The sequence below is a fragment of the Salvelinus fontinalis genome, chromosome 9 (genome assembly GCF_029448725.1).
Source record: "Salvelinus fontinalis isolate EN_2023a chromosome 9, ASM2944872v1, whole genome shotgun sequence".
In the NCBI taxonomy this organism is placed as follows: Eukaryota; Metazoa; Chordata; class Actinopteri; order Salmoniformes; family Salmonidae; genus Salvelinus; species Salvelinus fontinalis.
In genome coordinates this window covers 50,653,835-50,725,923 of record NC_074673.1, presented here as the reverse complement: position 1 = coordinate 50,725,923, position 72,089 = coordinate 50,653,835, and the positions used below count along the sequence as shown (strand labels likewise).

Below are 72,089 nucleotides of genomic sequence, written 5' to 3'. Positions count from 1 at the left end.
CTTCACTGATGATTCGCGGTTTTGTCTCACCAGGGGTGATGGTCAGATTCGTGTTTAATGTCGAAGTAATGAGCGTTACACTAAGGCCTGTACTCTGGACCGGGATTGATTTGGAGGTGGAGGGTCCATCACGGTCTGGGGCGGTGTGTCACAGCATCATCGGATTGAGCTTGTTGTCATTGCAGGAAATCTCAACGCTGTGCGTTACAGGGAAGACATCCTCCTCCCTCATGTGGTACCCTTCCTTCAGGCTCATTCTGACATGACCCTCCAGCATGACAGGAATGTCATTGTTCTGCCATGGCCAGCAAGGATCCCGGATCTCATTCCCATTGAGCACGTCTGGGACCTGTTGGATCAGAGGGTGGGGGCTAGGGTCATCCCCCCCAGAAATGTCTGCAAATCTGGTGCAGTCCATGAGGAGGAGATGCACTGCAGTACTTAATGCAGCTGGTGGCCACACCAGATACTGACTTTTACTTTTGATTTTGACCCCCTTGTTCAGGGACGCATTATTCCATTTCACATGTCTGTGGAACTTGTTCAGTTTATGTCTCAGTTGTTGAATCTTGTTATGGTCATACAAATATTTACACTTGTTAAATTTGCTGAAAGTAAACGCAGTTGACAGTGAGAGGACGTTTATTTTTTTTGCTGAGTTTATATCTTTGAGTGGATATAATCAGTTTCATGTCACATATATGATAATCACATATGGTACATAAAAATCTACTCACATCAGTGTTTTTTTTTTAAACCTCTACCTGGAAAAATATTACTGTAAATAACAAGAGAAAATAGGCCACATTTTTGAGACAAAAATGGCACATTTTTGTTGGAGACGTTTATCTCCCTCAACAACTTTAAACATCTGCTATCTGAGCAGCTAACCGATCGCTGCAGCTGTACATAGTCCATCGGTATATAGCCCACCCAATTTACCTACCTCACCCCCATACTGCTTTTATTTATTTAATTTTCTGCTCTTTTGCACACCAGTATCTCTACTTGCACATGATCATCTGATGATTTATCACTCCAGTGTTAATCTGCTAAATTGTAATTATTCAAATTAATTGCCTACTTCCTCATGCCTTTTGCACACATTGTATATAGATTCTCTTTTTTTCTACCATGTTATTGACTTGTTTATTGTTTACTCCATGTGTAACTCTGTGTTGTTGTCTGTTCACACTGCTATGCTTTATCTTGGCCAGGTCGCAGTTGCAAATGAGAACTTGTTCTCAACTAGCCTACCTGGTTAAATAAAGGTGAAATAGAAAAATTAAAAAATGTAAATAAAAAACATACAGTGGGGAGAACAAGTATTTGATACACTGCCGATTTTGCAGGTTTTCCTACTTACAAAGCATGTAGAGGTCTGTAATTTTTATCATAGGTACACTTCAACTGTGAGAGAAGGAATCTCAAACAAAAATTCAGAAAATCACATTGTATGATTTTTAAGTGATTATTTTGCATTCATTTGCATTCATTTGCATTCATTTTCATTTGCACTTTAACATATTCTATGTTTTGTGTTCTATGTTTCAGTTCTATGTTTTCTTTTCTCATCCAGAACGCCGCAGCCCGTCTGGTGTTCAACCTTCCCAAGTTCTCTCACGTCACCCTGCTCCTCCGCTCTCTCCACTGGCTTCCAGTTGAAGCTCGCATCCGCTACAAGACCATGGTGCTTGCCTACGGAGCTGTGAGGGGAACGGCACCTCCGTACCTTCAGGCTCTGATCAGGCCCTACACCCAAACAAGGGCACTGCGTTCATCCACCTCTGGCCTGCTCGCCTCCCTACCTCTGAGGAAGTACAGTTCTCGCTCAGCCCAGTCAAAACTGTTCGCTGCTCCGGCACCCCAATGGTGGAACAAACTCCCTCACGACGCCAGGACAGCGGAGTCAATCACCACCTTCTGGAGACACCTGAAACCCCACCTCTTTAAGGAATACCTAGGATAGGATAAAGTAATCCTTCTGACCCCCCCCCCCCCCCTTAAAAGATTTAGATGCACTATTGTAAAGTGGCTGTTCCACTGGATATCTTAAGGTGAATGCACCAATTTGTAAGTCGCTCTGGATAAGAGCGTCTGCTAAATGACTTAAATGTAAATGTATGTAATGTGTGTTTGGCCGGGTGTGGTTCTCAATCAGAGGCAGCTGTCTATCGTTGTCTCTGATTCAGAACCATACTTAGGTAGCCTTTTTCCACCTGTGTTTTGTGGGTAATGGTTTTCTGTCTTTGTGTCTGTACCAGACAGGACTGTTTCGTTTCGTTTCATTCTCTTTGTTAGTTTGTTTAGTGTTCTGTTTTAATAAATTAACATGAACACTTACCACGCTGCGCTTTGGTCCGACTACTCTTCATCTGACAACGAAAATCGTTACAGAACTACCCACCACCAACGGACCAAGCAGCGTGGTAACGAGGAGGAGAGGGTTCAGGACTCCTGGACTTGGGAGGAGATATTGGACGGTAAGGGAGACAGGCTGGGGAATATCGCCGCCCGAAAAAAGATCTGGAGGCAGCTATAGCTGAGAGGCGGCGATATGAGGCAAGGCAGCGCAGCAGGCACGAGAGGCAGCCCCAAAAGGGGGGGGCTAACGGGGAGATTGGCGGAGTCAGGCGATAGACCTGAGCCAACTCCCCATGCTTACCGGAAGCAGCGTGCTACTGGTCAGGCACTGTGTTATGCGGTGAAGCGCACAGTGTCGCCAGTGCGCGCTCATAGCCCGGAGCGCTTTAGGCCAGCCCCCCGCAAGTGCCATGCGAGAGTGGGCATCCAGCCAGTGCGGATTGTGCCAGCTCAGCGTGTATGGTCTCCGGTGCGAACTTTTCGGCCCAGGGTTTCCTGCGTGTGTACTGTGTACTGTGTCTCCGGGGCACTGGGAGGGTGCTGTTCTTCGTATGCCTGCGCTCCGCCCGTGCCGGGCGAAGTGGGCATTGAGCCTAATGGAGAGGTGCGAGCGGTAAGCACCAGATCTCCAGTGCTCCCCCACAGCCCGGTTCGACCTGTGCCTACACTCTGGAGGGGCCGGGCTAAAGTGGGCATTCAGGCTGGAGGAGTGGTGCCAAGAGCTCCAGTGCTCCCCCACAGCCCGGTTTATCCGGTGCCTCCTCTACGCACCAGGCCTCCTGTCCAGAAAATTGTTACAGTCTGGTTGCTCCTCATTACACACCACAGACCAGCAAATATTATTTACATCATCAACATATGAATCACTACAAAACGTATTGTATGACCTCTTATACACTATATTAGGCCCAGCCTTTGGATCTTTGGTTTTCCTAGATATGGCTATTATATTGTGATCACTACATCCTATGGATTTGGATACTGCTTTAAAGCAAATATCTGCAGCATTAGTAAAGATGTGATCAATACATGTTGATGATTTAATTCCTGTGCTGTTTGTAACTACCCTGGTAGGTTGACTGATAACCTGATCCAAGTTTTTTCCTGATTGGGCAGCTTGATGAGAGCCAGTCAATATTTAAATCACCCTGAAAATATACTTCTCTGTTGATATCACATACATTATCAAGCATTTCACACGTATTATCCAGATACTGACTGTCAGCAGTTTCCCACGAGAATGGGCTTTAGGTGAGGCAGATGAACCTGTAGCCATATTACTTACTTCAACAGTATTTAACATCAGATCATCTCTAAAATTTACAGGAATGTGGTTTTGAATATAGACCGCAACACCGCCTCCGTTGGCATTTCTGTCTTTTCGGTAGATGTTATAACCATGTATTGCTACCACTGTATCATCAAAGGTCTTTTTAAGTGAGTTTCTGAGATAGTCAGAATGGTTCCTATTTTGTTTCCTTACAACCTGGAATTAAAATTGATTTTGGGGGGGGTTGTATCATTTGATTTAGACAACATGCCTACCACTTTGACGAGGCAAAAAAATTATAGTGAAACAAACAAGAAATAAGACAAAAAATCTGAAAACTTGAGTGTGTATTACTATTCACCCCACAAAGTCAATACTTTGTTAGAGCAACCCTTTGCAGCAATTGTAGCTGCAAGCCTCTTGGAGTATGTCTCTATAAGCTTGGCACATCTAGCCACTGGGATTTTTATCCATTCTTCAAGGCAAAACTGCTCAGCTCCTTCAAGTTGGATGGGTTCCGCTGGTGTACAGCGATCTTTAAGTCATACCGCATATTCTCAATTGGATTGAGGTCTGGGCTTTGACTAGGCCATTCCAAGACATTTAAATGTTTCCCCTTAAACCACTCGAGTGTTGCTTTAGCAGTACACTTAGGGTCATTGTCCTGCTGTCTCAAATCTCTTGAAGACTGAAACAGGTTTCCCTCAAGAATTTCCCTGTATTTAGCGCCATCCATCATTCCTTTAATTCTGACTAGTTTCCCAGTCCCTGCCGATGAAAAACTGTGTTCTCGGGGTGATGAGAGGTCTTGGGTTTGCACCAGACATAGCGTATTCCTTGGTGGCCAAGAAGCTAAATTGTAGTCTCATCTGACCAGAGTACCTTATTCCATATGTTTGGGGAGTCTCCCACATGCCTTTTGGCAAACACCAAACGAGTTTGCTTTTTTTTTTCTTTAACAATACACATCGTCATGAACAACACGGTATAAGCAAACAAGTCTGGCACGTCAACAATAAACACGTAACACAAACAATAAATAATAAATACATGCAGTGTGATTGGGGAATGAAACCCAGGTGTGCAGGGAACAGGACAAAACAAATGGATAAATGAAAATTGTAGCGGCGATGGCTAAAAGCTGGTGACGTCGACCGCCGAACGCCGCCCGAACAAGGAGAGGAGCCGATTTCGGCGGAAGTCGTGACAGATGTCTTCACTATTTTTCTACAATGTAGAATAAAGAAATAAAAGCAAAATAAATAAAAAACACTTGAATGAGTAGGTGTGTCTGCACTTTTGACTGGTACTGCACACACACATACAGTATATATACCAAATATATATATACAGCATATATGTAAACCTTATTCCTTATAACGTATTTTTTGGATGTCTTTCTTGTCATTGATGAATGTGTTATTCAATGAATTTCTCTGGATTATGTTATTAAAAGCATAAAACAATATTCTATCAAATAATTATTTTATAAATGTTTAATTAAAAAGACATTCTCTTGAAAAACAAGAAAAAAGTGGGCATATTACGGTTTGTCCCTCTTGAGATGTGTCCCTCTTGAGATGAACAACATACAGTAACACTTCTTTAAATCAAAAACAAAAAGCTACATAATGAATGTGAAATATACTGTGTCCATAAATTGTATATAGGTTCAGAACGTTTGTGAAACATCACAGCACACTTGAAAATACATAATAAATAGAACTGGATTGTCTTCATAGATAGATGGGAGGGGTATAGGGTAGCTGTGGGATGGGACTAAAAACAAACCACAGATAACTAATATAAAATATACTGTGTCCGTAAAATGTATATAGTATGTATTTTTAATGATTTATTTATTTCACCTTTATTTAACCAGGTAGGCCAGTTGAGAACAAGTTCTCATTTACAACTGCGACCTGGCCAAGATAAAGCAAAGCAGTATGACAAAAACAACAACACAGAGTTACACATGGGATAAACAAATGTAAAGTCAATAACACAATTGAAAAATCTGTATACAGTGTGTGCAAATGAATTAAGGAGGTAAGGCAATAAATAGGCCATAGTGGCGACGAAATTACAGTTTAGCAATTAACACTGGAGTGATAGACATGCAGATGAGGATGTGCAAGTAGAAATATTGGTGTGCAAAAGAGCAGGAACCAAAAATAATAACACTATGGGGATGAGGTAGGTAGTTGGTTGGATGGGCTATTTACAGATTTACAGCTGCAGCGATCGGTAAGCTACTCTGACAGCTGATGCTTAAAGAAAAAGCAGCCAACAAGTGCTCAGCATATGTGAGAACTCCTTCAAGACTGTTGGAAAATCATTCCAGGTGAAGCTGGTTGAGAGAATTCCAAGAGTGTGCAAACCTGTCACTGAAGAATCTCAAATATATAAACTGGAAGTAGAAGCCGTTGTTGTCCATTAGTTTACTTCAAATAGAAAAGGGGTGGCAGGGTTAGGGGAAAATAATGAAGGAAAATATATACAAACATACATATATGTTACATATACAGTATATATTGATATAAATTATATATGTAGGATTGGAAATTATGCAGACAATTACATTGATATAAGCCACAATCTATTTGCAATATTAAAGCTTATCCACTGCCTTATTATTTTTTTAAAGTGTCTAATCAACAATGGCATTATTTTCAATGGACACTGCAACTCTTACAACTATTGACGTTATTTACAACAAAAAATATATATAAAGGATATGTTATTTTGAAACCATCACATTAAACACATGGTATTCACAACGTTTTTGTTTCATATTTAGGACGTTTCACAGCTTTGTCATTTTGAAAGCATCTTATTATTTCATATATTTTACATGTGATAAGGCCACACAGGGGGTCAGATATCATTACAGACACCTGTAAATATATGAAGTACCCACAAGGGCATCTACATGTTTTTTGATAGATGATATGAAATCCTTGAATGATACGAAAATTCTTGCATTTTACTGGTAAACTTCTAAAGTTTGTAGTAATATACCCTCCCTTTGTAAACCTAGTGTTAACAGGTACTGCTAGACCCTGCTACTTCAGAGGATGGTCTTAATGGTAACCTGTGGTGGTGTTTACTGCTAGACCCTGCTACTTCAGAGGATGAGCTCAATGTTAACCTGTGGTGGTGTTTACTGCTAGACCCTGCTACTTCAGAGGATGAGCTCAATGTTAACCTGTGGTGGTGTTTACTGCTAGACCCTGCTACTTCAGAGGATGAGCTCAATGGTAACCTGTGGTGGTGTTTACTGCTAGATCCTGCTACTTCAGAGGATGAGCTCAATGGTAACCTGTGGTGGTGTTTACTGCTAGACCCTGCTAGTTCAGAGGATGAGCTCAATGGTAACCTGTGGTGGTGTTTACTGCTAGACCCTGCTACTTCAGAGGATGAGCTCAATGGTAACCTGTGGTGGTGTTTACTGCTAGACCCTGCTAGTTCAGAGGATGAGCTCAATGGTAACCTGTGGTGGTGTTTACTGCTAGACCCTGCTACTTCAGAGGATGAGCTCAATGGTAACCTGTGGTGGTGTTTACTGCTAGACCCTGCTACTTCAGAGGATGAGCTCAATGGTAACCTGTGGTGGTGTTTACTGCTAGACCCTGCTAGTTCAGAGGATGGGCTCAATGGTAACCTGTGGTGGTGTTTACTGCTAGACCCTGCTACTTCAGAGGATGAGCTCAATGGTAACCTGTGGTGGTGTTTACTGCTAGACCCTGCTACTTCAGAGGATGAGCTCAATGGTAACCTGTGGTGGTGTTTACTGCTAGACCCTGCTACTTCAGAGGATGGGCTCAATGGTAACCTGTAGTGGTGTTTACTGCTAGACCCTGCTACTTCAGAGGATGGGCTCAATGGTAACCTGTGGTGGTGTTTACTGCTAGACCCTGCTACTTCAGAGGATGAGCTCAATGGTAACCTGTGGTGGTGTTTACTGCTAGACCCTGCTACTTCAGAGGATGGGCTCAATGGTAACCTGTGGTGGTGTTTACTGCTAGACCCTGCTAGTTCAGAGGATGAGCTCAATGGTAACCTGTGGTGGTGTTTACTGCTAGACCCTGCTACTTCAGAGGATGAGCTCAATGGTAACCTGTGGTGGTGTTTACTGCTAGACCCTGCTACTTCAGACGATGGTCTTAATGGTAACCTGTGGTGGTGTTTACTGCTAGAACCTGCTACTTCAGAGGATGAGCTCAATGGTAACCTGTGGTGGTGTTTACTGCTAGACCCTGCTACTTCAGAGGATGAGCTCAATGGTAACCTGTGGTGGTGTTTACTGCTAGACCCTGCTACTTCAGAGGATGGGCTCAATGGTAACCTGTGGTGGTGTTTACTGCTAGATCCTGCTACTTCAGAGGATGAGCTCAATGGTAACCTGTAGTGGTGTTTACTGCTAGACCCTGCTACTTCAGAGGATGGGCTCAATGGTAACCTGTGGTGGTGTTTACTGCTAGACCCTGCTACTTCAGAGGATGAGCTCAATGGTAACCTGTGGTGGTGTTTACTGCTAGACCCTGCTACTTCAGAGGATGGGCTCAATGGTAACCTGTAGTGGTGTTTACTGCTAGACCCTGCTACTTCAGAGGATGAGCTCAATGGTAACCTGTGGTGGTGTTTACTGCTAGACCCTGCTACTTCAGAGGATGGGCTCAATGATAACCTGTGGTGGTGTTTACTGCTAGATCCTGCTACTTCAGAGGATGGGCTCAATGGTAACCTGTGGTGGTGTTTACTGCTAGACCCTGCTACTTCAGAGGATGGTCTCAATGGTAACCTGTGGTGGTGTTTACTGCTAGACCCTGCTACTTCAGAGGATGGTCTTAATGATAATCTGTGGTGGTGTTTACTGCTAGACCCTGCTACTTCAGAGGATGGTCTCAATGGTAACCTGTGGTGGTGTTTACTGCTAGACCCTGCTACTTCAGAGGATGAGCTCAATGGTAACCTGTGGTGGTGTTTACTGCTAGACCCTGCTAGTTCAGAGGATGAGCTCAATGGTAACCTGTGGTGGTGTTTACTGCTAGACCCTGCTACTTCAGAGGATTAGCTCAATGGTAACCTGTGGTGGTGTTTACTGCTAGACCCTGCTACTTCAGAGGATGAGCTCAATGGTAACCTGTGGTGGTGTTTACTGCTAGACCCTGCTACTTCAGATGATGGTCTTAATGGTAACCTGTGGTGGTGTTTACTGCTAGAACCTGCTACTTCAGAGGATGAGCTCAATGGTAACCTGTGGTGGTGTTTACTGCTAGACCCTGCTGCTTCAGAATATGAGCTCAATGGTAACCTGTGGTGGTGTTTACTGCTAAGACCCTGCTACTTCAGAGGATGAGCTCAATGGTAACCTGTGGTGGTGTTTACTGCTAGACCCTGCTAGTTCAGAGGATGAGCTCAATGGTAACCTGTGGTGGTGTTTACTGCTAGACCCTGCTACTTCAGAGGATGGTTTTAATGGTAACCTGTGGTGGTGTTTACTGCTAGACCCTGCTACTTCATAGTATGGGCTGAATGGTAATCTGTGGTGGTGTTTACTGCTGGACCCTGCTACTTCAGAGGATGAGCTCAATGGTAACCTGTGGTGGTGTTTACTGCTAGACCCTGCTACTTCAGAGGATGGGCTCAATGGTAACCTGTGGTGGTGTTCACTGCTAGACCCTGCTACTTCAGAGGATGAGCTCAATGGTAACCTGTGGTGGTGTTTACTGCTAGACCCTGCTACTTTAGAGGATGGTCTTAATGGTAACCTGTGGTGGTGTTTACTGCTAGACCCTGCTACTTCAGAGGATGGGCTCAATGGTAACCTGTGGTGGTGTTTACTGCTAGACTCTGCTACTTCAGAGGATGAGCTCAATGGTAATCTGTGGTGGTGTTTACTGCTAGACCCTGCTACTTCAGAGGATGGGCTCAATGGTAATTTGTGGTGGTGTTTACTGCTAGACCCTGCTACTTCAGAGGATGAGCTCAATGGTAACCTGTGGTGGTGTTTACTGCTAGACCCTGCTACTTCAGAGGATGGGCTCAATGGTAACCTGTGGTGGTGTTTACTGCTAGACCCTGCTACTTCAGAGGATGAGCTCAATGGTAACCTGTGGTGGTGTTTACTGCTAGACCCTGCTACTTCAGAGGATGGGCTCAATGGTAACCTGTGGTGGTGTTTACTGCTAGACCCTGCTACTTCAGAGGATGAGCTCAATGGTAACCTGTGGTGGTGTTTACTGCTAGACCCTGCTACTTCAGAGGATGAGCTCAATGGTAACCTGTGGTGGTGTTTACTGCTAGACCCTGCTAGTTCAGAGGATGGGCTCAATGGTAACCTGTGGTGGTGTTTACTGCTAGACCCTGCTACTTCAGAGGATGAGCTCAATGGTAACCTGTGGTGGTGTTTACTGCTAGACCCTGCTACTTCAGATGATGGGCTCAATGGTAACCTTTGGTGGTGTTTACTGCTAGATCCTGCTACTTCAGAGGATGAGCTCAATGGTAACCTGTAGTGGTGTTTACTGCTAGACCCTGCTACTTCAGAGGATGGGCTCAATGGTAACCTGTGGTGGTGTTTACTGCTAGACCCTGCTACTTCAGAGGATGAGCTCAATGGTAACATGTGGTGGTGTTTACTGCTAGACCCTGCTACTTCAGAGGATGAGCTCAATGGTAACCTGTGGTGGTGTTTACTGCTAGACCCTGCTACTTCAGAGGATGAGCTCAATGGTAACCTGTGGTGGTGTTTACTGCTAGACCCTGCTAGTTCAGAGGATGGGCTCAATGATAACCTGTGGTGGTGTTTACTGCTAGATCCTGCTACTTCAGAGGATGGGCTCAATGGTAACCTGTGGTGGTGTTTACTGCTAGACCCTGCTACTTCAGAGGATGGTCTCAATGGTAACCTGTGGTGGTGTTTACTGCTAGACCCTGCTACTTCAGAGGATGGTCTTAATGATAATCTGTGGTGGTGTTTACTGCTAGACCCTGCTACTTCAGAGGATGGTCTCAATGGTAACCTGTGGTGGTGTTTACTGCTAGACCCTGCTACTTCAGAGGATGAGCTCAATGGTAACCTGTGGTGGTGTTTACTGCTAGACCCTGCTAGTTCAGAGGATGAGCTCAATGGTAACCTGTGGTGGTGTTTACTGCTAGACCCTGCTACTTCAGAGGATGAGCTCAATGGTAACCTGTGGTGGTGTTTACTGCTAGACCCTGCTACTTCAGAGGATGAGCTCAATGGTAACCTGTGGTGGTGTTTACTGCTAGACCCTGCTACTTCAGACGATGGTCTTAATGGTAACCTGTGGTGGTGTTTACTGCTAGAACCTGCTACTTCAGAGGATGAGCTCAATGGTAACCTGTGGTGGTGTTTACTGCTAGACCCTGCTGCTTCAGAGGATGAGCTCAATGGTAACCTGTGGTGGTGTTTACTGCTAAGACCCTGCTACTTCAGAGGATGAGCTCAATGGTAACCTGTGGTGGTGTTTACTGCTAGACCCTGCTAGTTCAGAGGATGAGCTCAATGGTAACCTGTGGTGGTGTTTACTGCTAGACCCTGCTACTTCAGAGGATGGTTTTAATGGTAACCTGTGGTGGTGTTTACTGCTAGACCCTGCTACTTCATAGTATGGGCTGAATGGTAATCTGTGGTGGTGTTTACTGCTGGACCCTGCTACTTCAGAGGATGGGCTCAATGGTAACCTGTGGTGGTGTTTACTGCTAGACCCTGCTACTTCAGAGGATGGGCTCAATGGTAACCTGTGGTGGTGTTCACTGCTAGACCCTGCTACTTCAGAGGATGAGGTCAATGGTAACCTGTGGTGGTGTTTACTGCTAGACCCTGCTACTTCAGAGGATGGTCTTAATGGTAACCTGTGGTGGTGTTTACTGCTAGACCCTGCTACTTCAGAGGATGGGCTCAATGGTAACCTGTGGTGGTGTTTACTGCTAGACTCTGCTACTTCAGAGGATGAGCTCAATGGTAACCTGTGGTGGTGTTTACTGCTAGACCCTGTTACTTCAGAGGATGAACTCAATGGTAACCTGTGGTGGTGTTTACTGCTAGACCCTGCTACTTCAGAGGATGGTCTTAATGGTAACCTGTGGTGGTGTTTACTGCTAGATCCTGCTACTTCAGAGGATGGGCTCAATGGTAACCTGTAATGGTGTTTACTGCTGGACCCTGCTACTTCAGAGGATGGGCTCAATGGTAACCTGTGGTGGTGTTTACTGCTAGACTCTGCTACTTCAGAGGATGAGCTCAATGGTAATCTGTGGTGGTGTTTACTGCTAGACCCTGCTACTTCAGAGGATGGGCTCAATGGTAACCTGTGGTGGTGTTTACAGCTAGACCCTGCTACTTCAGAGGATGAGCTCAATGGTAACCTGTGGTGGTGTTTACTGCTAGACCCTGCTACTTCAGAGGATGAGCTCAATGGTAACCTGTGGTGGTGTTTACTGCTAGACCCTGCTAGTTCAGAGGATGAGCTCAATGGTAATCTGTGGTGGTGTTTACTGCTAGACCCTGCTACTTCAGAGGATGAGCTCAATGGTAACCTGTGGTGGTGTTTACTGCTAGACCCTGCTACTTCAGAGGATGAGCTCAATGGTAACCTGTGGTGGTGTTTACTGCTAGACCCTGCTACTTCAGAGGATGGGCTCAATGGTAACCTGTGGTGGTGTTTACTGCTAGACCCTGCTACTTCAGAGGATGGTCTGAATGGTAACCTGTGGTGGTGTTTACTGCTAGACCCTGCTACTTCAGAGGATGGGTGGAACTGTCAACTGATCTGTCTGCCCAGGTGTGCATGCATCATCACAGCTTCCCTCCCTCCCTCCTTGCCTCCCTCCCTGCCTCCCTCCCTGACAAACAGCAGCGCCTCATTTTCTGTGGCATCAAAGGGCCTGCTGTCGTTCTGTTCTCCTCATCCCAGGAGGCCTTCATAGAACAGAACAGACTTTGATGTACCCTTTGCATCTAGCACAAGGAGTCACACATATGCACACACACACACACACACACACACACACACACACACACACACACACACACACACACACACACACACACACACACAGTTAAAAACATGCACCATGTGTATTATACTAATGAGAAAGAACGGTCATTCAAGGACACTTTGGGTCTATTCTCATTGAAGAGAATTAGGGGTAATTTTGAGAGATTCTCAAGAGGTATCGATTCTCAAGAGATATTGCTGTAATGCAATTGTACTGTAATTGATCACACCTCGAACGCTACCTCTGGCGGTTGCGCATGACACTCGCCCAATAGTTGTCCCCCTTAAAGCAGGACAACGTAAACAGAATTGTCAAGTTGAGACCAACATTCACACAGTTAAAATACTAATAGCAGAGCAATGTTTTTGAAACAACTGAAATGTGTAGACAGTTTCATTATATTTGAGACTTGTTTTATTGAATTTTCACTTGACAATGGATTACAGGGACTACCCGCAACTATATTCATTGTGCTGGACACAATTGAGGCTATGATTAAGAAGTTGGAGCTCTTCTCTGACTGCATTTTTTGTTTTACCTTTATTTAAGCAATGGCTTTTTTCTTGCCACTCTTCAATAAAGCCCAGCTCTGTGGAGTGTACAGCTTAAAGTGGTCCTATGGACAGATACTCCAATCTCCGCTATGGAGCTTTACAGATCTTTCAGGGTTATCTTTGGTCTCTTTGTTGTCTCTCTGATTAATGCCCTCCTTGCCTGGTCCGTGAGTTTTGGTGGGCGGCCCTCTCTTGGCAGGTTTGTTGTGGTGCCATATTCTTTCCATTTTTTAATAATGGATTTAATGGTGCTCAGTGGGATGTTCGAAGTTGGGATATTTTTTTATAACCCAACCCTGATCTGTACTTTTCCACAACTTTGTTCCTGACCTGTTTGGAGAGCTCCTTGGTCTTCATAGTGTCGCTTGCTCGGTGGGGCCCCTTGCTTAGTGGTGTTGCAGACTCTGGGGCCTTTCAGAACAGGTGTATATATATATACATACACTGAGATCATGTGACACTTAGATTGCACACGGACAGACTTTATTTAACTAATTATATGACTTCTGAAGGTAATTGGTTGCACCAGATCTTATTTAGGGGCCTCATATGCACGCACCACTTTTCCATTTTTTTTATTTAATTTTTTTAAACAAGTTATTTTTTTCATTTCACTAATTTAGACTATTGAAATGCAAATATAAATACATTTAAAGAAACAAAATAGGGAAAATTTGTGGCCGGCTGAAGCATGACGTGGAGTGGGCGCCTGTCGAGCCCCCCGAGATGACCTCTCGAGCCAACTAAGGCATGGAAGCCCAACGAGCTAGCTGAGGCACCCCTGGTTCCCTCTGCGATAGCACCCAGATCCAACATCACCAACCAAAACTTCCTGATGCTTTTTTAGTAAGGAACGCCGCTGGGGATGAGAAGCAGGTACAATGAGTGAACATTTAATGACCAACGGACATGGAACATGACAGGAATACACAACAACATTAATGCTGACTCAGGGATCTAACCAAAGAAACAGACTGATATAGGAGGGGCAATCAACATAGTGATGGAGTCCAGGTGGGTCCAATGAAGAGCAGATGCATGTAACGATGGTGACAGGTGTGCGTAATGATAGGCAGTCTGGCGCCCTCGAGCACCAGAGAGGGAGAGCGGGAGCAGGCGTGACACTCTGAGCTCTATGGACAATTCCTTCGACCTCATGGCTTGGTTGTTGTTCTGACATGCACTGTCAACTGTGGGACCTTATATAGACAGGTGTGTGTCTTTCCAAATCATGTCCAATCAATTTAACTTTCCACAGGTGGACTCCAATCAAGAAACATCTCAAGGATGATCAATGGAAACAGGATGCACCTGAGCTGAATGGGATGGCGTATCGGTGCAGAATGCTGTGGTAGCCATGCTGGTTAAGTGTGCCTTGAATTCTAAGTAAATCACTGACAGTGTCACCAGCAAAGTACCCCCAAACCATCACACCTCCTCCATGCTTCACGGTGGGAACCATACATGTGGAGATTATCCGTTCACCTATCCTGCATCTCACTAAGACATGGCGGTTGGAACCAACAATTACTAAATGATTCCATATGTGTCATTTCATAGTTTTGATGTCTTCACTATTATTCTACAATGTAGAAATTAGTAAAAATAAAGAAAACCCCTTGAATGAGTAGGTGTCCAAAAGTTTGACTGGTACTGTACATATATATTTTTTATGCCTGTTTTCCATGTTATTTTGCCATTAATACGTGTCACATATCAGTTTGCAAACAATGAAAAAAATATATAAAAGCCACATACAAACTTGGTCTCTTTCTTGCTTCTTTGAATAAGACAGCTCCAAAATGCAGGTGTTTCAGCCTAGCTCGGTGCTTTCTGTGGTGGTGGGGCAGCCAGCGGAAAATACGGAGCGTAGGAGTTGGTAATGTTCTCTAGTCGCGCTGTGATTGGCTCAGTATTCTGTCACTCATGGGGACACTGCATCAACACAAAATTTATGGCTAGAGCTAAAGAAATTCAAGCCCTTGAGTGCTGCCATAGAGTTACATTATAAGTGCCCATCCAAGAAGGCTCAAGGTCATTGGCCACAGATAAAATTACGTCAAATCACGTTGTCTACAGTAGCTTTGATTGGACTGATCATGTCAACATCATACTTTCAAAATCTTAGCTAGCAAGCTAGTAGTCATCATGAATCAAGTCGATAATCTACTGGAAAATCCTTTTCAATCCTTGTCATATGAAGAGAAATAGTGAAGAGAAATTATAGATAAAATGTATTGGTGCTCATCAGCTATTGGACAAACATTACACAACAAGTTTGAAATCGTAAATTCAACAATGAATGGTTTGGAAGGAATCAGTGCCTAATTGCAATCATTGCAAAGCAATCACTAGCTTGCTATTCAGTGGAGTGGGTGTGCGGTCCAAGTCTGGGTTTAAGGGTCTCTTTTCCAAGCTTAAATGGATAAACATTCAACATTGGCCGTGCTGTCAATCCAGCATGACTTCTGCCGCGCTCAAAACAACTAGAACTGGGAAATCTCAGACTTCAGTAAGTTCAAGACGCCTGGGAACTCTGAAAACAACAAGCGCTGACTAGGAAAATACGTTTTGAACGGTCATACAAATCGGAATTGCAAGTCGGGAACTCTGGCCTCTTTCCAGAGCTCCAACTTGAAGATCACTGACGTCGTCATGATTCAACCTTGTTTTTCCCCCCCCCAGAGTTCCCAGTTTTCTTGAAAGCACCATAATCTAAATGACCTATTGCCACTTATCCGCTCGTCATCCCCTTGTGCCATAGTTTGTACATCTCAATTGTCAGTAGAAACTACATTTGTTTAAGCAAGTCATCCATATTTTTTTAAAGGCCGTAAATGAGGCTGAATGAACTGTTGTTTCGCTGCCAGACAAGGCTCCGCTGATAGTCAGGTATAGCAGTGGTAAAGTGTTGGGACTGCTGTTTGGACTCTGCTGTTGGGATAGCTTTTTGTAGGCCCTAACAGTTTGCACCATTATAGTGCAATTAATATATTGTAAAGTGTTGTGGCTTTGCTGGCATGCATCTAAAAAAAATTGAGTTTGCCTCACCAATATTTACATGCTAAAATCGCCACTGATCACATTACACATTTAGTAATGACAGAATGCATTTTCAACTTCACGCAATGTAACACTTTTGTATGACAACGTGTGCATTGAAAAGCACACCAAAGACGGCATTAACAGTAAGTAATACAATAAAGACGGCACTTCTAAAACACAAGCATTTCACTACACCCACAATAACATCTGCTAAATCTGCTCTGAGACTAGTCAAGGATCATATCACCTCTGCCTTACCGGTCACCCTAGACCCACTTCGATTTGCTTACTGCCCCAATAGGTCCACAGATTATGCAATCGCCATCACACAGCCCTATCCCATCTGGACAAGAAGAATAACTACAGTTGAAGTCAGAAGTTTACAAACACTTAGGTTGGAGTCATTAAAACTCATTTTTCAACCACTCCACAAATGTCTTGTTAACAAACTATAGTTTTGGCAAGTCGGTTATGAAATCTACGTTGAAATCTGAAGATGGTTAGCTTTAGAAAACCCTGTGTAGATATCTAGCTTGCTTCTCGGGTGCTCTGTAGGGCTGTCTCAATTTGTTTTTTAAATCTGTCCTCCCCTTCATCTGCAATGATTAGAGACTTGACAGGGGGAAAACCATACAACGGAAGCTTATAATTAGGCTGGCTTTCACCTAGTTAGTTCTCTAAGATCAGAGCAATGAAGGAGAGGAGGATGGATTTAAGGTCATTGAGACAGCCTATGAGTATAATGACACCAACATGACAACCTTTACACCAAATAGTGCAGGCAATGTTGACTGACACACTTTTAGACCAGCACAAACACCACACCCACAGTCCTTTATCTGGTGGCTCCATCCATATGATACCACTGTAGTCGAACTGTAAACAGGGAAATGGAATGACAAATGAACAGCCATAGGCACAATCAGTGATACGTGTAAACTGAGGTTTAGAAAGTATGGAGGCTCTCTGTGTGGAGTCACTCTTCTGTCATTAGACTCACAGCTGTACCCGAAGAGAAAAAAGTTTAAGGGTGATTACGCATATATATATATATTTTTCTTTAAGGGTTTTATTATCCTGGTATTTAGTCACATTTTAGTCAGGTACATGTTAATGCACTAATATTTACTAATTTCTTTCGGGTTCATTAAAATAAGTACTATTATACCATATTAAAAAGGAGGAAACCTAGTCAGTTATCCAACTGAATGTATTCAACTGAAATGTGTCTTCCGCATTTAACCCAACCCCTCTGCGGTGCGGGGGTTGGGGGGGGGGGGGTCTGCCTTAATCGACATCCACGTCTTCGGCGCCCAGGGAACAGTGGGTTAACTGCCTTGCTCAGGGGCAGAATGACAGATTTTTACCTTGTAAGCTCTGGGATTCGATCCAGCAACCTTCTGGTTACTGGCCCAACGCTCTAACCACTAACATGAAGTTACCAACAGTGTTTAAATCACATAATGTCCTCATAAATACCAGGTAAATACAAACTTGAAACAGGACAGTCAAATAAAATGCTATAATTTGAGCACAATAAGAGGTGGCTATGGAACTATTCTTGTTGCCATGAGACCAGCCTCATAGGGATAGCAGTAGAAATCTGTTTCCATAACAGAGTTAATGTGTGTCCATCCATACAAGAGGATGGTACAGAGGAGGAAATTGCAAAGGGGTGGGGGGTAATGATTTAGATAATACCGTGGTATAGGAGGGATAGATTAGCCTTCAGGACGTAAAAATGCTAAACAGGCAAATGGACCCAAAGATTCCTACCCTTTAGATCCTCTCCTTTTGAAGTGAAAGTTAAATGAATTCAAGCCTAATGGATTCAGGTTACTGTCGGGTAAAAGATACAATCTGGGATTTGTTCAGACCATATGAATGACCAAAAATGCCTGCAAATATCTCAGATTGCACCTTTAACCCAATGCAGGTGAAATGGAGACGGTGAAATTGAAACCAGGTTAGCTACTGCACAATATACAAGCTGTCTGATTTTAAATCCTTTATTGTTTGTGTCTTGAGAGTTAAGGGAATTATTTTAAGAAACACAGAAAACAAGAACTGATCAATATTAATAATATCGCATAAAAACACATCAATTGTATATTTTTTTATGAATCATATAAAACCAGGACCGTGTGGAAATGAAAGAACGGGAATAACTAGAGTCTGATGAACGAATCAGAAAAATGTACAGAGAAAACAATATAATCAAAACGTCTATGTTGGATCAAAAAAATATATATATAGTCAATACAATGCATGCAGACATCAGATAATATAACTATTTTGGAACAGTCTACAAAGATCATAAATATATTACAGTCTTTGACACCACAATACATCCATAGCCTTGCAAATGCATCGTTATTCACATGCATTTAAAGAGGATATCTATCGCCAATGTTATCTAGCTGTTCATATTAATATTCATTCAAATCAAAAACTATCTTATTGCACAAGCCCATAATTCATCATTCATGGGGGGAGCTTGACAATGCTAGCTATGACCTAGGAGCAATATGCAGATTGCCATGTCACGTCTTACGTTCAGTGCAACCATATAAATCATTTTAAATTAGATTTTTCTTTTCCATCTTATCAGTGTGGCCACAGCCTTCGAATTGTCCGCATCATTTTGGTCCTCTTGTGATAAATGGATGGCATTTGATTGGTCTGATGCAAAACATTTACATATTACAACTTCAAGGAACACATTTTTACAAAAAGTATTTACATTAGGTAGGATAACCAGCTCAAAAAAAACAAAACTGGCAGAAATTTGTTTTTTTGGTTGCTATCGTCTGTCAAAGATCTAAAATTGCCCTTTGATAAATTATGGAAGCCATATAACTGCTCTCCTATGCAGTGATATGACAGCTTCATAGTATTAAAACGCTTTGTTCTCAAACACTCAATCTTCAGGTAAGTGCCAAAATAAAGGAAACACCAACATAAAGTGTCTTAATAGGGTATTGAGCCACCACGATCCAGGACAGCTTCAATGTGCCTTGGCATAGATTCTACAAGTGTATGGATCTCGAATAAAAATAATAATGGAGCGAATTGAAGGGATGTGATACCATTCCTACACGAGAAATTCCATCATTTGGTGTTTTGTTTTGGTGGTGGAAAACACTGTCTCAGGTGCTGCTCCAGAATCTCACATAAGTGTTAAATTGGGTTGAGATCTGGTGACTGACACACACACCCTTTAAACACCCTGTGCTCCTTTGAGACCCCTCTTTCAAAGTCACTGAGATCTCTTCTTCTAGCCATGGTAGCCAAAATAATTGGCATTATTAAGCAATTGGGCAGTTTTATACATGATCCTAAGCATGTTTGGATGTTCATTGCTTAACTCAGTAACCACACCTGTGTGGAAGCACCTGCTTTCAATATCATTTGTATCCCTCATTTACTCAAGTGTTTCCTTTATTTCGGCAGTTACCTGTATATGTCTGTCAACATCTGTACTTTATTTCTTTAATGTAGAAAACCTTGAGTTTCCACATATTTACCTCAGCAAACAATAATACAGCTTTGACCCTGAAAGTGCCTTTTAAAAATGGGAAAACGAAATCATATTAAGTTGAGCTGTGTATCATAAGGGTTATAACAACATTAGTAGCACATACAATATGAAAATATGCCTGGTTCCAGATCTGTTGTGCCGTCTAGCCAACTGCTATGATCGTGTTTGTCAAGACAGCACAAACATCTCTGGGATCAGGCTAGAATTGATCTGCCTTCATCTCAAAAAGACATCTGGCAGCATCATCAACTTGCTAACCCCCTATTTTCTATGTCACTTCATAATATTAGTCAATTAGTAATAAATGCATTACATTGACGTCACAACTCACAGTGCATTAATGAAAGGACAGACATCACAATCAGAGCAAATTGAGTTATAGAACACCACATACTGTAGGAGTATTACTGCACTTTTAGATACCCTTTAGCAAAAAAATATAAACTAAACTTGCATTAAACTATTTTTGGGATTTGAATATCACTCAATGTCACAAGATTACAGAATAAGAGTGTCTCCCCAGCTTTTTATACATGCTTTCTATTTTTTTGTTAAGTCTGCTACTTATATGGAAAAACTGCATTCAGTAAAAACATGGCTAATAAATCATAATGCATTCCCAACTAGTCAACCAACACCATCAATTTGTCAACAAAGTGAAATTCATTTGGTATACCTTCCTTTTTCAAAACATACAAGTCAATCTTATAAATCCTATAGTCACACGACGGGTCTTTCCCTGGTTAAGAAGCCCAACGAAATAAAACACAAACAAAAACTCCCGCAAAACACATCTCTTCAGGAGCACTGCAGAATCAAGAAAATGGCTAGGCGATAAGACTACACGAGGGTGTTCGATAATACTACTACGCACTTCAGTGTCTCTGGATGGTCAGGTGACAATTCTCAGTTGGAAAAACATCTCAGCCAAGTTAGCTACTACTGTATTGTACATCACTAGCGATGGGTCTCAGGTTCAGTCTTCTGTGCCCATATTCATAAAGCGTCTCACAGTAGCAGTGCTGATCTAGGATCAGTTTTGCCTTAAAATAATAATTATTAATAAGAGGGGGAACCGGATCCTAGATCAGCACTCCTACTGTAAAACTCTGAATAAGGCCCTGATCTAGGAAGGACAGGTTCAGAGTCCATGTAGTTCCGGCTGACATAGCAGTAGTCTGTGCGCTCGACGTACAAATTGACCTTCAGCACCCGACCTAGGCTCAGATTACCCCTACCTAATCCTACCCGTAACCATTAGGTGGGCTAATCTGACCCTAGATCAGTGGTTAGGGTCCATTTTGTACCTTCTCCAGTCGGGGCAGGGTTGTGGTGGTGGCGTGGTGTTTTGCTGCCCTCTACGGGTGTGAGCAAGGCAGTGCAGGCGTGGCTCAGGAGGTTTTGGAAAGGAGGAGAAAGAGGGGCAGGGAAAGAGGAGGAGATTTGGGCGGGGACGGGGCTACTCATCGCAGCCCAACAGCTCCATTCGTAAGGTGATGCGCTCGTGCCACGCCCACGGCAGGATGCGGACCAATCGGGCATAGAAGGGAGGCTCGAACACATTCTTTTTGTGGACGTTGTTGTCGCTGTTACCCGGGAAGATCTGGAAGTTGGGGAGCCAAATCACAAACACAGAACTGATGAGTGCTAGTTAGATGTTCAGTGTCTCTTGCCCTATCATACAATATAAAGGTCATCATTAAATCTATGACATCTTGACTTTGCGTTTCAACCGCTGACTCAATAACACCTATATTTAATATCAACAAAGTAATTAAATTTGGTCTATTATTCGTAGACAGGCACACATTCATGCTTGACACCCTTTAAATGGATGTTCCACTCAAAATACATACGGTAGGGGTATCAACTCCACTTAAGGTTAGTGTAAAAACCATGTTGTATTTTAGGTGGAACACCCCTATAAGAACACCCTAAGAGAACACACTACCTTGGAGGGACAGATTTGGCCACCTACCTTGTCTGTGCTGGTGACGTCATCCTTGACTATGCTCCAGGACTGGCCGTCGTCGCTGTAGGCCACCTTGAAGGCAGAAACAAACTGGACTGCCCCAAAGTCCTTGGCCCCCTGGGTAATGATGCCTGTGATCCTCTTGGGGGACTCCAGGTCCACCTGTTACAGAAGGAGGAATTGTCAGAACAAGCAGGGTTCAGTGCCAGACTCTGGTCTAGTGGCAACGCTGCCGACTCCAGACTACAAATCCTCCTGGAGACGGGGGTTTTGAGCCGTCTGTGTCTCTGCCACTTTCTCATCTGTGCCCTTATTTGTCTGTATCCCCCACTACATCTCCCCACCACACTGTTCTACCATGAAAAATAAGAATATTGTGTCATCGGAACATCTTAGGCTTACGCAGATAAACTGAGTTCAAAACAAATTGTCAGTAATTTGTCAGTAAAGTAAACTTTCAGAGAGAATCTTCCAGAACTTTCACCAGCACCAACTCTAACCTACAGTTGAAGTCGGAAGTTTACATACACCTTAGCCAAATGGTAGCATTGCCTTTAAAATGTTTAACTTCTTTGGGACTGGGGGGCAGTATTGAGTAGCTTGGATAAAAAGGTGCCCAGAGTAAACTGCCTGCTACTCAGGCCTAAAAGCTAGAATATGCATATAATTAGTAGATTTGGATAGAAAACCTTGAAGTTTCTAAAACTGTTTGAATGATGTCTGAGTATAACAGAACTCATATGGCAGGCAAGAACCTGAGAAAAAATCCAACCAGGAAGTGGGAAATCTGAGGTTTGTTGTTTTTCAAGTCATTGCCTATCAAATATACAGGGTCTATGGGGTCATATTGCACTTCCTAAGGCTTCCACTAGATGTCAACAGTCTTTAGTACCTTGTTGGAGGGGTGAATGAGAGCTGTTTGAGTCAGGAGTGCCATGAGCTCATTCTCGCGCACTCTCGTGAGTTAGCTGTGTTCCATTGCATTTCTACAGACAAAGGAATTCTCCGGTTGAAACATTATTGAAGATTTATGATAAAACATCCTAAATATTGATTCTATACTTCGTTTGACATGTTTCTACGAACTGTAATATGACTTTGTCTGAACTTTCGCCTGGACTTGCCCGCACCTCCTGAGTTTGGATTTGTGTACTAAATGCGCAAACAAAAAGGATGTATTTGGACTTATTCGAACAAAACAAACATTTATTGTGGAACTGGGATTCCTGGGAGTGCATTCTGATGAAGATCATCAAAAGTAAGTGAATATTTATAATGCTATTTCGGACTTCTGTTGACTCCACAACATGGCGGCTATGGCTTGTTTTTGTGTCTGAGCGCCGTACTCAGATTATTGCATGGTGTGCTTTCTCCGTAAAGTTTTTTTGAAATCTGACACAGCGATTGCATTAAGGAGAAGTGGATCTAAAATTTCATGCATAACACTTGTATCATTTAGCAATGTTTATTATGAGTATTTCTGTAAATTGATGTGGCTCTCTGCAAAAATCACCGGATGCTTTGGAACTTCTGAACATAACGCGCCAATGTAAACTGAGATTTTTGGACATAAATATGAACTTTATCGAACAAAACATACAAATATTGTGTAACATGAAGTCATATGAGTGTCATCTGATGAAGATCAAAGGTTAGTGATTAATTTTATCTCTATTTCTGCTTTTTGTGACTCTTCTCTTTGGCTGGAAAAATGGCTGTGTTTCTGTGACTAGGTGCTGACCTAACATAATCGTTTGGTGTGCTTTCGTCGTAAAGCCTTTTTGAAATCGGAGACTATGGCTGGATTTACAACAAGTTTATCTTTAAAATGGTGTAAAATACTTATATGTTTGAGGGATTTTAATGATGTGATTTCTGTTGTTTTGAATTTGGCGCCCTGCAATTTCACTGGCTGTTGGCGAGGTGGGACGCTACCATCCCGAATATCCCAGAGAGGTTAACTTGGGTCAAACGTTTTGGGTAGCCTTCCACAAGCTTCCCACAATAGTTGGGTGAATTATGGCCCATTCCTCCTGACAGAGCTGGTGTAACTGAGTCAGGTTTGTAGCCCTCCTTGCTCGCACACACTTTATCAGTTCTGCCCACCAATTTTCTATAGGATTGAGGTCAGGGCTTTGTGATGGCCACTCCAATACCTTGACTTTGTTATCCTTAAGCCATTTTACCACAACTTTGGAAGTATGCTTGGGGTTATCGCCCATTTGGAAGACCCATTTGCGACCAAGCTTTAACTTCCTGACTGATGTCTTGAGATGTTGCTTCAATATATCCACATAATCTTCCTCCTCATGATGTCATCTATTTTGTGAAGTGCACCAGTCCCTCCTGCAGCAAAGCACCCCCACAACAGGATGCTGCCACGGTTGGTATGGTGTTCTTCGGCTTGCAAGCCTCCCCCTTTTTCCTCCAAACATAACGATGGTCATTATGGCCAAACATTTCTATTTTTGTTCAGACCAGAGGAGATTTGTCCAAAAAAGTATGATCTTTGTCCCCATGTGTAGTTGCAAACTGTAGTCTGGCCTTTTTATGGCGGTTTTGGAGCAGTGGCTTCTTCCTTGCTGAGCGGCCTTTCAGGTTATGTCGGTATAGGACTCGTTTTACTGTGCATATAGATACTTTTGTACCTGTTTCCTCCAGCATTTCCACAAGGTCCTTTGCTGTTGTTCTGGGATTGATACTTTTTGCACCAAAGCACGTTCATCTCTAGGAGACAGAACGCATCTCCTTCCTGAGCGGTATGACGGCTGCGTGGTCCTATGGTGTTTATAATTGCGCACTATTGTTTGTATAGATGAGCGTGGTACCTTCAGGCGATTGGGAATTGCTCCCAAGGATGAACTAGACTTGTGGAGGTCTCCAATTTTCTTTCTGAGGTCTTGGCTGATTTCTTTTGATGTTGGCATAATGTCATGCAAAGAGGCACTGAGTTTGAAGGTAGGCCTTGAAATACATCCACAGGTACACCTCCAATTGACTCAAATGTTGTCAATTAGCCTATCAGAAGCTTCTAAAGCCATGACATCATTTTCTGGAATTTTCCAAGCTGTTTAACTTCTCTAGGGTAGGGGGCAGCATTCGGAATTTTGGATGAAATGCATGCCCAAATTAAACGGCCTGTTTCTCGGGCCCAGAAGATATGACATGCATTTCACTGGTAGATTTGGATAGAAAACTCTAAAGTTTCCAAAACTGTTAAAATAGTGTCTGAGTTTAACAGAACTGATTTGGCAGGTGAACACCTGAGAAAAATCCATTCAGGAAGTAGTTTTTTTGGGGGGTGTTTGTAGTTTTCTATTCAATGCCATTACAGTATCCCTTGACTTAGGACTCGACTTGCAGTTTCTATGCCTTCCACTAGATGTCAACAGTCTTTAGAAAGTATTTCAGTCTTGTATTCTGAAAAATTAGGAAGTAAGAGCAGTCTGAATGAGTGGACCCTAAAGTTTCACGGAGCTTTTTCTTGCACACAACCGAGAGAGTGCGTTTCTTGTTTACATTTTATATTGATGACGTTATTGTCCGGTTGAAATAGTATCGAATATTTAGGCTAAAAACAACCTGACGTTTGAATATAAACATCGTTTGACATGTTTCTATGAACTTTACGGATACAATTTGGATTTTTTTGTCTTCCTGTTTTGACTGCGTTTGAGCCTGTGGATTAATGAAGAAAACGCCGAGGTTTTTGGGTATAAAGAGACTTTATCGAACAAGAGGAACATTTATTGAGTAAATGAATGTCTGCTGAGTGCAACCATATGAATATCATCAAAAGGTAAGGGATTAATTTTATCTCTATTTCTAAATTGTGTAACTGTTCTATCTGGCTGGCTACTGTTTGTAATGATTTGTCTTGTGGGCTATGTTCTCATAATCGTAATGTATGCTTTCGCCGTAAAGCATTTTTAAAATCTGACACCGTGGTTGGATTCACAAGAAGTTCATCTTTAAACCTATGTAAAATATGTTTTGTTTTCTGAATTTTTATGAGTATTTCTGTATTTGAATTTGGCGTCCAGCAGTTTCACTAGCTGTTGAAGAGGTGGGACGCTACCGTCTCACGTGCCCAAGAGAGGTTAAAAGGCACAGTCAACTTAGTGTATGTAAACTTCTGACCCACTGGAATTGTGATAGTGAATTTTAAGTGAAATAATCTGTCAGTAAACAATTGCTGGAAAAATGACTTGAGTCATGTCATGCACAAAGTAGATGTCCTAACCGACTTGCCAGAACTAGTTTGTTAAAACAAGAAATTTGTGGAGTGGTTGAAAAATTAGATTTAATGACTCCAACCTAAGTGTATGTAAACTTCCGACTTCAACTGTATCTCCCTCAGCTATAGTGACCAAGTGACCAAGACCACATCACTTCCTACAGTTCCCTCAACCTCCTGCAGTTACCTGCAGCCACTCGGAGCGGTTGGTGGTGGCCGCCGTCCAGGCGTTGGTCTTGCCCTGCTTGTCCAGCCGGGCGTAGTGGGACTGCCAGGTGAACGCCTCAATTCCCCAGGTGCGGTGGACACTGGAGGCCGAGATCTGGCGGTCGGAGAGCAGGCGCGACTTCATGCCCATGGGCTCGGAGCAACCTGCCGTGTTTGAATACACTGAAGTGAGACGACCGGGAGGGAAAGAGATAGAGAAGTATGATAGACAAGGGACAGACAGAGAAGCAAGGCCCAAGCCAGCCAGTCAGTGAGCAGCACAGTGAAAGCACATGGATGATAGCCATTGATGACCAAAGTTGTGGGTAGGTGGAGTGAGTAGTGACAGCCTGTAGTCATGCAGTACAGATCAGGGTTTCTGTTAGCCAGTAATAGCCGGCTAATTGGCCGGGAAAATTATCTCATTGCGAAATAAGGATTTTTATCCTATTCATTGATGAAAATACCAATCGATGTAAATACATTTGACCAGTCATGCTTATCGGTCTATAAGTTAATTTGCATAATTGTGTGGAATTAAATTGGCGCTTGTATATTCGTTATGCATCTTAGCATAAAGATAGAGCTTTTCCGCGGAAAATCTGTCAGACAGCACGAGAGCTGCTACAGCTCCTCAAAAAGCTCTTTCATTGCTGCTTGACGAAACATGGTGTGCTTTTATAAGCCCAGTCATTGTACAACAATTCTAAATGCAATCCTGTGTTAAAAACAGTTGATGGCCACGGTTAAAAAAAGCTACTATTGTTATTTCCCAACTGGTAATTGATGCGCGCTACCCGTTTGCCATTCAAATGCATAGGCAACAGAAGACAGGCTTCATCAGCATGTCACACACCACTTGCTATGAGCTGGAGACAGTATGCATTTTGAAAATATATACTTCAATTGTTCGAAACCTGAATGTTTTACTAAATATTACGAGGCAGGTCTTACCTTGCTTCAAAGTAGCAAGCCAAAAACCGACCATATCCGTGGAGGCAATTATTTTATAGACTTCCTTCCATATGCCATTTGAAACCAGTAGCCTATTTCTCTTATGTCCTATTGGTTTTAAATAAATGTTTTCATTGTCCAGTAGCCAAAGGCACAATCCTAGTCATATTAGCATCTTTAGAGCTCCCCGCTTTCAACATTTCGAATAGATATTTCATGTCACATGAAACTACTCGCATGTGCGATGCACTTTTGACAAATGGTGTTTTCCTGCTAATTGTATTATGGAACGAACATTCACGAGTAGCCTACTTTTTGACACATTTTTATTTAACTAGGCAAGTCAGTTAAGAACAAATTCTTATCTACAATGACGGCCTACTGCCTTGTGCGCATTGCTGCTGCGCTTATAATGTGAATAAATAATATAGTTTATCATCAACATTTTAAGCTAAAAGTTCTGATCTGTTGCATCAGACTCATGCTTTAAAAATACAATGTACGTAGCCAGTCCCACAACTGTCTGAAAGTCTGTTTTGAATAGGATATTTCTTTCTTGACAAGCTGACCAATAAAATAGGTAACATTTTCTACTATGAGGGATAGTAAATTGACATAGGCTTGTGATTTTGCTGTTCGTTTCCTGTCTTGTTGACTGAGGAAAAGTAAACCGGGACAGTTATTCTATAGTCTTCATAGTGTACATCGGAATTCAGTAATGAAGCACTTTGTTGCATCCTAGAATTTGCATGTTCCGTTAAGATGAATTACCATAGTCGAAATGGGATTTCTGCCAGTCTGAACACTGTGGGTAGAAGCTCTAAATCAGGTTATACACCCAATACATATGGATCCGGTAAATTCCTCAAATGTCCGTTCAATGAAAACCCTGGTTCAGCTATACAGCCATAGGGAATAGAGTTCAGCCAACTTATCTTCCATGATGGCGCAAAATGCTCTGCGGAGATGACATAAAAATGTGTATTCCAAGTATGCAAACAGAGTGCAACTGCATGCAGAATGAGAACGCAATTGCCTTGGGGTTTTTGGTGGCAAAATGGCAGCCGTTCAAATGATACATCTCAACTCAAACGGAGTTGGTCGAAGTACGTTCGTCTACGGCTCTAACGATACCGGTGGAGAAAGAGCGAGAGCGATGGACGCCGCGGCGTGCTTGTGGTTGGGCTGAGCGTCGTTGAGTAGTACTGTGTGTAGAACATGCAAGCCTACAGTAGTACTGTGTGTAGAACATGCAAGCCTACAGTAGTACTGTGTGTAGAACATGCGAGCCTACAGTAGTACTGTGTGTAGAACATGCGAGCCTACAGTAGTACTGTGTGTAGAACATGCGAGCCTACAGTAGTACTGTGTGTAGAACATGCGAGCCTACAGTAGTACTGTGTGTAGAACATGCGAGCCTACAGTAGTACTGTGTGTAGAACATGCGAGCCTACAGTAGTACTGTGTGTAGAACATGCGAGCCTACAGTAGTACTGTGTGTAGAACATGCAAGCCTACAGTAGTACTGTGTGTAGAACATGCGAGCCTACAGTAGTACTAGCATGCGTGTCAGGTGCCCAAGCGTGTCACTTGTGTGCCATGCAGTTTGTATTGCAGGATGCTTTGTGTAACATGCATGTGTCATGCAAAGGTCATGCAAAGGTGCCATGCAAAGACCATAACCAAGCACAAACTGGCATAGCATGCTCTGACAGACAGTCACAGATGGACATTGTGGACCACTTTTTAAAACACACACACACACAGATCAGTTTCCCTTGATTAAATTAAACAAAGCCAGTGTGTTGGCGAGAACTCATGGCATCATTATAAAGCAAATAGAAAGTACAGAAACTTTGTACAGAAAGTTGTTACACCAGAGAAAACATTAAGGCACCACCAAAATATCCATCTAGTTATGCTGGCATGGAAACAATGCTGTAATGATGAATGTGACTCGCATATTATTATTTTGTTACAATCCCAACAAATTTGATTCAATTACATGATAGGTCTCATTGCCAATATTTACACTGCAAAAAATGTCCATATAGTTTTGAAAAGTAATTTTTCTATCGTTAACCCCCCCCCCCTCAGTAACACTACTGCAACAATTTCAGTCAGACCTAAACCAAAAACCTTCTGGTAAAACCAAAAACATTCTGTATGATGTAACCATCTGACACACACTGAAAAGCAAACCCCATTCAGTTTGTTGACGTTGTTATCAGTGTGTGTGTGTGTGTGTGTGTGTGTGTGTGTGTGTGTGTGTGTGTGTGTGTGTGTGTGTGTGTGTGTGTGTGTGTGTGTGTGTGTGTGTGTGAGCGTGCGTGTAAGTAGACATGTGTTTGTGTGTATGTGCGTTTACCATTGAGCTCACAGCCCACCAGTTCCATGCGCAGGGTGCAGGCCTTGCGACAGACCACGGGGATGATGCGGAAGTACTGGCCGATGATGGGAGGGTCAAACAGGTTGGTCTTGGTGCTGTCGTTGTCCACGTTCCCCACAAACACCTGGAGAAATAGAAGAAATTAAGAAAAGAATGAAAAATGTTACGAAAGAATGACTTGAGTGAGTGATGTCAAAATGCATTACTTGAATTTCACCTGAGCTTTACAAAACAGGCCCCATGTGAATCAAACAGTATACTTCACCACCCCCAACCAATCAATGTCTTTCATTCATTTCCATCGAAATGGCACACTATTCCCAAAATAGAACACAAAGAAAAGCACACTACACAGTGAAGAGGGTGCAAATAGGGTGCAAACAGCCATCGTGATAGTATGTCTGTGTGTACATCTGAGAGGGTGTGTGTGCGTGTGCGTGTGCATGTGCGTGTGTCTGTGCGTGTTCACTCACATTGTCCTTCTTCTGCCCATCCAGGCGGTACACGGTGTAGGTCCTCCCGTCCAAACTCGACGCCACTTTGAAGGCCTTGATGAACTCTGCTGACCCCATGCGGCTGGCGCCCTGCGTCACGATGCCCGTGAAACGCATCTTCCTCTGCAGGTTTATCTGCACAAATGACAACACACATTGTTTCCAATTTATTGCCATATAATAGTGGACATTTAAAAAAAGATTGGTCCTGTAGTCATGGACCTTTCACTGCACATGGAGGGGAATGACAAAAAATGTGGTTACAAGGTCCATGCCAACAACACCAATCAAATGTATTTATAAAGCCCTTCTTACATCAGCTGATGTCAAAGTGCTGTACAGAAACCCCCAGCCTAAAACCACAAACAGCAAGCAATGCAGGTGTAGAAGCACGGCATTGCATCCATGCAATGAGCAGAGTCTCCGAGAATCAAACACATTTTAAATTCTGTCAGAATTAAAGCATCTCCTTGTTGCCCGTCTTTCATCTGCACTGATATGAAATAACCAGACAGGGGAATGTTATTGCCTTGTAGGTAGCAACAATATATTGCTTTCACCATGATGATGTTTTCAGATCAGTGCAGACGAGGGAGTGGAAGCCACTTTACTATGGAGACGACCCTAATCTACTCTAGAAAGGCTGTGGTCATTAGGAACACCAGAATTCTTTTGCTATACTAAAAAAAAAAGAAAAAAAAGAGCCTCTCTCATTAGACAAGTCCATGTAGTCTCTCCTGGTTTCAGTCAGTTTTCTTCCATTTGGTGCCTAAAGAACACGAGCCAGACAGGCTGGCTCCAACACCACTGTCGTATTGTACTGACCTCTATCCAGGGGTTCCTATCATGGGAGGCAGAGGTCCAGGCGTTTACCAGGCCTTTATTGTGCAGACGGGCCAGCTCGGGCCCCCAGCGCTGCAGGCCCAGGATGCCGTAGTGCACCGACGAGGCCGAGATCTGAGACTCTGCAATGCCTCCGCCCTCCATGCCCAACAGAGAGATACAGCCTGAGGGACAGACAGACATACAGACATCTTTCTTATTGGTCTATTAACTAATTTATCACCTGGTGATGTCACAAGGAAGGCTAAAACTCCATCCCACCAAAACAGACTGAAATTTCAAACAGCTCTTACACTAAAAAGGACATTATCACAATTCCACAGTATTAGTTTAACCTCATAGTGCAAATATATATACACAACACAGGAAATCACATTTTTGACTGCACTGGGCCTTTAACTTGGTTACATTATGTTTTTCTTTATCACATTCAGCCTAATGTATTTTATTGCACTTAACAATATCATGGGGGACTAAGGCTAATAGAGAGCCAGTGTGTGTGTGCGTGTCTGTGTGTGCGTGTGTGTGACTGGTGCTCACGCAGTTGGCAGTGCTTGCCCACGTAGGGGGACGGACAGCGGCAGTTGAAGTCTCCATTTAGGTCCCTGCAGGAGCCACCGTTCTTGCACGGCTGGCCGGCACAGTCATTCACATCTGTTGAGAGAAATGATGACCATTATCAGTCACTGGCATACAATCAACAGAACAATGATTAATAAGATGATATGGACAGGGGTGATCGGATCCTAAAAAAAAAATCTAAAAAAAAAATCAGCCCTCCTACTCTTGAGATGCTTTTTTGAGCACAGGTCCCAAACTGAATCGGAAATATGTACATACTTAAACTGGATGATTAACTGACGTCTTCATACGGTTTTCAGAGTAAGTCATTTTTTTGACTTCCTCCTAAAGTTCCCCCCCCCCCTTCATCTACGTTCAGCATTTGACTATGTGCAAATGAGCTCTGATAAAGCTATTAGTAAACAGCAGCAACGCAATGGCTCAGATGAGCTGCTGTGTGGCCCAATTATCTGAAACTCTTTGAACTACCCCTAGATGGCGCACATTTCAATGGTGTACACTGGACGTTTTTTTTTAGAGAGGGTGCTTGGCAACTGGCAGCGCTTTCAGAGGACAGCAAGCATCAGAACAAACTTTTTAATCTTTTGCCCACAAGATTTGAAGGCATGACTAAACTTCCTTTGAACACTGCCCTAGATTGACTGTTTACTGTTTACCATATTTTTGTAGAATATGACCCAAATCTCACTTGTCAGTGAAAAGTGTGATTAGTGTGATTCTGTGCTCAGGGCCAGGCAGGCAGTCAGTCGCCCACTAGGGAGGCACCAATGATGAATATAAACCCGGCACCCTCTTCCTAAAGCCCACAGGGCATCCTGCTCTGAGATTATGTTACTTCTCAAGAGACACACTCACAAAGTCACAAACACACACACAATTACTCATAATACAGAATAGTAGTACACACACACAGTCTCATAACTAGGGCCTAGAGTTTTTACAAGCCAGGAAGCATCAGGACAAACTCAAAGCCCTGGTCGTAACACACACACACACACACACATTCAGCAGGAATGAGTCAAAAGCCAAAGCACCTTGGACTTAAGCTCAAGCCGAGATTTGCACGACTATAGCTGCTTTTTCTAAAAAGCTGAAAGCTCCTTCAAGCCCTCTTACTGTCTCAAGGTATTTTCGTGTGGTGTAGGCCTATTCCTATACTGTTACGGAGAAGCATATGGCTTAGCAGTATTTAAGGGCGACACCATATTCTCTCTTGACAGACTTCACACCTTAACAAGAGGACATGGAGTCACACACAGAGAGACTCATGGGCTCCCGAGTGGCGCAGCGGTCTAAGGCACTGCATCTCAGTGCTTGAGGTGTCACTACAGACACCCTGTTTCGATTCCAGGCTGTATCACAGCCGGCTGTGATTGGGAGTCCCGTAGGGCGGCACACAATTGGCCTAGCGTCATCCGGGTTTGGCCGGTGTAGGCCGTCATTGTAAATAAGAATTTGTTCTTAACTGACTTGCCTAGATAAATAAATAAAAAATATATGTTAAAAAAATTAACACACATGCATACACAAACCTACAGAAATTGACAGACACCATATTTTTCTTTCTGCGTGACACCCTAGGTGACAGACGCTCTCTATTTGCGTCAGCTATGGCCTCTCTGCATCAAGAGGAATTGGCACATCGTAGAACAGTGGTATTCAAAGTCGGGGTTGCGACGAGGAACTGCAGTGGGGTTAAAAAAAAGTATAGATTATTGTATTGGACAACATACGCTGAGTGTACAAAACATTAGGAACACCTGCTCTTTCCATTACAGACTGACCAGGCGAAAGCTATGATCCCTGATTGATGTCACTTGTTAAAGCCACTTCAATCAGTGTCGATAAAGGGGAAGAGACAGGTTAAAGAAGGATTTTTAAGTCTGGAGACAATTGAGACATGGATTCTGTATGTGTGCCATTCAGAGGGTGAATGGGCAAGACAAAATATTTAACGGGGTATGGTAGTAGGTGCCAGGCGAACTGGTTTGAGTGTGTCAAGAACTGCAATGCTGCTGGGTTTTTCACGCTCAACAGTTTTCCATGTGTATCAAGAATGGCCCACCACCCAAAGGAGATCCAGCCAACTTGCCATCTTTGGGAAGCATTGAAGTCAACATGGGTCAGCATCCATGTGGAATGCTTTCAACACCTTCTAGAGTCCATGCTCGATAAATTGTGGCTGTTGAGGGCAAAAGGGGATCAACTCAATATTACGAAAGATAATTTGAAAAATACAATTTTATGAAGTAAATGCATTTATTGGAATTGAAAGTTATTGTTTGATGTAAAAATCGAAACGTAACAATTTTAAGGTTGTGTCATTCGATTTGGGGTGAGGCTGCGAGAAATTCTTGGGAAAGAAATGGGGTGCCCAGAAAGAAATAAAAAGGTAATAATAATGGGTTCCCCACTGAACGGGTTTGAACACCACTACTGTAGACCATGCTGCAGCCTGGCTGGTTACCTCAAAAGCCATACAGACGCTGTAATCTGCCATACTTAGAGGGGGAGTGAGGTAGAAAAGGTGGCCTGAGGAGGAGGAAGGAGGGAGGACAATAGCCCTGGGACACTAACCATCCTGGGACATCTGGTGCTCCAGAATGACGTAGTGTGTGAAGGAGGTTGGAGGCCAAGGACCAACAGGTCACAGGAGGCCAAGGGCCAACGGGTCACAGCAGGACACGGAGAGAGTTGTTTTTGTCTCAGTCATAAATGTAGTTCAAAATGATACACAGCAAAAATATATGGCAAGAACTTATTTTATCAATAAAACCCCATACTGTAACTCTCTCATATGTTCTGGTATGGATTTCAGCTAACAGTGTGCCAATTGTATAGATAGATGTTTGGCCCCAGTACAGACATATGAAAAGATTGAGGCTATCGAGTGGACGAGCGCACACAGGATCATCAATACTCAGGCTTTGTTTGTGCACGAAGCAAAAATCAATACAGATCTAATTGTCATTGTTTGTAACGTGACCCAGATAGATCAATGCAGAGCAATGTCATCTGGCAGCGTTGCATGTGACAGAGTACACAACACAGCCTGAGCATCTGAGCTAGTAGGCAGCGCTAGCGGCATGAGGTGTACACAGAGGCGTCATGCCCATAGGGGGCACGTGCCCTCTCAGATTTGTCCTGTTAAAAATAATAAGCATAATCTTTTTTTGATTTCATTTTTTGCTGTTGTTTCTCTGTAATAATACTAGCCACCTAGCAATTTTATGAAGTTGGCTTTAACTAGCCCAAACACACTAGGTTCCCAATCTCATAAATAGCTACCAAGAAGCCTTTCAGGCTATCAGTCAAGTTAGAGTAGCTAGCTTGTCTAACTATCTTAGCTGGCATGCCTGCTGGCAAGGTTGGTAGACTAAGAAAAGCAAGCAATAACTAAAATGTACTGAATAAGACTCACATTACTTTCAATCTTTTACCCAGATTTAGGTCGAGAAGATTTGGTTTCTTTAACAAGATAGCCACCAGTCAGGAGGATATAGCAGAAAAATAAACATTTATATATAATTAAATATAATAATTATGGCTATAGATTGCAGGAAAAAGCTGTTTCAGGTGTTTGAAAAATGCCAATTCACCAACAGGGGCCTAGCCCCCTTCTGGGCCACTCCCCAGCCATCCTCACGTACTTTATGCCCCCTCAGATGTTGGGGATGCATGACACCCCTGAGTGTACCGTACAGTGTACCTGCACTCCTGCAGGCCCGTGAGTAACGGCTTCCTTCAACAGTATGTTTGCCTTGTGATCCATTGACGTGGATGTGATCCAATGCCTCGTGCCCACTGATGGTTAAACTAGCAGTGCCTCCATCCCTCTTTAAAAAGGGTCAATCTTTGATTTTTTAAACTTTTAAATTCATGATAAAGCCATTGATTCTTGAAGAATGTAACTTATAAAATGCCTCATGAGCTGAGTTCAAATGTGAGAGTGGTCACATTTCTCCAGCCCCACCCCTCAGCTGTTTACCGAAACAAATGACAGGGTGGTAGTTTTTTAATATTTCCAATCCCAGATTTCCCCTTTAAGGAATCCAGGTCAGAAAAGTCCCTGGCATGGGACACTGCGACAAACACTGGAAGAATTATAACTGAATCGTTGTAATGTTGTATCATGTAATATTTGTTCATGTGTAAATTAATCCCATAAGGGATTGACTGCCAATTTGCGATTTGACTCCCCCAAAATGTACGAAATAATTTCATTTATTTCGGAAGGGTACAACTCGGGGTGCCCCCAACGGCAATATAGTGCCAGGTTTAGCCATAGAGCTGCTAAATTAAGTGTATGATAAAATTGTAATTTGCTCAGTGAAAACCTTTTGGGGACTAGCAGAAGTCCATAGAGATCCTAAAATGTCCAAGGATATCCCTGGTTCCAGACTTTGCCAGACCTTGGGGTGGGACCATGTATTATGTGTTGGTTCTTAATGAATATGCTGAGATTTGACAGTAGAGTTTTGTAGTCACAGATATCCTATAATTGAGAGTTATATGCTTCTTTTTATATGTCATTCTATGATTGTAGTATTGTAGGTGGTCTGGCTATAGACAATACTGTGCCACAGAACGCTACAAGATTATAGCAACAGAAACATAAATTGGGTTGATTAGCGCAACGGACCTGAGCTCATTACGGTCTGGTGTTCTATCACCAGTTTAGTAAAAATGACCTCCCCTCCTCAAACGCTACCAGAAACTACTGTAAACAGAGCAGAGCGTGACCAGTTGAGTCACAAAAACAGTCACACAAAAGTGCACACACCCACGTAAACAGAAATGGATACACACACGCACACTAATCCCCAGGGGGTGCAGAGCTCAATCTGGCCACTTTGGACTAGCCACATCCTGGGTTTGGTTGAAGCACCTCTTAAAACCAGAAATCTGTCTGCCTGCCACACACACGCTTACAAACAGACACACACACGTGCACTTACACACAACCCTAATTACAGACACACACACACACACTAATCTGTTGACAAACACCTCAAAATAACCAACACAGAATAAAACAGAGGTCATCACCAGTTTAACATTTAAGCTCTCAGAGGCCATTTCAGTCTCACAGTTGCAGTCGTCGGAGCCTATCTATGAGCTGACACTAAAGTGAGTAAACAGCATTGGACACTGCCTTCCCATTGAGGCTTTCAGGCCAATTTCACACAGCTGGTAGAAGTGCTGGTGTCAGACGTGAGTGGAGGCTGTGACATTGTCGGGGCAGACTTAACTCACTTTTCCGCCTCTTCCCATTTTACCCCGGCAACAGGGAGTGGGAGTGCTGCGCTTGGGACCACTTTCTGTTGGCTGGATGAGCATGAGAGCCCGATTTGTGTGTGTGTGTTTGCCAAGTATGTGTGTGTGTGAGCTCGCCAATTGTATCTGTGTGTGTGTGTGTGTGTGTGTGTGTGTGTGTGTGTGTGTGTGTGTGTGTGTGTGTGTGTGTGTGTGTGTGTGTGGTAGCTCGCCAAGTGTGTATGTGTGCTAGTGTGTTTTAGCGTGCAGGTGAGGACGCCAACCTAGCTTCAGCTACTACTGTACGCCTCTGAGTTGGCTGCTTTCTAAGAGTCACCTTGACTGAGCCTACTGTACTTCGCCCTGTTCCCACCACACACTTTGACCACAGTTTGCAGGAGCTTGCTGAGGATGCACTTCGCTCACACACACACCCTCCCTCTCCCCAATACACACACACACACTAAATACAGAGCAATAAAAATGTTCAAACAGGCATCAGGAATTCTAAACGAATAGGTAAGTTGGGAGACAGAGAAAGAATAGGCCAAGTACATGAACAGCACTTAGGGACCTCATATACTTCTGCTGTCAAATGAATAATCTTTACAGTCCTCCCCACGACATTATTTAATTAGCGTAAAAGCTAGCTGGCGCTTAAGCTTTTATTTTCTGGGAAGTGGGTGATGTACTATGGAGTCAGTGCTTGGCCAAGCACTGTTTTGTCGTGCACATAGATAAGCATGGCAGTGAACTTTTAAAGTCATGTTAAATGATTTATGGCATAATATATATATACACATACACTGCTCAAAAAAATAAAGGGAACACTTAAACAACACAATGTAACTCCAAGTCAATCACACTTCTGTGAAATCAAACTGTCCACTTAGGAAGCAACACTGATTGACAATAAATGTCACATGCTGTTGTGCAAATGGAATAGACAAAAGGTGCAAATTATATGCAATTAGCAAGACACGCCCAATAAAGGAGTGGTTCTACAGGTGGTGACCACAGACCACTTCTCAGTTCCTATGTTTCCTGGCTGATGTTTTGGTCACTTTTGAATGCTGGCGGTGCTTTCACTCTAGTGGTAGCATGAGACGGAGTCTACAACCCACACAAGTGGCTCAGGTAGTGCAGCTCATCCAGGATGGCACATCAATGCGAGATGTGGCAAGAATGTTTGCTGTGTCTGTCAGCGTAGTGTCCAGAGCATGGAGGCGCTACCAGGAGACAGGCCAGTACACCAGGAGACATGGAGGAGGCCGTAGGAGGGCAACAACCCAGCAGCAGGACCGCTACCTCCGCCTTTGTGCAAGGGGGAGCACTGCCAGAGCCCTGCAAAATGACCTCCAGCAGGCCACAAATGGCTTCATGATGGCCACTCCAATACCTTGACTTTGTTGTCCTTAAGCCATTTTGACACAACTTTGAAAGTATGCTTGTGGTCATTGTCCATTTGGAAGACCCATTTGCGACCAAGCTTTAACTTCCTGACTGATGTCTTGAGATGTTTCTTCAATATATCCACATCATTTTCCTCCCTCATGATGCCATCTATATTGTGAAGTGCACCAGTCCCTCCTGTAGCAAAGCACCCCCACAACATGATGCTGCCACCCCCGTGCTTCACGGTTGGTATGGTGTTCATCGGCTTGCAAGCCTCTCCCCTTTTCCTCCAAACATAACAATGGTCATTATGGCCAAACAGTTCTATTTTTGTTTCATCAGACCAGAGGACATTTCTCCCAAAAAGTATGATCTTTGCAGTTGTAAACCGTAGTCTGGCTTTTTTTTAATGACGGTTTTGGAGCAGTGGCTTCTTCCTTGCTGAGCGGCCTTTCAGGTTATGTCGATATAGGACTCGTTTTATTGTGGATATAGATACTTTTGTAACCGTTTCCTCCAGCATTTTCACAAGGTCCTTTGCTGTTGTTCTGGGATTGATACTTTTCGCACCAAAGCACGTTCATCTCTAGGATACAGAACGTGTCTCCTTCCTGAGCGGTATGACGGCTGCGTGGTCCCATGGTGTTTATACTTGCGTACTATTGTTTGTACAGATGAACGTGGTACCTTCAGGCCTTTGGGAATTGCTCCCAAGGATGAACCAGGCTTGTGGAGGTCAACTATTTTTTTTCTGAAGTCTTGGCTGATTTCTTTTGATGTTCCCATGATGTCAAGCAAAGAGGCACTGAGTTTGAAGGTAGGCCTTGAAATACATCCACAGGTACACCTCCAATTGACTCAAATGTTGTCAATTAGCCTATCAGAAGCTTCTAAAGCCATGACATCATTTTCTGGAATTTTTCAAGCTGTTTAAAAGGCACAGTCAACTTAGTGTATGTAAACTTCTGACCCACTGGAATTGTGATACAGGGAATTATAAGTGAAATAATCTGTCTGTAAACAATTGTTGGAAAAATTACTTGTGTCATGCACAAAGTAGCTGTCCTAACCAACTTGCCAAAACTATAGTTTGTTAACAGGAAATTCGTGGAGTGGTTGAAAAGCGAGTTAATGACTCCAACCTAAGTGTATTTTATATATATATATATATATATATATATACCACGTATTGCCCAATAGGCAGTACCACCACAGTTCATTCACTTTAATGTGGGAGGGAAAAACTGAGTCAGAGTTGTTGACCTGATCGGACTCTTTCTGGTTTCTGTGTGCATGCTGCTGCGGATAAAAGGGAGGAAAAAAGTGCTGACCATTCTCTCTGTTTGGTATGATTGTGTGTGTGTGTGTGTCCCTGCCCCCACAGACAGTGCCAGCCAGCAGAAGGATTGAACACAGAGCAAAGCACCTGGGTCCAAACAAAGGGACACAGTACATTCACTAATTTAAAAAGCCCTTATATTTCTTATAAATAAGAAAATGTTGCTCTACATTTGGGACAGTACATGTACAGTATATGGCTACTTCCTTTCAAACTAAAATTTGATTTTTGCATATTTTCAGTTGCTCCATTTTTCTTATTCTGTTAGATAGCAGCACACGGTCACCATCTGTCTCTTATGTGCAGCGCTTTAGGCTGCTCGGGGCCAAGCACATTCTGCCAGTTGGGAGTTGAACCTTGCCATATCCGGAGAGACGCTCCTGTAAGGACAACAGCTGCGCGAGTTGAAAAACTCACTCACTGCCTCCTGGGCCTCTGTACCATGTCAGAATAACTGGTTTTATTGTATCACATACTGCATTTACACAGGCATCCCAATTCGGATCTTTTGTCAAATTACTGGCAAAAGAGCTGATCTGATTGGTCAAAGACCAATTGGTTGCAAAAGATCAGAATTAAACACAGCCTTGTTTCCCATGTGTCCCATGTCTAATCGATTACAACAACACCTCCAACCTCTGTACCTCATTGTTTCCATCACAGGGGCTCAGTTCTTGTGATTGCACCACAATGAGGTGGTCAAAGTGGGGGTCAGTTTGAGTGTGTTGAGATATCCGTTTGAATCCACTTTTAAAATCAAGTTTGATATGATTCAAATTGGATATGAATCCACAGTTCTGCCTAGATAACATTACAACATTTACATCTTCATGCAAAGTCAATAAATCCGAGCATATTACGTTAGCATTTTCAAATGAATATTGGCAGCTATGTGCTTCCATACTAAACAGCTTGTCTAATAGATTCTATGTGAATGTAAACTGGGCAGCTTGTAGATGTGGAGTGGCTCTCATAAATGAATATTGGCAGCCATATGCTTCCATACTAAAACAGCTTGTCTATTAGATTCTATGTGAATGTAAACTGGGCAACTTGTGGAGTGGCTCTTACTATTCTGGCAGTGGACTCCGTCAAAGCCATCTTGGCACTTGCAGATGTACTCGCTGAAGACGTCCCCTCGGCGTGATTGGCCAGTCACCTCACAGATGGCATCGTTCTTGCAGGGGTTGGGGTTGCAGGGCCCTGGGAAGTAAATATAACTTATTATTAACCCTTATTGTACCAGGTAGGCTGACCGTGATCAAATTCTCTTTTTACAGCAATGACCTATGGCAGAGTTGCAAGGGAGGGGGAGAGGGAATGATCGTATTAGGATTGGAAATACAGTGCAGTAGAGACTGCTTCTCAAAATCTTCCTCTAACACTGTCTATGTAACATCAGTCGGTGTATAATACCTTTATGAAGCCTCAAAACACCCAATGAAGACTTCCTATAAGCATTCATAAGAGCTTGGGATTTTATTAGGATTCCCATTAACTGACCTCATAACGAAAGCAAGTCTTCCTGGGATCCGACACATAACGAAAAAAATACATTACAGACAAAAATACTTTACAATTTACATAATCATTTTTCTAACATGTATGAATTACAGACAGTTGAAATACCTGAGGTAACATTTAATAATTATATTCAGGGATCAGTATTTGTCCAGTCATGTTTGATCTCATTAGATGTATTTAAAACAAAATAAAAAAAATGTCTTCTTGAATGTGAATTTACTTTTTGCTTGGGAAATATGAGTTGGTATAACTGGCTTACATATAACTTTACAAATGAATGACTATCCTTGATACTCAATTCAAAGACCTATGATAGCTATAATGCAGATATGAAAACTGTTCTTTCTCCGTACCAGCCTCTGTGTCGTTGCAGGTGTCACCAGTGTATCCGTCGGGGCAGATACAGATGAAGGGGGCTCCGGCCCCGGTCACACAGATCCCTCCGTTACTGCAGACGTTTACCTCACAGTAGTCACCTGGGGGAGAGAGGAACAGTGAGCATTATTGAAGTCAAAAGACCTCTTTCTCAAGGGAGAAAGGCGATTGTTTAAATAAACAATGTATACAGATCGGCATTGACACAATGTTTTCCCATAGTGAACAATGTTTCTAGCCTTGTAATTCCTACAAAGTTCATAAATTAACCTTAATTAGGTCAAAAGATCCTAACGTATTGGGAAAACAAATATAATACATTCATTTGCCTGTTACACTGTGTGACGATTTCACATTCATAAATGTTTTAGCGTAGCAATATGGCCAGTTGGCTTTCCCTGAGGGGGGAGAGAGAGAGAGGGTCTGAGTTTGGCATTTCCTGTCTCTGGTGACATAACACACTGACACCACACCGTATACTCGCACTTATCCAGAGCGACTCACAGGAGCAACTAGGGTTACAGAATTTATCTAAATCGGCTTGGGGATTTGAACCAGCAACCTTTCGGTTAGTGGTCCAACGCTGTTAACGGATAGCCTACCTGCCACCCGTATTAGGCCAAGGGATGATACAGCACTGACTGTCATGAGTGGCTTGGCTGCGCTGGCCTAGCCTGCTGACACGGCAATACTAGACACCGACACTGGATGTTTCCAGTCACTAGTGTCTCTGGCTCCACTGTTGTCAGTTAGCCCACAGCATGTCAAGCTTTAGACATGATGCCCACAGGAGGGAATCAGACCCTGCATCCCAATAATCTTTACTTTCTCCTGAAGTGTTTACTTGTACACTGCTCTCCCACAAGTGTAAAACCATTGGATTGGAGTAGAAATGGGCGACAGGGAGTTTCCACCATATTTCTCATTGAGGAAATACAGAGTACTAGGGTAAAAAGGAAGCAATGAGGGGAAAATGTGTGTTTAAAACAAAATGCTGATTGTAGATTAGACAACTGGAAAAAAAAGTGCAGTCTCCAATATAGACAGTGATAATTCAGAAGGAACTTTGACAGTAAGTGGGGAACACTAGATTGCTATGAACTATTGTTTAAGACACTGTAGACTTGGCTCTTTCCTAAATGGACACTAACCATTTGGATAATGTTCAAGGAAGTTGAGGTAAAACATATAGACAATCTGTATATAGGCCATCCAATTGCTAATTATTGGTTCAACATAAAGTGAAAATAAGCTCATGTTCACAATTATACAGTTAGTGCCCTAAACAGACTCTTCCAGACTGCTGCCTCATATTTAGTTCAGACGCCCACCTCAAACATAGGTTGGAAAGTCGTAGTAGAAGAGTGTTTGGAAAACTACTGTAAACTCCTGGAGGCTGTCATTATGCTGAGGTTATAGTTCTTCTCAGCGGTGCTAGAGAGCCTGGCCTCCCACAAGGCCATGGTGAAAATGGCACGTTCATGAGAGACTCCAAACTTCCTGTGTCTCAGTCTTTCCCCCTTCTATATTTCTCTGGCATCAAAACACACCAGAACCTCTGTGCAAAGTTTATCCAAGGTGAACACGGCTCAAAGACGTGCCCGTGGAGCTCACGTCTTCATATCCTGTTTTGGGAACAGACTAAATGTGGTTTCAGTACAGTAGCTCCCCTTTAAGTGAAGAGACATTGGCCCTGTTCAAATACTTTAAAGTCCACACATCCTTCCTCATTCTCTAGGGGTAATCCCAGATCATAAGTGTTTGATTTCGATAAAATGAAAATCTGCCACCTAATTGCTTTCCCCCAATCTAACAAATTCAGATGTGAGGAAAGGATGCATTTCAAAGTATTCAAAAAGAGGGCCATCGTCCAAGACCTTTAGGTCTTCCTCAGTCGGATCTTCATTTTTAGGAGGGGAATTACAAATGCCATCCATCTTCTTCTTCACAATGTACTGTCTCTATTTGGCACGAACCTGCTAATAGAAATAGATACTGGACAAATGTGAGTGCGTGATACATTTGCACCAACATCCTTTTTCGAAATGTAGCCTAAAGCCAAGTCATCAACATGCATTTCCCAGGGATATCAGTGTTACAGTGGTGTCATGGCCTTGATGGTGTTTTGACTCTCAGTCTCTGGAGAGTTGCAACATGGCAAAGCCTTGGCTGGCAGCACCCACACAACCTTATCTAAATGTTTCTGTCTGTTTATCTTCAGGAAGGAATAAAAACCTCCCTCTTCCTACCAAAGCTCCTTCAGAAAAACCTTGATAGCTAAGCAAAATGTAGGCCTAGTCCATGTTGAAAGAATGACCTTCTGAACAATGACCTAACTGGGTCGTGTTAGTACACGATAGCGAAACTATTTTTCGACGGAAAATGAATATTTGTGCTGATAGTACCTTGCCGTTTCACAGAGTTTTCTTTTATATGGTGCCTACTGAGAACGGCCCTGGTTTTACAAACTGATCTGTGGATCATGTGCTACTTACAGGGTTTGTGAGGAAATTCAAATTAGGGACACAATTATTGTCAAGTGGTTAAGGCTTAGAAATGGTGGTCTAACCCCTATGACTCCCTAGAAATTCCCTTTAACTCATGTAGTAACCAAAAACAGTGTTAAACAAATCAAAATATATTTTAAATTTGAGATTCTTCAAAGTAGCAATCCTTTTCCTTGATGACAGCTTCGCAAACTCTTGCCATTCTTTCAACCAGCTTCATGAGGTAGTTACCTGGAATGCATTTCAGTTAACAGGTGCGCCTTGTTAAAAGTTCATTTGTGGAATTTCTTCCCTTCTTAATGCGCTTGAGCCAATCAGATGTGTTGTGACAAGGTAGGGGTGGTATATAGAAGATAGCCCTAATTGGTAAAAACCCACGTCCATTTTATGGCTAGAACAGCTCAAATAAGCAAAAGAGAAACAGTCTTTCAATTTTCGCCTAAAATGACATACCCAAAGCTAACTGCCTGTAGCTCAGGCCCTGAAGCAAGGATATGCATTTTCCTGGTACCATTAGAAAGGAAACACTTTGAAGTTTGTGGAAATGTGAAAGGAATGTAGGAGAATATAACACATTAGATGTGGTATAAGAATTTTCTTTGGGCACCATCATCTTTGATGGTGCCCAAAGATTGTGATGGGGATTCTTTAAATGATCTTACATAGATTGACGCATGGATGCACCAATAGACTGTTAATTAATAAGCCCTGGAACTTTAAGAAAAAAAAACATTTTTCCCATTAACATTATTAAAACGGCTACATTTTTCTTAACTTTTATTTTCTCCTCTAAGTAAGCAACTCTTCACAAACACAACTGATTCTGTATTGAAAAACAGCCCAAGACCAATTTCAAATGCATTACTTTGTTCAGCTAAAGTCACCTAACCAACATAAAATGATAATAGGGAAGTGGTTTATTAGTTTCTATAGGACTTGGGGGCAACAAATTTCCGTGATAACCTGTGGCTTTTCGTTATAGCTAAAGTTTCACTTTAATTTATTGAGAAATGACAGTTTCATTTTTCTGACTCATTGGCAGTAGGTTATGGAATTGGAATTTCAGTATACTTCCTGAATCGACTGAAATTAAATGGTATTGACCCCAACCCTTATCGTCAGTATTGAAAGAAGATGGAGACAGAGCATAGGGTGGAGTTTAGAAGGGCATTGCTGAATCCTTGGCAGCAGTGGGATTATTAACATGTTTGATCAGCTGAACTGTTTGATCAGCCTCTCTCAACAGCTGAAGTGTTGAGTTCGGGAAGGAAGGAAGTCTCTGAGGAGACTAAAGCTAAAGACCCTTTTATCATACTCATTGATTACATTTCATCTCTGTGAGTGTAAAAAATATATATATTCAGCACATGTATTGTCCAATGAGGAAAAGTTAATAGCAGTTGAATAAACATGCCCTGATAAGTGTCTGCAGTGGAGGTTAAAGGGATACTGTGAGTTTGGGTAAGTAGAAAAACAACTTCAGAGTCAGACAAACTCATTGATACCATATTTATGACATCTGAGTGAAGAAAAACGCAGTATACCAAGATACTTTGTTGACATTTTTATAACAGCTTTGAAATTGGTGACCTCTCTCTGTTCACATAACACCAACAGGATCCCATGGCTGCCACCAAATGTGACACTATTATGAACCAACCAGAGAGTCATTCAGCTCAGTGTGGCTGCCAGGGTTGGCGCACAGGACATTGTGTTATAATGAACTCTGGTGAGTAACAGCCCAGGTCTTTCCCATGTACCAGGTCCCTGCTGTTCCAAATACCAGACAACGGCTGTGGCGTCCCAAATGGCACCCTATTCCCAACATAGTGCATTCATTTCAACAAGAGCACTATGGACCATGGTAAAAGTACACTATATAGAGAATAGGGTGCCATTTGGTACGAACCCCAAAAATACCCTGAGCCACAGCCACATGACTCTAATCAGGAAGTACACAGGTTGAGACAAAGAGAGTGGATTTGAGTTCACTGAGGGATCAGCAGCTCGGGATATAAGGCAGGCAGAAACACTCCCGACTCACATTAACTCTATAATGAGGGGTGTGAGCTAGCAAGGCTAGGTATTTGGTATTTTATTAGGATCCCCATTAGCTGTTGCAAAAGGAGCAGCTACTCCTTCCTAGTGTCCATACAAAATATGACATAATACAGAACATTAATAGACAACAACAGCTCAAGGATAGAACAAATTGAAAAATGCCACCCATAGCCTACATATCAATACTGTATATACACACAAAATATTGAGGTCAAATAGGGGAGAGGTGCCGTGAGGTGTTGCTTTATGTTATTTTTAAACCAGGTTTGATGTTCATTTGAGCAATATGAGATGGAAGGGAGTTCCATGCAATAATGGCTCTGCATAATACTATACGCTTTCTTGAATTTGTTATGGATTTGGGGACTGTGAAAAGACCCCTGGTGGCATATCTGTGGCAGTAAGTGACTATGCAAACAATTTGGGATTTAACACAATGTTTCTTATGAAAAGAAGAAGTGATGCAGTCAGTCTCTCTTCAACTCTTAGCCAAGAGAGACTGGCATGCTTAGTTTTTATATGATCCCTCTGATTACAATGAAGAGCAAGACGTGCTGCTCTGTTCTGGGCCAGCTGCAGCTTAACTAGGTCTTTTACTTTGCAGCACTTATCTTGATTATTGTCCAGTCATGTGGTTAAGACAAAACTAGAGCCTGCAGGACTTCGGAGTGTGGTGTCAAAAAAGCAAGACATCTATTATGGACAGACCTCTCTCCATGTTTTAACCATGACAGTTTACAATTTACATTTACATTTAAGTCATTTAGCAGACGCTCTTATCCAGAGCGACTTACAAGTACATACATTCATACTTTTTTTGTACTGGCCCCCCGTGGGAATTGAACCCACAACCCTGGCGTTGCAAGCGCCATGCTCTACCAACTGAGCTACACGGGGCCACAATCTAAGGTAACACCAAGTAATTTAGTCTCCTCAACTTGTTCAACAGCCACACCATTCATTACCAGATTCAGCTGAAATCTAGAACTTAGGGAATGATTTGTACCAAATACAATGCTCTTAGTTTTAGAGATGTTCAGGAACAGTTAATTACTGGCCACCCATTCCAAACCGGACTGCAACTCCTTGTTAAAGGTTTCAGTGACTTCACTAGCTGTGGTTGAATCATCAGCATACAGTGCATTCAGAAAGTATTCAGACCCCTTGACTTTTTCCACATTTTGTTACGTTACAGCATTATTCTAAAATGGATTACATTTTTTTTTTCATCAATCAACACACAATACCTCATTATGACAAACCAAAAACAGGTTTTTAGAAATGTTTGCAAATCTATTAAAAATAAAAAAGCTGAAATATCATATTTACATAAGTATTCAGACCCTTTACTCAATACTCCCACTTCTCCCCTCTGACGTTCGACGTCACCGGTTTACTAACAACCATTCCTGGCAACGATCATTACACGCACCTAGCACCATCATGAGGCACACCTGGACTCCATTACCACACTCACTACCTCCCCTTTATCTGGCACTCCCTTAGGCAATATTCACCAGGCAATATTGACAATGTGTTTCATGTCCGTACGCATCTCTTGTATTGGTCCATGTTCCGTTTATTATTTTTAAAAACTCACCACCTGCACTTGCTTCCCGACTCCCAGCGTCTCCGACACAGAATACTGCCTCAACAAATGGAAGCAGCAGGAAATCAGGACATCTCCCAGACGGTTGATGAACAGGGATACCTACTTCGTCAACACCATGACCAGCTGGTGCAACTGGGGAAGGCTATGGAAGAGGTTCTTCGAGGTCTTCAATGTCTCAAACATACCCGAGAGGCGTTGCCTTCAACTAGCGGAGAATAGTCTGCCACCAGTCGACACAGCGAGCCAGAACACAAGTCCATTCAGCAGTCCACTCAGGTCAGCAATGCCCGTCTGTCCCTCCCGGATAAATATGATGGAACCACATCTAAATGCTGTGGCTTCCCACTCCAGTGCTCCCTCTCTTTTGCGCACCAGATGAGAGCCCCACCACTGAAAAGGTCCAAGGTTGCCACGGTTATTTCTCTGCTGACTGGGCGGGCATTGGAGTGGGTTACGGCTGTCTGGGAGAGAGTAGAGGAGGAGCTGGTTTAGTACGAGAGGTTCATGGACTGTAGCAGCATCCAGCGGACTGAAGCAGGTTCTAACGGATGGAATGAGCCGGCGCTCCGTACGCTATTCAGAAGAGGACTGCGCGAGGAAGTCCAGACGGAACTGGCATGTCGAGATGACAACCTCTCCTTGGATGCACTCATCGCGATGGCCATCTGGATAACCTACTTCGGGAGCATCGGTACCCTCATCGCTTCTCTCCCTCCCTCAGAGACCACTCTGTATCAGAGCCTGAACCCATGGAGGTAGGGGTCACAAGACTCCCCGCGGCTGAACGACGTAGACGGAAACAGCTGGGGCTCCTTTCCTAAGGAGGGTTCCAGCAGTGTCCGGTACGTCCTACCTCGGAATCCACGAGAGCAGAGGGACGGTCACGTGATCTTCCACCTCCTGGAGCAGGTGTATCTCATCTGCATAATTTTCTGCCAGACCCTTTTTTAGTGTTGATAACACTAGCTGGCTGTCCCTCATTTACTGTTTCTACAGCACTAGTGGATTTCAGTGCTGCGGGGAACTTTATTGACCAGACCCTTGAATCCTCCCTCAACATCACCTCATACCCGCTCTCCTCTCAGTTTCTGGTTCAAGCCCTGGATAATCGACCACTAGGATCCGGAACCATTACACACATCACCACTCATAAGGAAAACATTCCTTTCTTCTTAATTAGAGCTCCAGTTTGCAAGATCATCCTCTGCCTCCCATGGCTCCAACGCCATAACCCCACCATCTCATGGTCGAGGATGAAAATCATGGACTGGGCTCCCAAATGCCAGAGAATCTGCCTTCCCTCGAGTCGTATCCCCTGTGGACTGGGACGTACAGTGCCTTGCAAAAGTATTCACCCCCCTTGGTGTTTTTCCTATTTTGTTGCATTACAACCTGTAATTTAAATGGATATTTATTTGGATTTTATGTAATGGACATACACAAAATTGTCCAAATTGGTGAAGTGAAATGAAAAAATATATCTTGTTAAAAAAGAAAAAGTTAAGGAACCTTCAGAAGTCACATAATTAGTTAAATAAAGTCACCTGTGTGCAATCTAAGTGTCACATGATCTCTTTTTTTATCTCAGTATATATACACACCTGTTCTGAAAAGGCCCCAGAGTCTGCAACACCACTAAGCAAGGGGCACCACCAAGCAAGTGGCACCATGAAGACCAAGGAGCTCTCCAAACAGGTCAGGGACAAAGTTGTGGAGAAGTACAGATCAGGGTTGGGTTATAAAAAAATATCCCAAACGTTGAACATCCCACGGAGCACCATTATTAAACAAATGGAAAGAATTTGGCACCACAACAAACCTGCCAAGAGATGGCCGCCCACTAAAACTCACGGACCAGGCAAGGAGGGCATTAATCAGAGAGGCAACAAAGAGACCAAAGATAACCCTGAAGGAGCTGCAAAGCTCCACAGCGGAGATTGGAGTATCTGTCCATAGGACCACTTTAAGCCGTGCACTCCACAGAGCTGGGCTTTATTGAAGTGGACAGAAAAAAAGCCATCTGTGGCATGACTTAAATATTGTTGTACACCAGCGGAACCCATCCAACTTGAAGGAACTGGAGCAGTTTTCCCTTGGAAAATGGGCAAAAATCCCAGTGGTTAGATGTGCCAAGCTTATAGATACATACCCCAAGAGACTTGCAGCTGTAATTTCTGCAAAGGGTGGCTCTACAAAGTATTGACTTTAGGGGGATGAATAGCTATGCACGCTCAACTTTTCAGTTGTCATTTCTTGTTTGTTTCACAAAAAGAAATATTTTGCATTTTCAAAGTGGTCGGCATGTTGTGTAAATCAAATGATACAAACCCCCAAAAATCAATTTTAATTCCAGGTTGTAAAGCAACAAAATAGGAAAAACGCCAAGGGGGTGAATACTTTCACAAGGCACTGTTTATTTGGACATTCGCCAGGCTCTGGAGAGGGAACCCGCACCCACTACCTGTCCACCTGAGCACATCTACATTCTCACGGGGATAAGGTTTTTGACCTGGGCATACACGGGTGTCGTGGCTGGACACCATGGGATCACCCGTACTATTCAATCTCTCTCCGAGAAGTATTGGTGGCCCACCTAGGCACAGGACGTTATTCATTACGTCAACTCCTGTTCTGAGTGTGCCCAAACTAAGTCCCACCAGCACGCTCCAGCAGGGAAACTCTTTTCCCTTATCGTGCCTCAGCATCGCTGGGCTCGTCTGTCCATTGACTGTTACAGATCTCCCCTCTGACGGTTTCATCACCATTCTGGTGGTTGTGGACAGATTTTCAAAATCATGCCGGTTTATTCCGCTCTCTGGTCTCCCAACAGTTCTCCAGGTGGCTGAGGCACTGTTCCAGCAGGTCTTCTGGTACTATGGCCTTCCGGAGGACAACGTCTCTGACCGTGGGCCTCAATTCACGTCACGGGTATGAAGGGCTTGCATGGAAAAAAACTGGGGGTCACGGTCAGCCTCACTTCCGGGCACCGGCCTCAGTCCAGTGGAGAGGATGAACCAGGAGCTGAGGAGGTTCCTGAGGAGTCACTGCCAGAACCGGCATGGGGAGCGGACTAGATTCCTTCCTTGGGGGGAATATGCCCATAATTCATTACGTCACTCCTCCACCGGGCTAACTCACTTCCAGTGTGATCAGCCGGCCCTGGCTCAGTGGACTCCGAGCCAGACCAAAGCCCCTGCGGTGGACGAATGTTTCCGGTGCGCCACCATCAGAAGGAGCAGGCAGACCGCCACCACAGTGAGAATCCCGTATTCCATCCTGGGGATCGTGTCTGGCTCTCTGCCTGGAACTTCCCACTCGGCCTGCCCTGCAAGAAGCTGAGCCCCTTGTTTGTGTGGCCATTCAAGGTTCTCCGGAGGGTCAACAAGGTGACGTGTAGGTTACAGCTTCCTAGTGACTACCGTATCTGACCTTTTCATGTCTCCCTTCTCAGGCCGGTGGTTCCTGGTCCCCTGGATGATGCTGTCCCCCACAACACCCATCCACCCCCCTTGGACGTCGAGGGAGGTTCTGCCTATGCCGTGATATCCCTACTGGACTCCCAAACATTGTGGGGTTTGGCTCCAGTACCTGGTGGACTGGGAGGGAAATGGCCCAGAGAAGCCATGTTGGGTTCCGGTGGAGGACATTCTGGATTCCAACATTATCCTTGATTTCCATCTTCACCGCCCAGACCGGCCAGCTCCTCGTCCTTGGGGCTGTCCCTATGGCCTGCGGCGTCCTGTGGCGTCTGGGGGGGGGTACTGTCACGTCTACTCCCACTCCTCCGGCATTCAAAGTCGCCGGTTTACTAACCACCGGTCCTGTCACACGCACCTGCGCTTCATGATGAGGCACACCTGGACTCCATTACCTCACTCATTACCTCCCCTTTATCTGGCACTCCCTTAGTAAATACTGTCCGTATGCTACTTGTATCGTTCCCTTTATTATTAAACTTACCACCTGCACTTGCTTCCCGACTCCCAGCTTCTCCGTTACACGCTACAAGCTTGTACACCTCTATTTGGGGAGTTTATCCCATTCTTCTCTGCAGATCCTCTCAAGCTCTGTCAGGTTGGATGGGGAGTGTCGCTGCGCAGCTATTTTCAGGTCTCTCCAGAGATGTTCGATCGGGTTCAAATCCGCGCTCTGGCTGTGCCACTCAAAGACATTCAAAGACTTGTCTTGAAGCCACTCCTGCTTTGTCTTGGCTGTGTGCTTAGGGTCATTTTCCTGTTGAAAGGTAAACCTTCGTACCATTCAGAGGTCCTGAGTGCTCTGGAGCAGATTTGCATCAAGAATCTCTGTACTTTGCGCCGTTCATCTTTCCCTCGATCCTGACTAGTCTCCCAGTCCCTGCCACTGAAAAACATCCCCACAGCATGATGCTGCCATCACCATGCTCCACCGTAGGGACGGTGACAGGTTTCCTACAGATGTGACACGTGGCATTCAGGCAAAATAGTTGAATCTTGGTTTCATCAGACCAGAGAATCTTGTTTCTCATGGTCAGTGTCCTTTAGGGGACTTTTGGCAAACTCCAAGCTGGCGGTTACAGTATGTGGCTTTTACTGAGGAGTGCCTTCCGTCTGGCCACTCAACCATAAAGGCCTGATTGGTGGAGTGCTGCAGAGATGGTTGTCCTTCTGGAAGGTTCTCCCATCTTTACAGAGGAACTCTGGAGCTCTGTCAGAATGACGATCAGATTCTTGATCACCTCCCTGACCAAGGTCCTTCTCCCCCGATTGCTCAGTTTGGCCGGGCGGCCAGCTCTAGAAAGAGTCGGTGGTTCCAAACTTCTTCCATTTAAGAATGATGGAGGCCACTGTGTTCTTGGGGACCGTCAATGCTGCAGACGTGTTTTTGTACCCTTCCCCAGATCTGTGCCTAGACACAATCCTGTCTCAGAGCTCTATGGACAATTACTTCAACCTCATGGCTTGGTTTTTGCTCTGACATGCACTGTCAACTGTGGGACCTCATATAGACAGGTGTGTCTTTCCAAATCATGTCCAATCAATTTAATTTACCACAGGTGGACTCCAATCAAGTTGTAGAAACATCTTAAGGATGATCAATGGAAACAGGATGCACCTGAGCCCAATTTTGAGTCTCATAGCAAAGTGTCTGAATACTTGTGTAATTAAGGTATTTATTTTTATACATTTGCAAAATGTCAAAAAATAAGTTTTCGCTTTGTCATTATGGGGTATTGTGTGTAGATTGATGAGAAACATTTTAAATGTAATCCATTTTAGAATACAGATTTAATGTTACAATGTGGAAAATGTCAAAGGGTCTAAATACTTTCCGAATGCCCTGTATATAATGCTGTATAGACTGTCTGAGGTTTGTGTTCAAGAGTCACTCCAGATTAATCTGCTGCTGAGAGGATCAAGCTCACATGCTAACTACACCAGTCACGCGTGTGCATCTGCCATCGCAAGCATTTTGTTTTTCACCATCCACGCAAGATGAAATCATGACATGCAGGTTAAAATATCATATTTCACTGGTCATGCATAAGATCCTCTTTTTAGCTGTTTCTTTGAAGAATTTTGACCTGGACAAAATTGTGTGTTTATATACTCTGACGCTTAATCCACAGATAAAAAGGGAAACCTAGTTAGTCATCTTTAAATGAATCTCTCCTTGTTTTGTCTTTAAAACATCCACGTGGGTTTGTAGCTTCCTGATATCCAATAAGGAGGGGACTTGCAGCGCGTGGCACATTTCAAATAGAACTAAGTTATATTTTAGCGCTTGGCTACTCAGACGCTCATTCACACGCGCAAGAGGTGTAGGTGAAATGATTGAATATCATGTATATGTACATTTATTTTTCAATGCTCGTGCACACAACATGGCCAGTGAGGTTTGCATGTCAGGCTGCTTGGGCCAACAGACACCAACAGGGGTGATCGCATTAGAAAGGCAGGTGGAAAACAAAAACAGACTGACTGGAGACATTGGCTTCATTTCAAAAAGTCCTGGGACTGTTTACGCAAGCCAGGTTCCCTACAAACTCCCCGGAGTGGTCCATTTGAGGACACTTAGAAGGCCGGGAGGGGAGGGCAGGAGAAGGTTGTGGTCACGCTGTTGCAATAGAATTACCAGGCTTAACTCGCTACGAACAGAATGCACCTAGACATAAGTGGGCAGTCTTCTAATCGAATTGATGCGCAAGAACATCCACTGCAGACAAAGTTTATTCTTGCTGTGCGTGTATGTTCAATGACAATGTGCAGTTAGTGCATTAGTAAGCACATCATGCTATGCAACCAAGGGCAAAATCATGTCTCCTATAAAAAGGCAGTCGAGAACACTCAAGTTATCATCAAGCATGACATGAAGCTAAATCAGGGGTATAAACAAAATTATAAACTGGCTGGTTCGAGCCCTGAATGCTGTTTGGCTGACAGCCGTGGTATATCAGACCGTATACCACGGGTATGACAAAATATTTATTTTTTACTTATCTATATATTGGTAACCAATTTATAATAGCAATAAGGCACCTCAGGGGGTTGTGGTATATGGCCAAAATACCACGGCTAAGGGCTGTATCCAGGCACTCCGTTGCAAGTAAGAACAGTCCCTAACCGTGGTATATTGACCCTATGGAAAAAGTCTGGTTTGTTTGAAAATGAGATTACAAAAAGTGTACTGATTTAAGAGCACACTATTCGTGTTGTATATCTTATGTGTACATACACTCCCTTCTGTGAAGGGAGTAGTACATAGCATTGTATGAGATCTTCAGTTTCTTGGCAATTTCTCGCATGGAATAGCCTTCATTTCTCAGAACAAGAATAGACTGACGAGTTTCAGAAGAAAGGTCTTTGTTTCTTTACATTTTGAGTCTGTAATTGAACTCACAAATGCTGATCCTCAAGATAATCAACTAGTCTAAAGAAGGCAAGTTGTATTGCTTCTTTAAAATCAGCGCAACAGTTTTCAGCTGTGCTAACATAATTGCAAAAGGGTTTTCTAATGACCAATTAGCTAATTCAAGTTTGTAATTTTAAAAGGCTAACACAAGGTGCCATTGGACCACAGGAGTGATGGTTGCTGATAAATGGGCCTCTGTATGCCTATTTATCAGCAACTATCACGGTCCCGTGTGGCTCAGTTGGTAGAGCATGGCGCTTGCAACGCCAGGATTGTGGGTTCAATTCCCACGGGGGGACCAGGGTTCAATTCCCACGGGGGGACCAGGATGAATATGTATGAACTTTCCAATTTGTAAGTCGCTCTGGATAAGAGCATCTGCTAAATGACTTAAATGTATTGTAAATGTAGATATTCCATAAAGAATCTGCCGTTTCCAGCTACAATAGTCATTTACAACACTAACAATGTCTACACTGTATTTCTGATCAATTTGATGTTACTTTAATGGCCACAAAATTTTGCTTTTCTTTCAAAAACAAGGACATTTCTAAGTGAACCCAAACTTTTGAACAGTAGTGTATGTGTGTGTTTGCGTGTATGAGTACCTGACCTGCTGTCATACGGCAACCGAGGACACTTCAGGGTCGTAGTCATTAGGCGCCAAAGAAGAAGAAAACATTTTGAAACGGTGGAACTATACCTGAAAGAAACACTTATTTTTGTTGCTACATTGTGTCCTAATGAATACAACCCTGATGTGTGACAGAGTCCAATTCATTCCTATGTGTGTGTGACATAGATTTCTTAGAGGCCTTGCCAGGCCTAACATGAGTATTACCGTAAGCCTAGGGATGCTACAGCTGCAGGTGAGATTTAAGTAATCTGCAGACACTTCTCTGAGCCACCTGCTATCCAAAAATAAACAACTTATATAAATACACATAAAAAGCTATTCTCAGACATAGGCTAACTCACGTAGCCTAGAGTACTGTAGCTTCTATGAACTTCATGTTATTGGCATAGCCTTATCGCCAAGTCTAAATGACTACCATTTCTACTTGTTACACTTCAGATGGTGTATAAATCACTGTTCCGAAACTGTTCTAATCAAGTGAGTCGCTTTGCTGGCCACAAAAGGATGCTGCGAAGTTTGAATTGAGTTTGGCTGCATGTATCAGATCACAGGACGGCATTTAAAATATTTAACACAACAGATTGGAAAGTGGGACGAACGACACCGAGGCCCAAATTGGAATGTTCCATTTTGCAAAGAAAGATTGATTAGCCGGTCACTATTAAAAATGGATACGAGGCCCTCGGAAAGAGTTGACATTAAACGTGAAGACATCAGAACAAAAATGAGACGGGTCCCCAAAGGCAGGACCCTACTGGCACTGCAGATGGCAAAGGCTATGGCAGGCTGCAGCTTTTTGAATGGTTCATAGGACACACGTGCGCACACACACACACACACACACACACACACACACACACACACACACACACACACGAGTTGAGCATTTGGCCCTGCATCCAGCTATATTTAGCTCTGGTTCTCTCAGCTGCCCCGTGTGGTCTTGTTGTGAGAAAAAGTAAGCCTCAGCATGACACAAATCATGGCTTTGCATATCCCTTACCACAACACTGACCAGCGACTTGACCCAGCACAAAGCTTGACCCAGCTAACAATTCTAGGGAGAGAGAATGTTTTTGTAATGTTACCCTGATGTTTGAGTGTCCAGTTTTTCGTTAGTTAGGGGAACATTCTGTGCATGTTAACAAAAACCTCCTGAGAACCTATTTAGCATGTTTAAGCGTTAGGAGAACATTCCCTTAATGTCGAACATAACTTAAAATGTATTTAGGGACATCACCGGAACAAGCTGGGAACTAGACAAAAACCTCCACAGGGCTATGCCAGAACGCCCTGCTTTAAACAGTTCCCATGAAACGTGTCTAGAACATTCATATCTAATTCATATCTAATATTCTGAGAACATGGCAGTTTCTGTTTAAATTTGGCATGATGTTGATGCAATATTCTTCTAGCCTAGCACACACAGTCTTCCCGCTGTCTCTGTCAACAATCTTTAACAGCTGACTCAGATAAATAGCAATGTGGCTATTAGTTGTCATTATTAAGTAGTTGTCATTACTATGAGAAATGGTGCCAGTACGCTCTGAATTAACAGCAAATCAATGATTATTTTACGAGTGGTCCCAACGATGTTCAACAAAATGAGGAATCCAATCCAGTCACCTCATCATGAAGAGATCATCTTCAACTAGGAGCAAGCCAGGTAAGCAAGCTAGTTAGGTACACAACTTCATTAGCTTAACCGCTAGGCTGCCTGCCCTTCGAGCAGAGCAGGAAGGCCCATTGCCCTAACACAGCGTGTACACATGTTGCTCCAGAGCCAGTGATGTTCTTCCTTCAGACAAACATTCTTAAAAAATGTGCTCATTTGCGCAATATCTTTAGTTCACATTCGCTTGTTAATTTCCAAACTCACCAAGTAGCTACTACCTACACTCATAACTTTATGAGCTGGATTGCCTGTCTCTGCAATTAGTTTGTTGTTTGCGGTCATTAGCCTATTTAGCTAGCAGCCTCTATGGACATTCGCTAGTATTTGTGCTAATTCTGTTAGCATTCTGGTAATAGACACCAGTGGACTTTTTTAGCGGCCCCTTGTGTACTAAAACGGTAATAGGGAGAGGTTGAAAATGTCAGAAAGACACTTGCCAGCTGTTCAGCGCATGCTCTGCATACGTGTCCTGGTAATCCGTCTGTCTCTACGGCCTTGCGAATGTTAACCTGTGTTAACTTACATCGGCTAAGGCGAGTGTGGTCACAGTCATCTGGAACAGCTGGTGCTCTCATGCATGGTTCAGTGTTGCTTGCGTCGAAGCAAGCACAGAAGGCATTTAGCTAGTCTGGTAGGATCGCGTCACTGGGCAGCTCGTGGCTGGCTTTCCCTTTGTAATCTGTGCCGGTTTGCAAGCCCTGCCACATCTGATGAGTGTCAGCGCTGGCATATTAGGATTCGATCTTAGTCCTGTATTGATGCTTTGCCTGTTTTATTGCTGGTCGGAGGTCGTAGTGGGATTTCTTGTAAACGGCCGGATTAGTATCCCACTCCTTGAAAGCAGCAGCTCTAGATTTTAGCTCAGTACGGATGTTGCCTGTAATTCACGGCTTCTGGTTGGGATATGTACAGTCAGTTGGGATATGTACGTACGGTCACTGATGTGGTAAACTTCTTAATGCCATTGGATGAATCCCGGAACATATTCCAATCTGTGCTAGCGAAAATAGTCTTGTAGCTTACCATCTGCTTCATCAGACCACTTCTGTATTGAGCACATGCGTCACTTGTACTTCCTGTTTTGAGTTTTTGCTTGTAAGCAGGAATCAGGATAGAGTTATGATCAGATTTCCCAAATGGAGGGCAAGGGAGAGTTTTGTATGCATCTCTGTGTGTGGAGTAAAGGTGATCTAGAGTGTGTGTGTGTGTGTGTGTGTGTGTGTGTGTGTGTGTGTGTGTGTGTGTGTGTGTGTGTGTGTTAAACATTTGGGTCTTCATGACAATTTACTTTCTTGTGGACCCAAATAAATAAGACTGATAAAGCACGTGAAACATGTTGTTTTCTTCCCCTCGGGGTAAGTTGGAGAAGAGTGGGTAGGCTCATGGATCTGGTGACCAGTTTTGGAACCAAGGTGGTTTTCACCATGGAGCACTCAGCTAAAGTGTGTGTGTGAGTGTGTTTTTGACAGTCTCTCCCTCAGACACACAAACACAGAGAGAAAGACAGGACATCTAATGATCACAATCAATTAGCAAAAATGATGGAGTTGTCAGTAAACTTTTATGAATGATGATCTAAGGAGTTTGCGTTAGAGATCACTTTATGTTTGTCAGAGAGAGAGTGACACGGTCAAATTCATTCATATCAATTAAATCCTTCCTACCCACTGCCATTGGGGTCTTTTGTACACTAGTACTGTCTATTTTACTACATATTTATGTTTTGTGTGATTGTCTTGTATTTGTATTGTTTTTACTATTCCTGTGTGACAAACTAATTTCATCTCATCTCTCAGCAGATGAGATTGCCATGGCCAGGTGGAACAATGTCGGCAACTCGTTCCAGCACCTTTTCCTGCAAGCTGAAGTTCAATTATGGTCATTATTTTGGTCCTTTTTTCTGCGATCTTTCCTGCCATCCAGGGTTGTCTATTAGTGTTGTTTAAGGATTTGTTGTTTACTGTTCATAATCACACTGAAATGTAAAATTATCCAATTTAAATATATTTGTATATTGTTGTTCAGTGTAATAATTAGTTGTAGTAATGGTTATTTAATACAAACACCAGCAGTTGCAGTGAGTGTTGGTGTTTCGCTCATGCCTCTCAATGCAGTTAGAATGAAACGGAATAGAATCTTTGAATGTGGTTCTCACTTCTTACTTTTTAACTGAAGCACACTTTCAAAGCGCATAACTTGGGTTCTGCTAAAGATAGCTCAGTGATTTATACAGATCTGGATTGGGGACAGTGTGTAGTTTGAAGAAGAAACAAATGCCACCATGTAAATGGTTTTCCCATACGTCCTTTCTATTCATCCACGCATGTCCTGGATGCAAAGTACTTTCTATTCATCCTGGATGCAAAGAACGCAGAGTGCCAACGGCATAAAGATGGGACATGGGCAAACATAGTGGGCACTACTGTGAGGAGCACTTTGAACACAATGCCCTTAGGTGTTAGTTATTTCATGCAGAGGTTTTAATACCTACTTATGCCTAATCCGAAGAAATCCAAAGAAATGCTTATGTTATCTTTATACCTATAGAATGACAATTAGCCCAGTTGGTTGATATGGAAATGCTTTTTTAAGCACTGTTGCTACAGAGGGAGTGAATAAAATTAGATTAGCCACGTCACACTTAAACAACCACTAGATAACAACTGTGTTCAAAACTGTCCATTGCATAATGTTAAATTAAATACTAAACAACAAAAATGTACATACATACACATACATATATATATATAAATAAATTCCATGCAGCAATGTATTCCCACTCAAGGACCCCTCCAAATTCTAAAAACAGGAATGGGGTGTTACTTTGGGAAACTGAATTGGTAGTGCCACTTATGCCAGCCTTGGAATGTCCCACTTATACCCACACACTGTAAAAAAAAAAAAAAAAATCAATTGCGTAGAGAAAAGGACACCGCCTTCCAATGTGTGTGTGTATATATATATATATATATATATATACTCGCATCACACCACTGCTCAATATCCACCTCGGACCGACACACGGTGTGCTCAGCGCATTATAAAGGCTTAAACTAGGTTAACTGTAAACAAAACAAAAACAACTTACCATTCACTGTGGAAATGGCACCAACCAGAAAACAAACTACAAAGAGTGGAATGGAGAACGCGAAACGAATTTGGGTCTTCATTGTGGCTTCTTTCACTCTCTCTTTGAACTCTTGGGACAAAAACACAGCTGCTCCGTGTGGTGTTGCTGCGTTGGTTGGTGAGATTGAAAGATAGGCGGTGTCAGAGTGAGAGCGCGTGTATCTCTGCTTCCATCCAATTAAATTCTGTTTGATAATTGTAAACCCTCCCTGGGGGTGTGATTTGAAAAACGGTTTAAAGTAAATATAGCACCGTGAAAAGGGGTGGGGTGTAACTGTCAGAGTAGTGATGCATTATAGATACATAATTATGTATCCTATAAAAACTGTTCAGTTTGGAAGTAAGGTATGATTAAAAAAAACTGTTCAGTTAGGAAGTAAGGTATGGTCAACTGCCATTTTTCTTTTTTACCAGCCAGGAATTTGGTGGAATGATATGTCCCTTCACACATTATAATGGCATAGCATGGAACGGAACAGACAGTGGTGGAAAAAGTACTCAAATGTCATACTTGACTAAAGATAAAGGCTCCTTAATTGAAATGACTCACGTAAAAGTGAAAGTCACTCAGTAAAATACTGCTTGAGTAAAAGTTTAAAACCAAGTATTTAGTTTTAAATACACTTAAGAATCAAAAGTAAATGTAATTGGTAAAATATACTTAAGCATCAAATGTAAAAGTATTTAAAAAAATCTAATTCATTATATTAAGCAAACCTGAGGGCACCATTGTCTTGCTTATTTCATTTGTGGCTAGCTAGGGGCACACTCCAAAAATTACAATGAAGCATTTGTGTTCATTTAGCCCACCAGATCAGAGGCAGCAGGGATAACCAGGGATGTTCTCTTGATAAGTGTGTGAATTGGACCCCTTTGCTGTCCTGCTAAGCATTTGAAAAGTACTTTTGGGTGTCTCGGAAAACTTATGGAGTTAAAAGTACATTATTTTCTTTAGGAATGGAGTGAAGTAAAAGTAAATGTCAACAAAATCAATAGTAAAGTAAAGTACAGATACCCCCAAAAAATACAAAGTAGTACTTCAAAGTAGCTTTATTTAGTTACTTTACACCACTGGGAACAGAACATAATGAAATGGATGGAACAGAAGAGATCAGATCAAATCATAACAGAACAGAATAATATAGAAAGAAATAGATACTTGATTGTCCATTTGGTTAGAACTGAATACATCTTGAGTGCCAATCAATTAATTATGGAAAGGTGAAAACATTGTCTTTATAAAAAATAAACAATGTTTATGTAATGCTCTTCGAATGTGTTTTGTATCTGATAAGCCAGGTGTGGTTGCAAACCAACTTTTGATTAAAATGTGGCTTATAGGCCTCCCGAGTGGCGCAGTGGTCTAAGCCACTGCATCGCAATGCTAGCTGTGCCACTAGAGATTCTGGGTTTGAGTCCAGGCTCTGTTGCAGCTGGCCCCGACCGGGAGGCCCATGGGACGGAGCACAATTGGCCCAGCGTCGTCGGGGTTAGGGGAGGGTTTGGCCGGCAGGGATATCCTTGTCTCATCGCGCACAAGCGACTCCTGTGGCGGGATGGGCACAGTGCACGCTGACATGGTAGCCAAGTGTACGGTGTTTCCTCTGACACATTGGTGTGGCTGCCTTCCAGGTTGGATGGGCATTGTGTAAAGAAGCAGTGCAGCTTGGTTGGGTTGTGTTTCGGAGGACGCATGGCTCTCAACCTTTGTCTGTACGGGAGTTGCAGCGATGAGACAAGACTGTAACTACTACCAATTGGATACCATGAAATTGGGGAGAAAAAAGGGGTGAAAATACAAAACAAAAAAAAGTGGCTTATAACATTGCCTCCATATAGACACGGACCATAGCATTTAGTCTGACAGCTGCAACAGATGTTTATTTTGCAGAATCTGTGGATCATTTTTTAAATCTCTTGTGAGGGAGTGCTAGAGAAGTCAACTGCTGGGTATGCAGAAATTGTCATTTGGTGGTGGTGGGTCTAACTAACTTCTCTACACACACACATACACATACACACACACACTGTAAGACTGAATGTGGGTGTTATTCGGGCTGAGATCCATCCCTGGTGTCAGAGGTGATTTGTGTGTTGATAGAGTAAGTGGGTGTAAGTAAACGGAACTCAATATGTTCTCTCTCTGTTCTTATTATTCTTTTGTGTGTGCACATTATTAACAGTAAATGTAACATTTTGAGATCCAATCTTTACTAGAAAACATGTTTGAGATACGTAACCCAGCCAGCACATAACGTTCTGAGACTTATATGTTTCTTAAAGCTTGGGATAGTGTGATTGTCCTATGGTTATTTTGCATACAACCTTCCCACAACGTTCTGGGAATTGTGCAAGCTACCCAGGTAGCACATAACACTCTGACAACCATATTTTTCTCAGGTTGGAATTTCAGTACCTCTGCATAACGTTTCCTACAGGTTTCCTCCTGGTTCTATTTAAAGTAGTGTTCTCAAATTGTTCCCAGAATGTTAAGAAACAACGTTCTTCTGTGGGAATTTCAGTACTTCAGCATAACATTTTCTGCAGGTTTCCTCATGATTCTATTTAAAATCATTTTCTCAGAACATTCAGAGAACATAATTATTTTTTTAACCTTTATTTAACTAGGCAAGTCAGTTAAGAACAATTATTTTTTTCATTGGCGGCCTAGGAACAGTGGGTTAACTGCCTTGTTCAGGGGCAGAAAACAGATTTTTACTTTGTCAGCTCGGTGATTCAATCTTGCAACCTTTCGGTTACCAGTCCAATGCTCTAACCACTAGGCTACCTGTCACCCCAGGGGTAAGCAAATGGGTAATGATTAATGGGTAAGCAAATTCATTTCCTATCTGTGCTTGGAGTTCAAAACAGTTAACCCAAACTAAGATAGCAGTGTTATTAAAAGTCTTATTAAAACATGTTCTCAGAACGTTATTTAATTACCTTCAAATAACCTATAATTTCCGTTCTCAGAACGTTAATAAAACTTCCCAGGAAACTTTCAGGGAACCATAGTAAAACGTTCTCAGAACCTCCATGCAACCTAAAAATGAACTTTCCAAGAACAGGCTAAATTTTCCCTTCTCAGAACATTTAAAAAACATTCTGTTTTACCGGTCAGGAAACTTATGGCTTTGTTCCCAGAACCAATGGGAAACCAAAAATGTACTTTCTCACAACTTCCAAGGAACTAAATGTGCTAGCTGGGAAGAGTCCATACCAGCTGTAGGACTCTCTGATATACTCATTCTAAAAAATAACCAATGGTAATAACAGATAACCCACCATTTCTATTAATAGAATTGCTAAGTACATTTTGATTGACTGACACATACATTACATTCCCTGACACCACATTGACTGACATCACCATTTACTGTAACCTAGTAACTGGTAGAGTTCTGATCTAAAAATAGATTTCTCAAAACATTACCATTGTGGAAGGGATTTGGTGCATTTTCCAGTACACTGCTCTCCAGTAAAGCTATTTGAAGACCTCTTATAATGACTTCAAACATGTATTCCTGATCTCTCCTATAGAAGGCCTATGATATGAACGCTCCATATGCTCCTCAATAGCATAAGATTAGCATTCGTTCATGGAGAGGGTCAGCATGTTTACTGCATGGGGAATCTGTAATGACTCCTGTTTCTAACTGATACCGAGACACAACAGAGGTTTTCAGATGTAATTTTCAGATGAGAAACACATACATTTTTATTTGACATTTTACAGATGTAGGATATTAATTTGATCCCTCTTTTGTTGCTGAGAATTTTCCTTTAAAGCAAAAAATATCCATAAATTATAATTCACATAATAATTCACATTTCCTGTTGCTGCAGGATTATGTTCCTTCTGTAGGAACCTCGGGAGGGCCAAGATAACAGAGGTGTCTGGTTATATATCTGTCATAGCTTACTGGATATATTGTTATACTGAAGTTCACTACTGACACAATCTATTCTACTCTATTCTATTCTGATCTGTTCTATTATATTATATCTGAGCTGTAAAGATAGGCTATCCGTTGTGTATCAGTAACAGTTAAATAGGCTATTTTTCCAGCCTATTATTCAGTGAGAGGGGTCCACAGTTTGAATGCATGAGAACCACATCAAGGTATTTCCTACCCTGTGACTAAGCCATGTGGCTTTGAAACCTTGTCAAAAGTCCTTATCGTATGGACAGAACCATAGAAAGTGAACGGGTAGCAATTTCATGGCACATTGTTGTATAGTCGGCTTGGATAAGTCAATCAGTCAACTTCAAACAAATAGTCAGGTATGGTGTGAGTCATCACATACTTTTTCTATGATGTTCACCTCTTGTCTAAAGGGGCTTTTCCTCATGACTTACCTCTCCGGTATCAGGCCTCTCCATGGGGCTTAATCAGAAACGGACTGGCCATAGGGCGGTTCTGGCAAATGCCAGATTGACTGGTTCATCTTTAGCCCAGAGGGCTGGTCTAAAGTTGGTAGTAATTTTAGTGCAGAATTGCCATTATTTAGCTAATAATGGTGGCCTCAAGGGAAGAGAATTGTGGGAGCCTTGAGGCAAAAATTAGGGTGGTGTGCTAGAAATTCCCAAGAGGATTTCTGTCCCCAGTCTGTCCCTGGGTTTAATTGGTTCATTTAAAAAAAAAATCTATGATAATCACTGATTCCTTGGTCCAGATTACTATTGGTGGGTTAAATGAATGAGATGTGAATCTTTATTGTAATGTTTGAGTTAATAATCCTGAGTCAATATTGGAAATTTCGATGTTGGATACATTTTTCATTTGATTTCAATGTACTCAAAAACAGTATAGTTATTGCTCATGTCAATAGGCTTTGTATTGTATTTCCTGTATTTCCTATCTGGGTGAAACCTTTAGTCTTTTTCAGACCCCTGATGTGTGCAGAGAATTAATAATCATTTGTATTGCAATATTTCACACATTTTGTATTCATTATACAAATATTTTCAAATTAAGATACAGCTTTTCTCAATATTAAGGCAATTTCTAACTTTATGTACTTTTATTTGGTGCAGCAAATTGCCCTCATTCTCATGAGCAGTGGTTGAATTATCACATTGAGTGAATAGTCTACTTTAGTAAATGCCAATGTCGCCTCCCAGTGGCCAAATTGTATTGATTAGAAACGATCAACTTCACTGATAACAACCTGAAACTAAAATGAAAATAATCCATTCATCAAACCCTGAGATTCCCTGAGATTCAGTACAAATAAATGTCACTAGAACACAGTTTAAACAAATTCAAATGCAGCTAATTTGCTGTTATTCTGACTGCACAATTTGACGTGACTAAATTAGCCGTAATTGGCTAGCTACAGTAACAAGCAAGGGATAAGAACGTTGCCAGCCAGTATGGAAATGGTACATTTAGAACGAACGACAGGGAACAGAACAAAAAGACTTAAAAGACTTAAGGGTCATGTCTCTGGCAACCGAACCGAAAGAACGAACAATCAGCCGGCTTGGGTAACAACCTTAGATTTGTGTCGGACTATACTGTGCATTCAGAAAGTAGTCAAACCCCTTGACTTTTTCCACATTTTGTTATGTTACAGCATTACTCTAAAATTGATTACATTACTTTTTCCCGGATCAATCTACACACAGTACCCCATAATGACAAAGCGACAACAGGTTGTTAAATGTTTTTGCAAATGTATAAAAAAAAAAAAATGAAATACCTTATTTACATACAGTACCAGTCAAAAGTTTGGAGACACCTACTCATTCAAGTGTTTTAATTTATTTTGACTATTTTCTACATTGTAGAATAATAGTGAAGACATCAAAACTATGAAATAACTAATATGGAATCATGCAGTAACCAAAAAAGTGTTAAACATATTTTAGATTCTTCAAAGTAGTCACCCTTTGCCTTGATGAGAGCTTTGCACACGCTTGATATTCTCTCAACCAGCTTCACCTGGAATACTTTTCCAACAGTCTTGAAGGAGTTCCCACATATGCTTAGCACCTTAGCACCCGCTTTTCCTTCACTCTGCAGTCCAACTCATCCCAAATCATCTCAATTGGGTTGAGGTGGGGTGATTGTGGAGGCCAGGTCATCTGATGCAGCACTCCATCACTCTCCTTTTTGGTCAAATAGCCCTTACACAGCCTGGATGTGGGTTGGGTCATTGTCCTGTTGAAAAACAAATGATAGTCCCACTAAGCGCAAACCAGATGGGATGGCATATCGCTGCAGAATGCTGTGGTAGCCATGCTGGTTTAGTGTGTCTTGAATTCTAAATAAATCACAGACAGGGTCAGCAGCAAAGCACCCTCACACCATCACACTTGCTCCTCCATGCTTCACGTGGGAACCACACATGCGGAGATCATCCGTTCACCTACTCTGCATCTCACAAAGACATGACGGTCGGAGCCAAAAAACTCAGATTTGGACTCATCAGACCAAAGGACATATTTCCACTGGTCTAATATCCATTGCTCGTGTTTCTTGGCCCAAGCAAGTTTCTTATTCTTATTGTTGTCCTTTAGTAGTGGTTTCTTTGCAACAATTCAACCATGGAGGCATGATTTATGTAGTCCCCTCTGAACAGTCAATGTTGAGATGTGTTTGTTACTTGAATTCTGTGAAGCATTTATTTGGGGTGAAATTTCTGAGGCTGGTAACTCTAATGAACTTGTCCTCTGCAGCAGAGGTAACTCTGGGTCTTCCTTTCATGTGGCGGTTCTCATGGGAGCCAGTTTCATCATAGCGATTGATGGTTTTTGCGACTGCACTTTAAGAAACTTTCAAAGTTCTTGAAATGTTCCATATTGAATGACCTTCATGTCTTAAAGTAATGATGGATGTTTATCTTTGCTTATTTGATGTGTTCTTGCCATAATATGGACTTGGTCTTTTACCAAATAGGGTTATCTTCTGTATACCACCCCTACCTTGTTACAACACAACTGATTGTGTTGTAAAAAATGCCACAAATTAACTTTAACAAGACACAAGTAAAAATAAAGAAAAACCCTTGAATGAGTAGGTGTGTCCAAATGTTTGACTGGTACTTTATTTATTTAGACCCTTTGCTATGAGACTCAAAATTGAGCTCATGTGCATCCTGTTTCCATTGATCATCCTTAAGATGTTTCTACAACTTGATTGGAGACCACCTGTGGTAAATTCAATTTTTGGACATGATTTGGAAAGGCACACACCTGTCTATATAAGATCCCACAGTTGACAGTGCATGTCAGAGCAAAAACCAAGCCATGAGGTTGAAGGAATTGTCTGTAGAGCGCAGAGACAGGATTTTGTTAAGTTACACATCTGGGGAAGGGCACTAAAACATTTCTGCAGCATTGAAGGTCCCCAAGAACACAGTGGCCTCCATTATTATTAAATGGAAGAAGTTTGGAACCACCAAGACTCTTTCTAGAGCTGGCTGCCCGGCCAAACTGAGCAATCGGGGGAGAAGGACCTTTGTCAGGGAGGTGACCAAGAACACGATTGTCACTCTGACAGAGCTCCAGAGTTCCTCTGTTGCGATGGGAGAACCGTCCAGAAGGACAAACATCTCTGCAGCACTCCACCAATCAGGCCTTTATTGTAGAGTGGTCAGACGGAAGCCACTCCTCAGTAAAAGGCACATGACAGCCAGCTTGGAGTTTGCCAAAAGGCACATAAAGGATTCTGACCCTGAGAATCAAGGTTTTCTGGTCTGATGAAACCAAGATTGAACTCTTTAGCCTGAATGCCAAGCATCCTGTCTGGAGGAAACATGGCACCATACCTACGGTGAAGCATGGTGGCGGCAGCATCATGCTGTGGGGATGTTTTTCAGCAGCAGGGACTGGGAAACTAGTCAGGATCGAGGGAAAAGATTAACGGAGCAAAGTACAGAGATCCTTGATGAAAACCTGCTGCGGTGAAGGTTCACCTTCCAACAGGACAACGACTCTAAGCACACAGCAAAGACAATGCAGGAGTGGCTTTGGGACATTTCTCTGAATGTCCTTGAGTGGCCCAGCTAGAGCCCGGACTTGAACCTGATCAAACATCTCTGGAGAGATCCGAAAATAGCTGTATAAAGCGATGCTCCCCATCCAACCTGACGGAGGTTTAGAGGATCTGCAGAGAAGAATGGGAGAAACTCCCAAATACAGGTGTGCCAAGCGTGTAGCGTCATACCCAAGAAGACTGTAATAGCTGCCAAAGGTGCTTCGAGAAAGTACTGAGTAAAGGGTCTGAATACTTATGTAAATATCAGTTGTTGTTTTTTTATACATTTGCAAAAATGTCCCACTTTTTTTTTTGCTTTGTCATTATGGGGTATTGTGTGTAGATTGATGAGGGGAAAAGTTTTTGTCCATTTTAGAATAATGTAACAAAATGTGGAAAAAGTCAAGGGGTCTGAATACTTTCCGAATGCACTGTATCTCATGGAAGAATGAAATAGTATGAATACATTCATCAAAATAACCTTGTTTATGAAAATATGTCAATCATTATTTGAATATGTTGGTAACCCCTTGTATAAAAGTGATAATGCCCTTGAAGCCGGTATTTGGAGGACATAGTGACACGGTTTACCGGCCCTCTACAAAACAACACCCGTGCCAATATATCCTCCAAACACCGGCTTCTCTGGTGTTATCTCTTAAGTGGTATTTTTATTTAACCTATATTTAAGTCAGTTTAGAACATTCTTACAATGACGGCGTACCCCGACCAAACCCTAATGACGCTAGGTCAATTGTGCACCGCCCTATTGGACTCCCAATCACGGCCAGTTGTGATACAGCCTGGAATTGAACCAGGGTGTGTAGTGACACCTCTAGCACTGAGATGCAGTGCCTTAGACTGCTGCGTCACTCAGGAGCTTGTGACATTTTTTGTGAAATTGTAAGTGCTGTACACAAGTAGCGCAACATGAAAGATTAAATGGTTATTATATATATCCATTGTAAAATCATGATTTACAACACTACAAATACTTCTCAGGAAGTACTGACAATATGGAAAACATTGAAGGGGACTATCAAATCGAACAGGAATCTGCGCAGCTCGGTCATATTGTTAACAAGGCAGCATTGTGTATCGTTCAGAAGCATACAGCTCTTTTCCATAAAATACATGTTCAAACAAGTTTCATTGGCAAGGCAAATAAAGCGCTGTGCGAGTAAAACACAGAATACTACTCATTACTCCACGTGCTCAAGCCACTTTGCTTTTGTTTTGAGCCGACTTCGCCGTCGCCCAAAACTAGGCACCGAAATTACCCAACATGTGACGTAGCCGTAACTGAGCTCCAATAAAAATAGCTATATGTAAATCATCTCTTCAGTAGGAAGTCAGGCTGCAGTTGCTAGGTGCTCGCGTGTTTCAACTCTGTTCAGCTGTAGTAAACAGTCCGTGGCTACACCGAACAGCTGTGCAATGTGCACAGAGAGCAAAACAGCTTGTATACATTCATGTAAGGACACTGATTCGGACGAAAGCTCGGAAATATCTTCGAGGTAAACATGGTATGTTGTGCATGGTTGCTAACCAGCTGACTTGCTGGCCTTTTTACAGAAACATTTGCTACTGCGTGTGTGCTGAAATGAGGGAGTCGGCTGACAGAGGGCAGTCTACTTTTTCTGTATGTATCACTGTATCAAAAGTGGGTAACATTTATGTATTCTATTCTAGACTAGATTGTAAGCGAAAAATGAGTTGTCTCGCGCAAATTCAACTCTAACACAAACATTAACTTCACTGCTAAAGACTTCACTGCTAAATAATAACGTCTGAATGATTGGAATTCGCACAATGATACTGTTTTATAATGTAATTTGTATCTACAGAAAGTCAAACAGATGAAACTTTTACATTCAACAATATGCTGAAAGTTTTCTATTTGAGTGACTTGTTGTTCCTCTTTTCCAGCGCTGCCAGATTCTGAAATGCATATCCAGGGGGTGACTGAGTATCATTATTGAACAGAGGCAAGGTGGGCAAAATGTTTTACACTGTCTGACCGACTTCGTTTCTTTCTGCTGTTTGTGGACTTCAAATCAGCCTTATTGGGGTCATATTTGATCTCATTATTCTTATCACGCTCTAATTTACATGATGTATCAATACTATGACTGCATGTGACTATTTATATGCCCTCTGCACCAGTGGCGGTTCTAGACCATTTCAACTGGGGGGGGGGGGGCACGCTATGGCCAGTTGTACTGTTATATGTGTTGCTGTTGTGATCATATGTTAATTGTGCCTAGACATAGGTCCTCTCTGTCAACCATGAGTGCACTCGTCGAGCCAGGTGATGTCCACACCATTGCCCCCGAGATGCCAGCCATGTTTGAGGGCATGAAGCTGGCTGCCGTAGCAACGGTGCTCTATTTCCTGGTGCGCTGTCTGAATCTGAAGAGTCCCACGGCCCCGCCTGACATCACCTATCGGGACACGCCCCTCAATCGCTATCTGCTCAAGTCCTGCCCCATCCTGACCAAAGAGTGAGTACTGATACCTACCCAGCAGATAGGATGCCATTTGGGACACAGCTACGATCACCTATAGAGAGCCCCGGTCAAAAGTAATAAACTGTATAGTAAATGGGGTGCCATTTGGGACACAGCCACGATCACCTATAGAGAGCCCCGGTCAAAAGTAACAAACTGTATAGGAAATGGGGTGCCATTTGGGACACAGCCACGATCACCTATAGAGAGCCCCGGTCAAAAGTAATAAACTGTATAGGAAATGGGGTGCCATTTGGGACGCAAACCGTGTCCACTGTTCCCATGCACCGGCGCACACATAGGCCTACTTGAGAGCAAGCACACACACACTTGTAAGTGAAATAGCAGTGCTTCCTGGAACATGTTATGTTGTTGTGACTATGGTATCAATATCAAATTCCAGAGCAGACTGGTACATGCCACACACACAGACAGTCACAAGCTCATACTCATAAACCCACATGTACAGTAGCTACAGGACATACTATCCCATTTTCATAAACATCCTTAATCTTTTATTTCCCCCTGAGTCGTAATCACTTTCAACCCAGTCGCGATAGTGCCCTTCTCACAGTACCTCCCTGTTAGACAAGTCCTCAACGCTCCCTGCATCAGTCAACAGCTGTCCAGCCAATCGAGATGCCCTGTGTGTGGGTATAGTAGGTGTCCTATTAACACTGTATTATTTTACAGCCACATCGCAATTACATAACATCTACACTATGGACCACACTGCAGACTTAGCATGGCTGAATTACACTGTCTTTACCTGGATAAAAATATATTTTTTAAAGATAAACTCTCTAACTGAAGGATATAGGCAGCTGTTTTTCATTGAGGCATATTGGCTGTAAAATGTGAACGGCTTCCATGAGACATGAAGATGTTAATGTCTTGCTACCAGTGATATATAATTGATCCTACAGGCCAAAGCCTGGTCACAGAGTGGGGAAAGGAGGTTACTTAAAACGGTTGTGTTTCTTTGCATGAGCTGGAAAGACCATGCCAGAGGCACAGCTAGGATCCAGAGTTATTTGCAAATTAGATTACATTTTGTTATACCTATTTTTCTTCCTAATTTCGTGGTATCCAATTGTCTCATCGCTGCAACTTCCGTACAGACTCGGGAGAGGCGAAGGTTCGAGAGCCGTGCGTCCTCCGAAACCCAACCCAACCAAGCCGCACTGCTTCTTGACACAATGCCCACTTAACCCGGAAGACAGCCGCACCAATTTCTCGGAGGAAACACCATACACCTGGCGACCGTGTCAGCGTGCACTGCGCCCGGCCCGCCACAGGAGTTGCTAGTGCGCGATGGGGCAAGGACATCCCTGCCGGCATAACCCGGGCGACTCTGGGCCAATTGTGTGCCGCCCCATGGGTCCCCCGGTCGCAGCCGGCTGTGACAGAGCCTGGACTCGAACCCAGAATCTCATTTTGCACAGCTAGCACTTTGCCTTAGACCACTGCACTACTCGGGAGGCCTGCAAATTAGATGTTTATACATGCAATAACATGTTAACTTCATGCTAGATTTTGTGTGTGATTCCATGCACGCGTGTGTGTGTGTGTGTGTGTGTGTGTGTGGAATGTACCAGTTCACACTGGGATTTCATACCATGCTCACAACACAAAACGTTCCACAAGGCACTGACATTACTGCTCTTACATCACTTTGGCTCTCACACATCCACTCTTGCCCGTTTGTGTA

General features: G+C 42.8%; 2 protein-coding genes and 1 non-coding gene across 7 annotated transcripts in view; 1 reads left to right on the top strand and 2 right to left on the bottom strand.

Annotated features, from left to right (window-relative positions):
- Nucleotides 1–18,256: 18,256 nt before the first annotated feature.
- mfge8b (milk fat globule EGF and factor V/VIII domain containing b) lies at nucleotides 18,257–60,051 on the bottom strand. 2 transcript variants are annotated; one of them, XM_055934784.1, is made up of 10 exons: nucleotides 59,843–60,051; nucleotides 41,350–41,472; nucleotides 40,544–40,675; nucleotides 31,441–31,554; nucleotides 30,883–31,064; nucleotides 30,037–30,192; nucleotides 29,543–29,687; nucleotides 26,201–26,403; nucleotides 21,783–21,938; nucleotides 18,257–21,407 (listed from the first exon to the last, which is right to left on the bottom strand). In XM_055934784.1, exons 1-10 carry the CDS (start codon nucleotides 59,922–59,924, stop codon nucleotides 21,264–21,266), a joined length of 1,437 nt encoding a protein of 478 aa, XP_055790759.1. In that variant the 5' UTR covers nucleotides 59,925–60,051; the 3' UTR covers nucleotides 18,257–21,263. The 2 variants fall into 2 exon arrangements, with proteins under 2 accessions (XP_055790759.1, XP_055790758.1); XM_055934783.1 differs by having other exon boundaries at nucleotides 26,201–26,385; nucleotides 59,843–60,018.
- trnaa-ugc (transfer RNA alanine (anticodon UGC)) lies at nucleotides 46,763–46,838 on the bottom strand. The gene has a single exon. It is a non-coding gene; the product is annotated as a tRNA-Ala (tRNA).
- Nucleotides 60,052–69,202: 9,151 nt separating the features above from the next.
- The window catches only part of LOC129862798 (monoacylglycerol lipase ABHD2), an 18,502-nt gene continuing 15,615 nt past the window's right edge, over nucleotides 69,203–72,089 (top strand). The window contains exons 1-4 of one of the 4 annotated variants that reach the window (XM_055934781.1): nucleotides 69,203–69,342; nucleotides 69,444–69,531; nucleotides 69,798–69,861; nucleotides 70,136–70,372. In XM_055934781.1, the coding sequence (XP_055790756.1) occupies nucleotides 70,158–70,372 (215 nt within the window). In that variant the 5' untranslated portion in view covers nucleotides 69,203–69,342; nucleotides 69,444–69,531; nucleotides 69,798–69,861; nucleotides 70,136–70,157. Of the gene's footprint in view, nucleotides 69,395–69,443; nucleotides 69,532–69,797; nucleotides 69,862–70,135; nucleotides 70,373–72,089 lie in introns of all 4 variants that reach the window. The other 3 variants (XM_055934780.1, XM_055934779.1, XM_055934778.1) reach the window with 3 other exon arrangements.

What these genes read in the sequence shown, in the direction of transcription:
- mfge8b (XM_055934784.1), bottom strand. Translation starts at nt 59,924, where the DNA reads ATGAAGACCCAAATTCGTTTCGCGTTCTCCATTCCACTCTTTGTAGTT. An exon ending in TGCCATTTCCACAGTGAATG is followed by an intron (nt 41,473 to 59,842) that starts GTAAGTTGTTTT and finishes TCTCTCCCCCAG; the next exon opens with GTGACTACTGTGAGGTAAAC. An exon ending in ATAGGAACCCCTGGATAGAG is followed by an intron (nt 30,193 to 30,882) that starts GTCAGTACAATA and finishes TCATTTGTGCAG; the next exon opens with ATAAACCTGCAGAGGAAGAT.